The sequence below is a fragment of the Lissotriton helveticus genome, chromosome 4_1 (genome assembly GCF_964261635.1).
Source record: "Lissotriton helveticus chromosome 4_1, aLisHel1.1, whole genome shotgun sequence".
In the NCBI taxonomy this organism is placed as follows: domain Eukaryota; kingdom Metazoa; phylum Chordata; class Amphibia; order Caudata; family Salamandridae; genus Lissotriton; species Lissotriton helveticus.
Genome location: NC_136063.1, coordinates 1,876,966,774 through 1,877,038,862, shown reverse-complemented (window position 1 = coordinate 1,877,038,862; position 72,089 = coordinate 1,876,966,774).

Below are 72,089 nucleotides of genomic sequence, written 5' to 3'. Positions count from 1 at the left end.
CGGGACTCCTGCAGTCGCTCCATTGGCTGCCTGTCCGGAAACGGATAGTGTTCAAGGCCTTGACCCTGGCCCATAAGGCTCTCCATGCTTCGGGGGCAAAATATCTCCAAAGGAGGCTTGCCTTTTACCATCCGACCCGATCCCTGAGGTCCGAATCTCTGTTCCTTGCGGTGGTCCCTCGAGTAAAAAGGGCCCGCATTGGGGGCCGCTCTTTTGGGCTGCTGGCATCACAGATGTGGAATACGTTGCCTTTAGCACTTCGCAGCACCTCTAACTTGCTAATTTTTAGGAAGGGCCTTAAAACCTGGCTTTTTGCCCAGTAGTCCGTTTCTGTTTCCTGTTTCACTTTGCTCCAATGTGTTGTGTTACTCTGTGACTGGTTTTAATAAAAGCGCCGGGACACTCTATGGAGTAGCCGTGCGCTATAAAAGACAAAAATAACATAACATAACATAACATGAGAGCTCTAGAAGAAAAAAGGAAACGTGTGTCAAAGGAGAATCAAATACAAACATTTTACATATTTTGACCATTTACCTGGTTTTAGCATTTTAAGAACTTTACGCAGTTCTAAAAAAGCACACTATTTTTACTCATCTCAAATCCCATATGATCTGTGTAAGAAAATGGGTTGGGATAGGTAAAACCCTACTCAAGCAGAAATCACAATCCTTGTCAGGGTGAAATGACAAGCAAACCCTAAATTAACTTGTGCTCAACCCACTGGTAGCTTGGCACAGAACAGTCAAGCTTAACTTAGAGGCAATGTGTATAGTATTTGTGCAACACTTCAAAAAGTAACACAGTGAAACACACCAGAAAAGGATCCCACACCAGATTTAGAAAAAGATTATTCTTTAATAAATAAAACAAGACCAAAATGGCAAAAGTTAAATCAGTAGCACAGAGATTTTCAGGTTTAAAGATTTCAGTGAAAATAGCACCAACAAGTACAAAGCGCCAAATGGAGAAATCTGGTTGCACTGGATGGGGATAAAGTCCCAAGTTCAGGCCAACCAGGATGGAGCATGGGCAGACTACAGGAACCAAGTTAGGCCTGCTGACCAGAGTACCTTAGGTCCTGGCTGCAGAGCGTTGTGAAGTCCCAACTCCCAAGCTGAGGGTGTGTTGTGCAGCTGAAGAGATGTGTTCGTTCCAAGGAGCTGCAAAGCTGCAATTTGAGGTCCTGCATCATCGTCGAGGATCCTGTTGACGAGGGCTTGCAATGTGAAGTCCAATGTTTGAGATACGTCACACTGTCAAGACAATGCGTGGAGCTGTGGATCTGTGATGCGACAACGTACGTTGACTTGGAGGCTTCTGTCAATGAGAGATTTGAAATTCAAGGGCCTGTGTTGGGAAAGCTTCACAAAGGCAGTGCTTCTGATCTGGGCTGCGAGGTTGATCCAGAGTCCTTTGCATTGGGAAAGCCCTTGCAGTAGAAGTGATGCATTGCTTATTTCAATGACATAAAACAATGATGTCATTGAAATAAAGAAATTCTTCTTATAAAGGAACTTGTCAGTCTTTTGTTATCAGGAAAGGCAGCCTGGTGGTACACTGCTCTCCGCACATCCAGATTCTCTTCTGCGTTGCAGTTTGCACCCAACAGCGGCAGGTGCAGGAGTTGCATGTGCACACCTTTACTAATCTTCATTCCAACTCTCACAAAAGGAACTTAGCGGTGAGGTGTGGCTACTTGAAAAACGAATTTAGGAGTTTTCACTACCATACCATTCAAAACCTAAAGGTACATGTCTAACTGTTTAAATACATTGCACCCTGCCCTCTGAGCTGTCCAGAGCCTAACAGAGGAGTCACTTGTATGTATTAACCCGTTTACCACTGCTGACATTCCGCCGCGGTGCAGGCGTTCTACGCAGTGGGCGGAGCTGCGTCGGCCATTGGTCGTGCGCAGCACCCGGAAGGTGGTGCTGCTGACGCGAGCACGGAACAGGTTACAAGGGAAGGTTTGGTTCCTGCCAAAGGGTTTATTTTGCCAGGCCTACATGGCAGTTTAAAACTGCACACACACAGGCTACAATGGCATGCCAGAGACATGTTCAAAAGGGCTAGTTAAGTGGGAGGCATAATTACTGCTGTAGGCCCTTTAGTAGTATTTAATTTACTGGCCCTGGGTACATTTTGTACAACTTTACTAGGGACTTACAAGTATATGAAATATGCCAATTGGGGATAGGCCAATGATATCATGTTTTAAGGAGTGAGCACATGCACTTTATCATTTAGGGAACACCACCCTAACGCTGACAGGTCAAACAATCTGCAAATTCAATCATGACCTGTAGAAAGTTTATTTTTCCCTAGCTAATTGCATTAACACGTTAACTAATTGCTCCCTATTGACTGGTATAATACTTATCCAGTGGAAACGTGCAACTACCACCCCACTTGCAATGAAATTCACAGCAGACCCACAAATACAGGAAAACTATCATCCAATATTCAATTACATATCCTAGCAAACTACTGGGAAAAAATGTAACATATCAAATACAAGAATATTTAGGGAAACAGCAGCTGCTACACAACCTCCAGGGAGGGTTTAGATCCACTGAGGGACTCAGTCAGTTCTGGGGACCTCATAGAGTAACCCCTCTTACCTGTCGATGATGACCAACAAGTAGCTTTGATTCATCATGATAGATCAGTAGTCTACAACACCATCAATCACAAAATACTGCTGACCAGACTAGAAGAATGATTCAGGATCTCTGGAAGTGCGTACATATATCAGTTCTTCCCACAGTAACCAAGCTCAGCATTTCTGACCATGATTATCAAAATCTGTCTCACACAGACTATAAATTAATTCAAAGTCATTACCTATTATAACCAACTGTCTAGGGGCCAGATGTAGGTAAATAGCATTTACCGATTCGAAAATACCGAATTTTACCGATTCGGTATTTTCGAATCGATAAATGCTATGTAGCAACTCATTTGTTAAAAATTACCGAATCATTAAGAATCGGTATTTACCGAATCAGTATTTACCAATTCGGTAATTGCCATTCATTCCTATGGGCCTGGACCATAGGAATGAATGTCAATTAAAACATTGAAGGGTGGCAGGGTGTCACTTTGACACCCTGTTGCACCCCTCAATTGTGTATGGGTGCACATGTTGCAGACATACATGCCCTAAGGGTATGTATGTCTGCAACATGGCACTGAAGCAATTTGCATAAAATTGCTTTTTGGGGTGTTTTTGTTATTTACCACCAACTTGTAGTTGGTGGTAAATAACGAATCCTAACATGGGATTAGCACTCATTTAAGTGCTCCCTACATTAGGAATTCGGTAATTTACTGAATGTAAATTACCGCATCGTTAATTTCGGCCCCTACATCAGAAAAGCCTATTACCAGTCGGCAATGGTCGAAATTCGTTAATTTCGGCCGTTACCGATCGGTAATAGCCTTCCTACATCTGGCCCTAAATTACATCCTATATTGGATGAGAAAAAGCTTCTTATGGCAAAACTACACTCCAGTGCTTGCCTCTGGAAATGGCCAGCTAGCCTAGGACATAATTAATCTACCACCATGAAATTCGAAAACTTGGCCATCATTTATTTTTTTGATTTTTTTTCACAACCCACAACCCGCCCCCTCATGTAAACATGGATGTTAAGAGTGTCAAATTTCACTTGCCATACTTCTCCCTCTCCCACAGACTGGTCCTTGGATTGAGCTAGCAATTTGTTAGCGATGATTGAGGTCCTTTCTAGAATTGAGGTGCAATTTTCACTGATCTCTGGAAGACTGGAACTAACTTTTTAGGACAGCATTAAACATAAAAGACAATACAGGGGCCCATAGTTTTATATCATCACAAACGAATCAGTGTCCATGGCCTTTTCTGATTTTTGACTTCTGGTTGCTTCTTCAACCTTTACTACAGTATTTCCGGTAATGAGATTAGCAATTCCCTCGGACTTCTCCCTAACAATGGCATAGCTCCATGTCCATCTTTTACAATCTCCAATGAGTGCAGGTCGGTAAATATGTTATCCGCTTGGACACCCCAATGCCTACTTCATGAAATGAGACCTGCCAGAGTACTGTTATTATTTTCAATGCTCCCCATATTTTTGCTAAACTGACTTCTTTTTGCACATGATAAGCATTTTCTATTATTTTTGCGAGACCACAGAGCCTCTTCACAGTCAGGGCCATTAGCATGTGATCTCAATGCTCTATTTAACTGTGCTTCCTTTGTTGCACAATCTCAATTTAACCATTCAACCTCTGAAGTATTCTGTTTATCTTCACTATTCCAATGAAGGGGAGCACTTCAAACTTGAGAGACTATAGCAACAAAACTCATCATGTTATTCCAACTTGTTGATATTTGGTGCCAAGTCTGTATGGTGTTCGAAGTTTAAATGATAGTTCTATCTCTGTAGCTGATACCAGAAGTCCCCTTGTCATCCAGCAGTAGCGGCCCGCGGCGGGTGATTGTTTCATTATGGTGAACTATTGTCTGAACAAGTGCCGTCTCAAAAAGTGCATCTGCTTTTCTGTTCTCCATCAGGCTTCCACTTTCTTTGTTCCCCTTCTGGCTACAGAGCTCTTGCTTGACACCTACCTTTCCGGAGTCACAGGCAAAGCTCTTGATGACTTAAGAATCCCCACTGAGTAATGATCAGACAGGATAGATGACAGCAAAATCAGAGTCAGGTCGGAGGGCACCCGATGGATCTCTACAAGTGCATACTCACAGGGTTTATGCATGATTATTAACCTGTCCCAAGGGATGGACCAAAACATATACACGTTGAACGTCTGTGCGGACACTAGCAGGCAGTTGTGTTACGTATTCTCACTATTACTTTTTTTCTTCACGGCTGATCTGCTGGATTTCGTCATACCACTGGTATTTTGAATAACATAATAAGTTTTCATATTTGGCTTATTTTTGTAAAAAGAAGTTATTTGTCTGCGCCAGCTGCAGGATTGTGGGACAAGCACATCATACAGGTGCAGGTTGCACAGACTCTTGGGAAGTGCTTACAGTTAAACTGCGATGGGATATCTGTCAGTCTGACCAATCAAGCCATGTTGTTTCTCCCTCCCATTTTACCTCTGCTGTTGCCCATAGTCTGATTTTCAGCATTCAAGCCACCTCAAAAGTTCTTGACCTTGTGTTTCTCATTACAATAATGCCCAAAGTCTGAACTTTACTAAAATATTCCAGGGGCAGTATCATAACTATGTACTCTAGCTTGTGTGTCCAGTGGGGTACTGAAAAATGTTGGGACCCCCTGCAAAATGTGATGAGAGGCCCCCGAGTCTCCCATATCTCACTGGTATTCATTGTCCTTAGGCTGCATGGGGCCCCCTTAAGGATTTAGGATCCTCTAATCAGTTTGGGGCGCCTCCTGCACCACAGGGGCAGCTGGGCCTGTGGTATGCCCCTTTGTGTGTCCTGAACTGAACAAGAAAAAATAAAGCCCCTCGTCTCCCATGTTCTATGATGGACCTCCTGAAATGGGATACAGGGGCAGGTTTACTAGATTCTCATGGAGTGCTTTGCAGCAAGCTGCATATGCTGCGCTGCTTGAGAAGGAGAGGGCAGGAAAGCTCCATATTTACAGAAATATGGCACTCTCCTCCCCACTCCCTAGTGCTGGTGCAGAAATATGCTGCACTGTGCCACGGACACACCTTTGCACCATAGTACAAGGGTGTCTATGTCAGTGTAGCAAAGGGTTTTTGTACTGTAAGGCAACCTTCCCAGTACAAAATATGATACTTAGACTAACTTGAAACCTTTTACCACTTTGTGTGCTGTAGAGTGCAGCACACATACAAAGTCGGAAAAGAAAGGTGAAATTAAAGAATTTCTCCTTCGTTGCGCCTGTTTGAAATGGGAGCAATTTTCTCACGCTAAACCCTGTCTACTTCTTTAAGTAAATAGGTCTTAGCAACTGAAATATTGGGTGGTTGCATGGGACTGCCCATGCACCACCCATGGTATGCCCCCTTTGCACTAAGTGATGCAAAGCAGCGTGATCTGCTGGTTTGCGCTACTTTAAATAATTCCCAGCGCTAAACAAGTATAGCACTGGAGAGTAAATTAGTAAAAAAAAAACAAATGTGTTGATTTATATCACTTTTGCGATGCAAACACGGCCCTAAAACTTAGTAAATATACCCCAGGATGTCGTACCACCAAGTGTGGGAAAGAGGGATGAAATGAAAGAAAAATGTAACAGGCCCCAACTCTTCTGTACATGTGCACTACTTATATCTTACTTCAGCATGAATGAATCTCTTTCATTGACTTCTATTGAAGCAGAGACAATTTCATGTGGGAGGGAGCCAAAATCAAGCCATTTTCAGCTTTAATAAATCGGAAGTCTCCTGCCTAAATCGGGTCTATTAATATGTATGCTTCAGTGTGGCAGTCAGCTTTTAGTTGTATTTAATTGGGATGCCAAAAGATGTCACATATTTTTCAAAATGAGATTACAAACTGTTGGAAATCGGGGTCTTTAGTTGACAACGGTTTGCTCCGTTGTCCAAGAAGGGACCCCTCTTCCTAGTCAGGGTAGGGGGATACACTTCTAAAATAACCTCTATTCACACCCTTGGTAGCTTGGCAGGAGTAAACAGGCTTATCTCAGAGACAGTGTGTAAAGCATTTGTGCACACATACAGTAATACAGTGAAAACATTACAAATGGACACCACACCAGTTGAGTAGAATAGGTAATCTTTATCTAAACCAAACAAGTCTAAAACGGCAAAAATCTGCAATACAATAATCAAAATATCCTAATAAAAAGTGATTCTCAAAAAAAAGTTTGGAACAACAAATAACTCCCTTTGGAGTTATCATGACGTCATGACAGAAGAAGTCAGGGCTGTGGTGTGAGTCGGGATAGTGCATCGTGAGCGTCATAAGCAATGTCCTCAGCTCTGGTACAGACGGCAGCCTCTGAAACGGCTTTGGAGTCGATGCAGTATCGGCAGGCATCAGGCCTATGGTGCAAGTCGGACAGTGCATCGTGCCCTTCGCGAGAAGTGCCCACGGCTTTGGTGCAGGCTAAGGCATCGCTCGCCGGCGTTGGTGTTGCGATTTCCCTCTGTGACAGCTTCAACAGTAGTTCCAGTTACAGGACGACAGAGGGGATGAAGTCTTTGTGTCACTGACACTTCAGAACAGGAGAAAAGCTCTACTTCAAGCCTTTGGAGATCTTCCTCAAGCAGGAGACACAGCACCCAGCAAAGTCATTGTCCTTTCCATAATAGAAACAGCCACTGCAGGCCAATCCCAAATAGCACACAGCAAAGAGGCAGTACGTCTCCTTTAGTTTCTCTAGCACTTCTCTTTGGCATAGGCTCTTCTTGGTTCCCAGAAGTGATCTAAAGTTCAGGGATCTGGGCTCCAACATTTATAATCCATTTCTCGTTGTTCTCTGGTGTCAGAGAGGCTTTGTGCTCAGTCCAAACCAGTTATGTCTTCTCAGGTGCACCTTCCCAGCAGGAGGTGGAGACAGCATTGTGTAAGGCAGACCAGACCCATTCAGGTGTAAGAAAATCTCCTCCACCTACTCCAAATGCAGCCAAGGTCTATTCAGCCCAGCCTTGACTCATCCAGGAAAGGCAGGACACACCTCCTCCCCCTCCCCCAGTGACTGTCTACAGTGAATGCACATCTCCAGCCCCTGTCACTCCAAAGCCAGACAGTCACTCCACAAACCAGCAGAGGCACACATGAGGGATAAGCAAGAAAATAACTACTTTCTAAAAGTTGTATTTTCAAACACCAAATGTAAAAAACATCTTTACTAAAGGATGCACCTTTATATTCTGAGTTCAGGCCTACTAAACTTTACCTTCCTGTCTTGTCCCAAAGGGAAGTTATATTTATAAGATGTTATAAACAAAGTACCATTCTATCCTATGGGACAGATAGCCTTTCAATAGTGAAAAACGAAATTCCCTGTAGTTTACTATCAGGACATGTTACACACCTCACAACATGTCCTACCTTTTACAGACACTGCAACCTTCCCACAGGGGTACCTTGGGTCTACCTTAGGGGTGACTGACATGTCAGAAAAGGGATGGTTAGGGCCTGGCAAGTGGGTGCACTTGCCAGGTCCACATGGCAGTATCAAACTGCGCACAGACACTGCAGTGGCAGGTCTGAGAACCATTTGCATGGCTGCTTGTGTGGGTGGCACAATCAGTGCTGCAGGCCCACTAGCAGCATTTGGTTTACCGGCCCTTGGCACACACAGTGCACTGTACTAGGGACTTAAAAGTAAATCAAATAAGCCAATCATGGAAACACCAATCCATATTTATAATATACAGAGGGAGCACTTGTACTTTGGCACTGATCAGCAGTGGCAAAGTGCCTAAAGCATCTAGACCAGTAAAAACTAAATTCAGCACACAGTGAAAATACAGGAGGCAGAGGCAACAATGCAGGGGAAAACTATGCCAAGGATGTCATGTCTAACACAATCCTTTTGCAATAGTGTGCTCTCCAATTTGATGGTAGTTTGGTACTTTGCTCGTTAGACTCACAGCTATTTCATGAGGTTCTTTCTCTAATATTCAGATTTTTTATTGGGAATTGGGAATGTTCTAAATCAGATGCATGCTCTATCCAGAACTTTTAAATGAACATTAGAAAGAGAAAAATAAAGTGTGTTTAGTTAATAATATTTAACTACTGTTGTTGCTTCCAAATATACCCAATTTAGTACTAATATACTACATATTCTCAACTTTTATTTTCTGATTGTCTTCTGCTGGAAGCTCTCGTCACATCTGACTCATTGATTATTATGGCAGAATGATTTACTGTACTATAAGTATTCTTCCACTTCTCACAATCATAATAACATAAAGTCTTGATATGTAAGTCTAAAGAAAGTTTTAAATCTCTCTAGTTTGACTTTTGTCCAGTTACTTGTATTTATTATGTTGGATTCAAATACTTGATTTCGTTGCCTTTTCTATTTTCACTGTCATTCCAAATGGAAAGGCAGCAAGGGAACCTGTGGCATATAATCAGGCATGTTTTTAAACACTGACTAGCCCTGGCTAACTAACAAACCAGGGGTTGCATTACAAATAGTGGCCGGGGAGCACCAAGGGAGTGTACGCCTGCTTTTTGCACCAACCGGTGCACTACTACATTACTGATGCTTGTGCGGCCCCTTCTGTATTATTGATCTGCTGGTGAACAAGTATCCTCAGAGGACATTCCCTCATTTGAACAGTGGTGTAGCCCCAAGCACCTGACGAAATCACTTTGCCTCTGTGACAGAGTCCTGTTGTGGATGAGGGCGCACAGGCAAACATGCCCCTGAGGAGGCGCACTGACTAAGACCAAACCTTTCTTGATAATAGGCCTGTAGCCAGAAGTATTTATTTATTTATTTATATCATTTATAAAGCGCGCTGCAACCCTACGGGCATCCTGGCGCTGAAAAATGCATCTGAGGAGCTGAGCAGTAAGGGCAAGTGAGGGGAGAAGCTCTAGGGAGGTGTGACATTAGGAAATAGCCAGGTCTTTATCCTTTTGCGGAAGAGCATCAGTTCGTTGGTTTTCCTAATTGCCAGAGGAAGGCTATTCCAGTGGTGGGCTGCTGCTATGCTAAAAGCTCTGCCACCATGAGTAGCTTTCCTGATCCTGGGTATACTAAGGAGATTGGTGGATGAGGAGCGGAGGGTCCGTGAAGGTTCATACCACTTGAATTTGGCCTGAAGGGGTTTAGGACCTAAGCCATGTGCAGCCTTGAAAACGGTACACAGGGATTTGAACCGGATCCTCTGCTGAATGGGCAACCAATGCAACTCAGCCAGAGCAAGAGTGGTGGAAGTATATTTTAGCAGGAGCATGGTCCCTACTAAAGACAAAGGGCCTGATGTAAAAACATTTTTTGAGCTTAGAAATGAGAAATTGGCCCATTTCGACCGCAAAATAGGTCTCCCCTATTTACAAACCTTATTTTACGAGTCAGTAAGCTACTACTGACTCGCAAAATAGGGTTTGCAAAGTCGCTATTAGGAAGAGGCGTGCCAAGGGCGTCCCTTCCTAATAGTGTCTCGCTCTTCAAAGTAAGATTGTTACATTCGCAGTTTACCACCCATTTCAAATGGGTGGTACCCACTCGCAAAGGGAAAGAGGTCCCCAAGGGACCCCTCCCCCTTTGTGACTGCCATTGAAAATATTTTTTAAGAGCAGGCAGTGGTCGTTTCATTTTTCTTTTTTAAATGCATTCTGCAGCAGTCACATACATTTAGGTCTGCTGATCCCAGCAGGCCACCATCCCTGGGAGTGCTAGCCATTCCTAATGGGATCGCAAATTGCACCTGCCTCATGAATATTAATGAGGCAGGCAATTTGCGACCCCATTAGGAATAGCAAACAGTGTCTGAGACACTGTTGTACATTCCTATTTGCGAGTCACAAAACAATGCAATTTGCGACTCGCAAATTGGTAGGGTCCTACATCTGGCCCTAAAACATTAATAAGCCGCGCATTGGGATAGTTCTTCTTCCAGAACTTCCTCTCTGAAAAATGGTACTCAATTGCTGAAAATCATAGAATGCAATGCATTTTTGGGTATTGGAGATTACTGTGATTATTCTATGTCTAGTAACTGTTAGGGAAATCATTAGAACATTACAATATTTAAGACACAATGGAAAGGAACAATGCTTAAAATTGCATTAAATACTACAAGGAGCCATTAATATGATCCTAGGAATTTTAGGGGAAATTATCGGAAAATTTTAAGACAGACTGGAAGAGCAACTTTTTTAAAACATGACAGGGCTTAAATGCAGATGTACAGACTACATAGTTACGGGTGTCTTCTAGGAAACAGTTTGTAAAAGCGGTGTTTTAAAGAATATTACATATAACTTTGGTAAATAGTAATTTAATTGAAATACCATTTTAAATAGGTTGCACGTGTGTCAAATCGAGGTTTTGGAACATTATGCCAAATGGGGTTTTTAATTTACATTGGACAGGATTTTTGCACCAAATAGGATATACAGCGGTATACAGCGCCAGGACGCCACGTAACGAGGTAACAGTGCGCTTTACAAGTATACATACATTACATTACATTGCATTGCAAACACAAGCTTAACCAGGTTTTGAGGACATTGTCTTCATTGAAATGATTGGAAAATGTCTTGCAAATGGTGCACATATGAGCAACAATAAAATGAAAGGGTTTTAAAGACTGTTCTAAATATACAGGTCAGACTCTATAATGACAGTTAACTGCAGTAGAGCGAGGTAAGGCATTTTGTGGGGGGCAAATGAGACTTTTTTGGGGGCTAACTGGGGTTTGCTGGCTTCACCTCTGTATTATGACATAACGCTGAACAGTTAGCACATCCAACCCCAACTGAAAGTACTCACCTCTTTGACAGTGTGTGGCAGAGCCAGAAGTTTGATCCACACGAAAATTACATGAATCTTTTGCTAGTGCTGTGATTACAAATTTTGATTGGGTAATAATTGTATGTAGTATTATCTTTGCAAATCCTGTAGGCCAAAGTGTTATATAAATACTAGTCTTATTGGTATTATGATTTTTGCGTTTATATCATTTTCAAAGAAACACATATTGGTTAATAATTAATTTCTCTCCATCTTGAAAATTGAACAGAAGAAAGAATATGTGCTGTGTTCCTTTTTAGGTCATGCGGCACTGCACATGCACTGTCTGCAAGACATGTTGTAGTCACTATACGGAGTGTATTCCCACCTGCTTCTTACCATTGGTTGACTCCTGCATCGATCTTCTTTGCTGGCTCCTCAATGGTTGGCGCTCGGGGTACATCTCTTACACTTTTCTTACACTGTAGTTTATGTCTTCCTTAGGGGGCCTACTTTTATTTCCTGCTTGGCCTTGGTTACTCAGTGGTTGCTAATATATGTGTTTACATCATATCTAGTGTTGCAGGAGGCCATGTGGTGCGTGAATACAATCTGTGCGCCCTCCCACTTTCTATGCATGTTACAGCCACTAGTACACGAGGCACTGTGGTGCTCCCACAAAATGTATCCGTCCTTCTGTGTATTCACATGATACAAAAACAACAATTAATGGATGGAATGTTGCACAATGGCAAAACATTCACCCCCAGTGACAGATCTGGGTTAAATCCATCGTTATTTTGCTCACCACACCACCCCAGTTCAGACATGGCCATATGCAAATCAGTCTTGACCCTGAGCCTCATGGGAACAGTCCAGCCCGAACTGCCAAGCCATGTCTTCCCTGGACCGGAATCAAGCATCCTAGGACCGGTTTCTGGCTATCAGCCGTCATCAGCCAGGATAGCTTGATTCCAGTGGCATGGAGAGCACGGGACTCACGTCTGAGCATACCCGTCCCACTCGGGGTGACAAATGCAAAAACAACAATTGATGGACGGAATGTTGCACATTGGCAAACCATTGTTATTTTGCTCACCACACCACCCCAGTTCAGACATGGCCATATGCAAATCAGTGTTGACCCTGTGCTTCATGGGAACAGCAAAACAAACAAGATGATGGATGGAATGTTGCACAATGGCAAAACATTCACCCCCAGTCACAGATCTGGGTTTAACCCATCGTTATTTTGCTCACCAAGCCACCCCAGTTCAGACATGGCCATATGCAAATCAGTCTTGACCCTGTGCCTCATGGGAACAGTCCAGCCCGAACTGCCAAGCCATGTCTTCCCTGGACCGGAATAAAGCATCCTAGGACCGGTTTCTGGCTCTCAGCCATCTTCAGCCAGGATAGCTTGACTCCAGTGGCGTAGTGCGCATGGGACCCACGTATGGGCATACCTTTCCCACATAGGGTGAACAGCAAAACAAACAAGATGATGGACGGAATGTTGCACAATGGCAAAACATTCACCCCCAGTCACAGATCTGGGTTTAACCCATCGTTATTTTGCTCACCAAGCCACCCCAGTTCAGACATGGCCATATGCAAATCAGTCTTGACCCTGTGCCTCATGGGAACAGTCCAGTCCGAACTGCCAAGCCAAGTCTTCCCTGGACTTGAATAAAGCATCCTAGGACCGGTTTCTAGCTATCAGCCATCTTCAGCAAGGATAGCATGACTCCAGTGGCGTAGTGAGCATGGGACCCACGTCTGGGCATACCCTTCCCACATAGGGTGAACAACAAATCAAACAAGATGATGGACGGAATGTTGCACAATGGCAAAACATTCACCCCCAGTCACAGAGCTGGGTTTAACCCATCATTATTGGTTCAGATGCTCCGTCCATCACCACTCCCTTTTGTACCGCTTTGTTCGCCATAAGTTGGCAGGGTATGCTCAGACGTGAGTCCCTTGCTCACTTTGCCACTGGATTCAAGCAAGCCGGGCTGAAGACGGCTGAAATGCCAGAAACCAGTCCTCGGAAGCTTGTTTCTGGTCCAAGGAAGGCATGGCTTGGCAGTTCGGGCTGGACTGTTCCCATGAGGCACAGGGTCAGACTGATTTGCATACGGCCATGTCTGAACTGGGGTGGCAGAGTGGGCTAAAGAACGGTGATGGATTAAACCCAGGTCTGTTGACTGGGTGTGAGTGTTTGATTGGTTCAGATGCTCCGTCCATCACCACCCCCTTTTGTACCATCATGGGAACAGTCCAGCCCGAACTGCCAAGCCATGTCTTCCCTGGACCGGAATCAAGCATCCTAGGACCGGTTTCTGGCTATCAGTACCAGTTCAGACATGGCCATATGCAAATCAGTCTTGACCCCATGGTGAGCAAAAAAACGATGGACTTAGGCCCAGATCTCTGTACTGGGGTGAATGTATGACATTGTTCTGCATTCTGTCCATCAACTGTTGTTTTTGTATTCACATAATAGCCAGTGGCCCATGCATGTACCTTCGGATTTGTATTCACATGGCATCCACTAGTGCAGGAAGCGTGCGCACAAAAGATGCTAAGTGTGTGCTCACATCAAGGTTACTGCACCTCCTTCCCTTCCCGAGTACAGACGTCTAGCCCTTGGCATTCTTCAGCCCATGCCAGAATCAGGGTGAATAGTGGGCTTGCATGTGGTGTGAGGTTCTAGGCAGCACCACTGAAACGTATGGAAAAGGATATAATACGGAAGAAGAGGTTAGGGGGCGCTCTAAGACTCACCCGTGATTGCAATGAATGCACTTCGGTAGTAAGGTAGGCGTGCAGCAGAATTCCGGCATGGCATATTGACCAGCACCCTCCTTCTGCTTCAAACACATACAGCTAGGTAGAACGCGTGCCTGTTTACATACGCCATTTATGTGCTTCCGCTTTATTATGCAAATGGATGAATTTCAGTCTGAAATTATTATTCGATTATGCCCTAAAAGGCGCAGTGTCAGGGAATATCCCAAAATATGTAACTTTAGTTGCATATTTAAAGAGTTTTTCATTCATGTCCAATCTGTACCCCTGGTTTATGAAACATTGCCACTTTATTCTTTAAAACAGCTCTGATATAGTATTGTATTTGGCATTTGTATAGTGCGTCCATACCATTAATGTGGCTCCGAAGATGCTTTTACTATGTCAATGTGTAAGAGTTGGTTTAAAAACATTAATTGTTGTCTGTGTGTTTTTCAAGGAACAGCTGTATCTACTCTGCTCTTATCTATCTGCTCTTTGGAGTACGATGTCATTTTACAAAGACTGAAAACTGGGATATAATATGGAAGGTGCCGTGCAATGTACATGTAATTGAAAAAAAAAAGCATATGTCATTTGGATAACGCATGCCTTTAGTTATACATGCAGTTCTCACTGTTACGGACAATTAAAAAAAGTCATAGAGATGCTCAAGTCAGTATGGGCTAATTAACTTGAGGTCTGTGAAACATGGGAGCACATCTGAGGGTATTCTATGAAATTTTAGACGAGCATGCATAAGTTAGCCAGACACAGCAGGTGTACCTCAGTGTCATGCAGAAAAAGTATACACACACCAAACGGTGATACATGTACCAAGAGGAATGCACTACAATGTCATGTTCTGTTCTATAATGCAGTGCCAGCCATTATAGTAAACCGAACCTAGTGGCAGCCAGTCACCAACCCTCCGCCAGCAGGTTATGCAATGGCTTCAAAGCCACAAGATGAACCAGCTCCTTCACCCCCTGCAGAAGCAGTGAAAGTTGCAGTGTGCCGATCTTCCTGTCGGATTTCCCGATGCAAAGGTTCACAGGGAGGTGCATGCCCAGATAATCAGGCATACAGCAGATGGGCGGTATCCGTCTAGCTGCTCAAGTCACACTGCTGCCCGCTTCCAGGTGACCCCACCAACCTGCTGCCAGTCAGCAGCTCCGCACGGCCACCTTTGGGGCATGTGCCCCTGCCCAGATCCAACAGTCCGATAAGCTAGCGTAATTCCCCCTCAGGTTTCGCGCATTATCCATGTCGTTCCAGTCAGGTTGGAGGCGGGATTAGGAATCTTTGAGTCTGTTGCTTCAAAGAGCCAGAGATCCGGTGTATTTAATCTTAAATTAAACAGATGTCCCCTTCTGCCCAGCCTCAGGGACTTGGCTCAGAAGAAGAGCGGCGACACGAGTCCCTTGCATTGTGAGGAGCACGGAGGCTGCATTGTAAAAGACAATGTCATTTATAATGCCAATAGTTCTAATTCTAGCACATGCGAGGCCTATTGCATTGCAAATGCTTGTTTAAATAAATTAACAGAGTCTCCCCCGTCGAAACACAGCTTGTTTTCAAACATGTACTTACAACAAAGGACCTCTTTTGCAAGCATCTGTGAGTTGGTGAGAGCGCTACTAACTGGAACCCAAAATTTGCTTTTCTCATTAGGATTAGTTTTAACAGCATACATCACACATAGTGCTATCCTTTAAAATTACTGGCCATGCTGAAGTTAAGCTTATTGCTTGGGATAAGTTTGGGGCTATGGACGGATAGGAGTGAAAAAAAGTTTACTTTATTCGTTACTGCACATAAGGTTCCCGGGTATGAGTTTATCTTTCCCACTGATATTCCCTCCAGAACGTGCTTGGTTTGTTTTGAGCACAGACTCCTCAGGGTGCTGTGCTCCAGTGCAGAGCCATGTTCAGACAAGGCTGGGATGTAGTATAAGGTATACCACTTTGAAAATATGGACCATCATTTATGAGATTTTGGCTTAGGGCAGCACAGCAAGTCACCTTGCTGCGCTGCCCTACGCCAGAGTGAAAGGGCAGGAATGCACCGTATTCATGCAATATGTGCAATCCTGTCCATTCTCCCTTCACTGGCGCTGTTTTTGCATCCTAACACCAATGTAAACACCCTTGCACCATGTTGCAAGGGTGGCTCCGTTGCATGCAGAATTGTTTTTGTGCAGGAAGGGACACCTTCCTGCACAAAAACAATCCTAAAGACATTTTCCTCTTTCTATGTGTGCTGCAGAATACAACGAGGAGAAACAAACATATTTCTCCTTGTTCCGCCTCATTTTGGGATGCATATAGATTTCGCACTTCTCTAGGTTTGCATGATTTTGTAAGTCTGTGGCTGTGTCAAAATCCATCAGTGTTGCATGTGAAAACCCACTGCAATGCACATGGATCTCCTCCTGGGCACAGAGTAAGGTGATGCAGTGATTTGCCCACCTTTGCCTTGCTCAAGTTTTATGAGGCCACTCAAAGCCATGCAGGGTGGCTTTGCTTGGCTCCATACATCGGATTGAGAGCCCTGTATAACTTTACATGGTGCAAAAGTGTTGCAAGGCTCTCATGAATAAGCCCCATGTTGTCCAGTTTACAAAACAAAGGTAAATTGTGCCATCTATAAGTTATGCTTGTTCATGGTCATAATTTACTCTGTTTAGCTGATTCTCAACATGTTCCTGCATAAGTAGGTTTAACTTGCGCATTTCATAGATATCATATTTGTGTCTCCAGTTTCACCTGCAATAGATGTTTGAGGGAAAAAAGGCTTTGAGAGAATTTTTTCACATTATTTTATAGGAGAATTGTTCAGCTAAAATACTTTGTTCTGAGTTTTGTCCCAAAAATGTACTTAACATCGAGTTTTTAAATGAAATTTTCCAACTTCACGCACCATTAGTAGTTGGTGCTACATGCCACAATTTCTGCAACTCTTACACCTGGGTAGTAACTAAGGGCCTGATTTAGAATTTGGTAGACTGGGTTACTCTGTCACAACTGTAACAGATATCTCGTCCACTGTATTACAAGACCTTTACACCCTTTGGCACTTGTGATACAGCTGACGGGATGTCTGAAACGTACGTGGTAGAGTAAACCATCCGCCAAATTCTAAATCTGGCCCTAAGATGTGAAGGAAGGTGTTGGAAAATTTCTCACATGCATTTCTGAATGCCCGTAGGTTAAGACTAAGGGCCTGAATATGAGTTCCACATGAAAATCAGTTCTGTGCGTAAACCTCTGTTTATGTACGGGTTAAAAATTACGAGTAGTTAGGTATTTAACGTTGATAACTATCAGATGTGTTAAATAACTCAATAATTGTTAAATGATGGCAGGTCAAACATGCCAAAATTATAAGGGAGAAAACTATACCTTATTTACCGTATCATGTGTATTCAATCAATCAATCAATCATAACATTTTTATAGCGCGCTACTCACCCGGAAGGGTCTCAAGGCGCTTGGGGGAGGGTTCCGCTACTGCTCGAACAGCCAGGTCTTGAGTTGTTTCCTGAAGGCGAGATGGTCCTGTGTAAGCCGGAGGTGAATGGGGAGGGAGTTCCATGTCTTGGCTGCCAGGTAGGAGAAGGATCTTCCTCCGGCGGTGGCTCTTCGGATGCGTGGTACGGCGGTGTGGGCGAGGCTCGTAGAACGTAGCTGGCGGGTGGGCGTGTAGAAGGTTAGTCGGTCGTTGAGGTACTTGGGGCCCAGGTCGTGGAGAGACTTGTGTGCGTGGGTAAGGAGCCTGAACGTTATCCTTTGGGGTGTGTTAAACACCAAAATCCTCATGTTATTCCCCAACAACTTATTATAGGTGGTATTTATCGCACTTGATAAATAACGTACCCTGTGGTATCTTTAGTCATCATAGGTGATCTTTAGTCATCATATGAGATAAATACAACCTACACTCATTATCAGGCCCTAAGTGTAAATGATGCAATGCTGGTATAACATATGCTGAAATGTATGCCTCTGCAGTCTATGCACCAGACAATTTACTGTACGGTAATGCATTTACACTTTTTATGCTGTGTGGCTCTCAGTTCCAAATTATGCAATCATGTGTAACACCACTGCAGTCAGCCTTAGGGCTGAGACGGGCTGTGGGTAGGATGCAGCTTTCTCTATAAGATGGGCTGAGGCCGACTGAGCCCTGAAAGAAAGTCACCAGGCGTTCTTATTGACACAGGATTTTCTGCTCAATTAATGTTTTGGGTACCATGTCTGACTTCAGATTATTGGAGTATTTCATAAATTTTCCAGTTAAAACGAATCGCTTTTAAGTTCCTATATCAGGAAAATTGTGCTAGTAAATTAATTGGTATTTGTTTTAATCCTTTCTTGATTCAATATAGCCTAACTTGTCCTGGTGATTACCAGACACGCTCACTAGGGGCTTCATTTATGGGCTTTTGGCTTAGGGCAGCACAGCAAGTCACTTTGCTGTGCTGCTTGTGTTGTTGACAGGATTGCTTTTGTCCAGGAAGGGACATTTTCCGGCACAAAAACAATATTGGGGGGCCTTTTCCTCTTATTATATGTGCTGCACAGAATGCAGCACACATGGAAAGAGGAACAAACATGGAGAAATAAAGTTATTTCTCCTCTTTGGGACTCCCCCGGAGCGGCGTAAGGTTTTGGCGCATCCTCAGGATTACATGATTTTGTAAATCTAGAGAAGTGTCACAATCCAATGGGTGTTGTGAGGAAACGCCCACTGCAGTGCCCATGGAATGCCTCCCAAGCGCAGAGTAAGGCAATGAAGCGATTTCCTCAGCCTTGCCTTACCCGATATCTATGAGGCCACTCAAAGCCACACAAAGTGGCTTTGTGTGACCTCATAAATATGATTTTTTTAGTTTGTGCCTCCGGAGCATCACAAAAAAGGATGCTGCAGTGGGGCAAGAGGGTCATAAATATGCCCCTATCTGTTACTGATTGGTGCAAAATGGAGCTGGTCATAGAACAATTTTAAGTATTACTTTGAACTATTGTTATACAGACAATAAATTGGTGTCGTTTTTACTATTAAACAGCCTTAATGTTTTGCAATTCTCAAAGGCCAGTCTCAACATTTTGAATAAATATGCTTGATTATACAAATAATGTAATCTTACTTAAAGAAAGAGATAATTCTGTCCCCTTGCAATGTTTGTTTTGCTATGTAGAGCAGGCTGCGCTTATTTCGACATGAATGAAGTCTCTATATTATCTGAGCAGTTCAATTAAAACATCATCCTGCCAACTGTCAGTCGAATTTGGGGGCGGGGGGCAAACAAAATATGGGCTCGTCTATTTAGACTATAATGGGATTTTTCAATAGCATTTTCAATAAGCCCATATCCCACCTAGGCTTAGTGGAATTCATTCCCAACTTTTTAGGAATTCAAAAACAATTTCAGGAGTACTCCATGGAATCTTCTACTACAGGTCTACAAAACTGCCTAACTATTTCTGCCTCCTTACATGTAACACCTGTACGTTTCCAAGTATTGACACGTGACAATAAAGTGCATTTGTCCCTTTAACCCTTTTTTTTGTTTCTCCGCAAGAACATATTTCCCCACTGAAGAGACCCCTTTCCGTACATCCCCAACCCTCCACGAAAATGCACTTAGATGTACAAATACCATTGTTAATTGCCCCGCCACGTTCTTGAGTGCTGGTCTGCTCCTATGTGCTCCTGAAAGGTGTCTTCTGCTCACTTAAGCAGAAACGTGTCGGTTTCGTGTGATCATGCCTAAAGACGGATGTGTCTAGGTATAGTATATAGACTGATGTTTTCATAATGGCGCAGTGAGAGGCATCCTCATTGGCCTATATTTACCTTAGCTGCACATATGATTAGGTCACTGTCTTTTACACGCACTTTATCAATGGCCCAGAATTACTGAGCAGCAGTACTTGGGGAAACACCAACACTGCAGGTGAAGATTCTGTCCAGTGCAGTAATACCTCCCCATTAAGAGTGACTCGTGTAGGAATGGAGAATAACACATTAATACTGCAAGCTGCCCTTATCGATATGCATCATTTTCCATGAACTCATAACATCAGGTATTTTGTAACTAGATGTGTGCAGGGGTATCGCTGGGCCAACCTTAAACCCTTTTTCCGTGTCACTTAAAGTGCCAAATCAGCACTCGAGTAGTCATTACTGGATAACTCGAAATGAGGGTCTTAGGCGCTAATTAAATGATCTGTGGACACTAAATGTAGGTTCCTGAGCAAATTGGTGTTTGTGTAGAGCAAGGAACCCCAATTTCTGCTCTAAATACCCCAACCATGTAATTTACTTGGCCACACACGTGCGATGGCTGCAGAATTTGGTGGAGAAATATTTTCAGGGGAAAACTAGGAGTTGGGATATTTCAACATTTACTGCGCCCAGTAAACAACTCACCCTCCAGTGTTGGTTTTTAGAAGGTGCAGCAAAAACATGAACCCTTTCATGGCTGGATATGGAGGAAATCTTACAGTATTACTGTGTTATAATCTGGCTAAATATCTCCATACGTTTTATCTCCCTTGTTTGCTTTATAGCTATACGTCCCATTTCCACACGGTATTAGGGCATGGTGTCCCAGCTCAGAAAATTTAAATTTCACTACAATGAGCAACGCAACAGTGCTTACCAAGTACGATAACGAAACATATTGCATTGATGCGGTGAGATACTCGCCTACCTAAACAGATTGTATCCTTTAAAGGTTTCAGTTTTTTTCCAACTATGCCAATTATGTGTCGATAGCATGTTAGCATTATTCGTTTTTTTTATTTCAGTACATTTTTATTGAAATTATATATACACGGTGCATTACACTTACATGGGTAGCAATGGGACGAGAGACAGAAAAAGACGCCGGGGGAGGGGGGGTCGCACAAAGGTTACAGTATCACATAACATATATGATTACCAACGTGTAACATACATTGCTGCACTGCACGCTCGCCTTCCTAGAAAGACGTCCTTTCAGTGAGGAGGAAAACATCACCTTTAAACACTGTACGCTAACCAACCGTGTGGTTTACGGAAGTGTACATGGCCCTCACGAGGTATTATTTGAGTCTGGGGACATCATTAGCAAATGCGCTAAAGGTTGCAAGTGTCCCAAGAAATTATTCATCCCTCTAAGAATCAAGAGCGGGACATTTACATATCCCGGAAAGACCCATGGCATTTATAGAATCAAAGTGGATTACAAAAGTGCCATCAGCACGCACGCAGGACAAAATACATTTTGTGACTAATTGTGCATGGGGGAGTTTCATTACTAGTGCATTAATGTAAAGGCTTTAATGACATATTCATCACAAGACAGCAAGCCTATTACTATTCACACTTCAGATCCGTCTAGGCACGAGAACAAATTGACCTTGGGTTTACTAGAGGTTTTCTGTCATCTTGGTAATTTATGACTGGGATGGGGTTAAGTTTAAAGGGCACTGCCACAGGGCATACATTAGCTCATTTTCCTACATAAAATACAGATAAAACCTCGCCATGTCCTTTTTACATTAGTATTGATGTAATAGTGTTGAAGCTGCTTCCAAGGTGTTAGTGTCGCAGTAACGGAGAAGAAAACTTCTTAAGAGTGAACCCCCCTGAAAACATACAGGCACCAAGAAAAATATTTGAAGAGAATATCAGTATTAACTTACCTCCTGTATAGCACTTCATAAAGGATTTCTGCTGTCTAAATGTTGCCAAATAGGCTCCCTATTTACCAGTACTTAATTTGTAAAAAAAAAAAACATAAGTGCTGGGGCTCAAAGTTGTATCTTTCTAACAGCGCTGCCGAATGCGGGGTTCACATTTCATTCATCTACCACCAGACACTCCCTACCACTTTATCTCACTTATTCAGGTTCTTTTCACCCGTGCTTTCTTCCCTTGTCCCTCTTTTCCAGTCTTTCTCTTCTTCCTCCTTTTCCTTTTCCTGCCTTTCTCTCTCTTTCAGTTCTGTCCCAGTGTTGAAAGTAGATGAAAGAGGCTGAAGTAAATTATCAAGTATGAATTTATTATAAACAGCCCCACACCAAGTGCGGTGCGTAGGTAAGGAAAGAAATCACAGGAATGACGGTTGGGCAGTTGGAGAGTAATAAGAGGGAGAGTGGAATGTTGGGGAAACCAATGGGAAGGGTGAGGGGACAATGGATGCTCTCGCGCAGGAGAGATGGGTTGTCACCGTCACGCACAGGGGCACGAGGGAGTGCAGAACTAGGATACAACACATCTTCCTCTCTTGAGAGTTTTGACTAATAAGCTACATGTTGTGATATAACAAACATTAATGTATACTTAACTGTGAACCCTTAGTCACAAACAAAGTCTTCATAATGTTTCGGTTTATGGATGGTTCTCCCAAACCCCCCCGTGACCAAGTGGGGTTCAGGAACACTTTCAGTGTCAGAGTGAGGATCACTGCTTGTTCTACCGAACCTACCACTGAAGCTATGACCGTCATGCATGACTTCAGAATCAGAGTGTGAGTCACCGTAACAACTCCGACTGGGTATCGGAGTGCGAGTGTAGTATTTTTGCGCCTTGATTATGTTACTTCTGATGACATCAGGTGACCATTCAAGTTGTTTGGAAGTAGGCATCCAACCTAGGTCGATACTCAGGGGCTGTCTGCTTCTCATGAGAACAAATGGTGCATTACGGGTGCTGGCACAAGGAGATATCCTGAAAGCCCAGATGAATTTGAATACCTCTTCTTCCCAGTTAAGGTTAGCATTTCTTGACAGTTATATGTGTCCTTTCAAGACACAGTTGAAACGTTTTGTGAGGCCATTTCCTTCTGGAAGGTATAATGAGATAGTGTGGTGACTGATACAATTTCTCTCAAGGAATGACTTGAACGCCTCAGAGCAAAATTGTGGACCATTGTCAGTGAGTACATACTTGGGTAATCCTTCACTCAAGAACAGCTTATCCAGGAAGGATATGACTGTTGAGCTGTCTATTTCTGAGACAATTTCTATTTCAGGCCACTTTAGGAAGTGATCTATGACCACTAAAATATACTTGATCTCTCCATCATGTCCTTCAATGGGTCCGGCGATGTCCATGCCTAATTTCTCCCATGCCATTAAGGGGGGTTGAAGTGGAGAGAGAGAAACTTTGGATGTTTTAAGGGTTTTATCTGAATCACAGCATTCAACACAGTTTCTTATCTGGACTTCAATTTGCTTGTCAATACCAGGCCACCAATAACAGGTTCTGACTCTTTGCTTTGTCTTTGAAATTCCAAGGTGACCTATGTGGCAGAGTTTTAGAATTTTGTCTTTGAGTGTGATGGGGGCTATGGCTTTGCCAGCTCTGTACAACACTCCATTTTCCCAACTGAGTTCATTTCTTATTTCCCAATAAACGTTGACATTGTCGAGAAGATGGCGTTTCTCTGGCCAAGAGGTGTTGACAGATTTGCATACGTCTTGGACTGTGGAATCCCGAGACATGTGTTGTTCCCATTCTCCCGCAGAGATTCCATCAAGATCCGTGTTGAAAAGTAGTGTTTATAATAAATTCATACTTGATAATTTACTTCAGCCTCTTTCATCTACTTTCAACAAGTGGCGACGAGGATGGGATACGAATCCACGTGTGCAGGGGCACGAGGGAGTGCAGAACTAGGATACAACACCCAGTCCCTAAAATCTAGTCAATTTAATCACCACCTGCAGCCACTGGCTCAAATTAAGCACTGGAAATGTGAGTCCAGAAGACAGTGTGGGCCCTGACTTTGGCTCTCCCTTTCTGTCATTTTTAAAAGTAAGCAGCAGGATCGCAGACCGTATGGAGAACTTCAAAAGCCTGCAAGGAGGGAGAGCTACAGGAGCCCAGACAACACCCTCAACAAGAGGTGCAAGTTTCAGACATTCTAATTGGAAAAAGAAGGCACACTCACATTCATCCGCCTTCTTCCTTCCCCTCCCCAGCTACTTACAACTCAGCACATCAGCAGGTGGTGCTATCAGCTTTTGAGGAGGAGGGGAAACGATGTTAGGCCTCGATGTAATATTCCATTATGGGTACAAGGAGCATGAAAGTGGAGCTGGGTATGACAACACTGACAAAACATTTAACGGTAGTAGGGACAGGGAGGGAGGAAAGTATAAAGTCAGTGTTTAGCTTGCTACGTTTATTAACGGCCTAGACCGTCCTAGCTCTGCGGTTTCCAGGCCTGCCTTACCCCTGCTGAGGATCGAGCTACCCCTAGCTATAATTATCCAAGGAAGGCCCACACAAGGTGCAGGCATAGTGAGTGACAAATGGCTGAAAGTGTTTGCAGCTCTGGGAAAAATACAGCTGCGTGAATTTATTTAAAAAAAATTATGTGCACCACCACTGCCCATGCGAAAGAATGTTAAAGTACCGGCCCTGTAAAATAGGTGCCAGTGCCGAGCATCAGAAACCACTGGCACAAAATAAGCACTGCTATTTACCATGCTGGGGAAGGTGGAAGGCTACGGTGGTCTCGCTGAGTTTTTCCCTTGTAACCTTCAGATCACACCAGGAGACAGACTTATCATTCTTTCACACAATGCAACAAGGTACCTTGCTATGGTGAGTGAAAGCGAAACGGCAGGAATGCACTGTATTTACCATTAAATGGTGCATACTTGTCATTCATTCATTCATTTATTCATTCATTATTTCTTTATTCGATCAGTTTTCAAAGATCATAAAAGCAAAGAATACATACATTATTGCAATTTCATGTCCTTAAAATACTTCATGTCCCTTGTATACGAATAAAAGATGAGATAAGGCCCTTAGGTACAAGCAACCCCCCCTCCTCCTTTTTCTCATGCAGGCCAGAGGAAAGAGGCTAGTAAAAAACATGTTAAAGGGTCGGGTAGTGTTTTTAAAAAGAAGAGTGCATGGCTCCAGAGGCACCGGAATACTCCTCAAAAACAACTCATCCTTTTTGGTCACAGGTCACAAAAAGGATGATCAGGGGCGGTTTGCGGCACTCTCAGGCCAGTGGGAGGGAAGGGCCCTGAATGTGGTATCGGTATACATCCCCCCAGCACTGCACTCTACAGCATTACCAGCACTCAGCCAATTTCTTATCGATCTCCCGGAGGGGGATATGATACTAGGGGGAGACTTCAATGCTATAACAGACCCCCTACTAGACACCTTTCCCACGCGGGATCGCCACAGAGGGGCGGCCACGCTTCCTGGATTCATGACGGCCATGGGCCTCACAGACGTATGGCGTCACCTAAACCCCACCACGAAGCAATACACACATTACTCGGCACCCCACGATAGCCTCTCACGTATTGACTACTTCCTTTTTCTGGGGGTAGAGCTGGGCTTAGTAGACGGACTTGAAATCCTGCCGAGAGGCATTTCTGACCACTCCCCGATCTCCCTTCACCTTTCTACTAGAGAACGTAAGCGAGCTAGGCTGTACCCGATCTATCCCAATTATCTGCAGATACCTGGCATCAGGAAAAAACTTAAGTTGGCTACGACACACTATTTCCATGAAAACACGGGGTCGGTCTCCTCACCCTCAGTACTATGGGAGGCATACAAAACGGTCATGAGAGGGGCGTCCATATCGGCCATTACTGGGTATAAAAGGGAGTCCAGAACTGAACTGGCTAATTTGGAATTGGCGTTACACGCGGCGAACAGTGCGCACATGGCGGACCCCACCCCTGACACAGCACATGAGCTACAACTCCGTCAACAGCAACACCAGGCCTACCTCACTACAGTCACTAAAGGACACCTTGCAAACACCGCGCACCGCATCTACGATGTGGGTGATAAGGCAGGGAAGATGCTGGCATGGCTGGACAAGCGGGGAGGCAGTAACAAGGGGATACAACGGCTATACGATGCGAGGGGGCACCTGCAGACTCACCCGGAACAGATTGTCCAGGCACTGGCTCACCACTTCCAGGGGATCTATACGCCGACACGAACGGTCACTGAGCAGGAGGCCGTAGCATCACTCAGTCACATTTCCATCCCTGTGCTTACACCTGAAGCACGGCAGGATCTTGATGCTGATCTGACAGAGGGGGAGGTCCAGTTAGCGATACAGGCGTTACAGTCCGGTAAGGCCCTGGGCCCCAACGGAATTCCTGTGGAGTGGTATAAGGCGGTGGACTCGGTGCTGGCCAAGCCCTTATTAGACATGTATAAAGACAGCGTCAAAAGGGCACTGCTTCCACTCGACCAACGTATGGCCACTATAGTAGCTATCCCTAAACCGGCCAAGCCACCGACAGAATGCGCCTCGTACAGACCCATTTCCCTACTCAACACAGAAGCGAAGGTCCTGGCGAAACTCCTGGCCAGTCGTTTAACCAAGCACCTGAGTACCCTGATACACCCTGACCAATCGGGCTTCATGCCACACAGGAGTACAGCACTAAACCTGCGAAGGGTACATGGGGTACTGGCGAGGGCACATCTTCTCACGGAACAGGCTGCGATACTCTCCCTAGATGCCAAAATGGCATTTGATCTGGTGGAGTGGGAATACCTGTTTGCTGTCCTAACTCGGATGGGTTTCGGCCCCCAATATTTAGCGTGGGTGCGGCTACTTTACACCCTACCGATGGCGCAGGTGGTTGCAAATGGCCACATTTCATCGACCTTTCCACTGGGGAGGGGAACTAGACAGGGATACCCGTTATCACCCCTACTATTTGCGATAGTACTGGAACCGCTGGCAATCCTGCTCAGAGCGACGCCACTATTCCGGGGCATCACCTGGGATGAAGGATGGGAGGACAAGGTCTCCCTATATGCAGACGACATGTTGATCTACATGTCCGGGCCGAATGAGGGGGTCCCCGCCCTGTTGGCCGTCTGCGATGAGCATGGCAAGGCCTCGGGCTATACCTTGAATTGGTCCAAGTCTGTACTCTATGTCCTCAAGGGCCCGGGCCCGGTATTGCCGGCTGACTGTCCCCTCAAGATCACCACCTCCTCGTTTAAGTATTTGGGTATTTTTGTGACGACCGATGCTAAACAGTTCTATACCGAAAACTTGCAGCCACCTCCGCAGCGCTTGCGTGCTGATGTCAAATACTGGGCGGCACTGCCGCTGACCCTTCTGGGGCGTGCGGCACTCTATAAAATGATGGCTCTCCCTAGATTTCTTTATGTGCTTGAAAACTCCCCATATGTGGTTAACCCACAATACTTTCGACAGGTGACGGCTTTGGTTTCCAGTCTGCTATGGAGTAATGGTCCAGCGCGGATAGCACAGACTAAATTGGTGAAGAGCTGGTACGAGGGGGGGATTGCATTACCTAATCTCCAACTATATTACTGGGCATCGCAACTTAAGGTTATTAATCATTGGATCCACGTCACACGGGATGACCCCGCATATAAGGCAGATTGGTCGCAGCTGGGGACTGAGGGCATGCTTTCGGTGCTGTACAATTACCCGCAAGTAAAAGCCCTACTGGGCCCAACATTCCACACGGCGACACTTTGGCACGCGGCGCAATCCCGCCTAGGTTGGAAGGGTAAAATCACCAGGCTAACCCCGTTATGGGACACTAAAACACTGGGTAACCTGCGGACTTGTAAAGGGTTTGCGAGGTGGGACGACATAGGGATCTCGGTGGTAGGGGATCTCTGGGATAAAGATACGGTCATTCCTTTCCCGCAGCTCCAACAACAATACGACCTGCGCCCCACTGAAACATACCGTTATATACAGATTAGACATGCTCTGTTACAGGCAATCCCACCAGACACCACACTCCCAGAATCATCGCCATTAGAGGACAGGCTACTCACCGAATTCATGGAGCAGAAAGCGACCTCACTCACATACAAAAAACTGATTAATAACCTGCCAGATCCCACGCAGCGACTTAAGGAGAGATGGGTTGGGGAATTGGGTGACATGGATGAAACGGAGTGGAACGAGGCAATGGCCTCGCCACGGGAAGTAGGAATTTCGGCAAGGTTCCGCCTAGTACAGCTTAAGATATTGCACCGCACCTACTACACCCGCACACTACTACACAAAATACAGAGGGCACCACACCCATACTGCCTCAGGGGATGCGGGGAGGAGGGAACTCTCCTCCACACGTTATGGGACTGTCCACTAATCAGGGAATATTGGAGGCAGATCATGCGTACAGTCTCACAGGCCATCAAGGTATCTGTCCTGCCGGAACCTCGCAAATGCCTGCTGAACATCTGGGACCCTACAGATCTAAACAGATATGGACAGCTGTGGGTCACACTGGCAGTGACGGTGGCCAAACGGGACATTGCACAGAGGTGGGGTGCCCCGGAGTTGCCGACGAAGGCAGGGTGGATTAGAAACATGGACCTCCTTATGGTAAAGGAAAGAGCAGTGTATGTTTTAAGAGCCTGTCCCCGCAAGTGGAATCAGGTGTGGACGCCATGGAACAAATATAGGGGCGAACCGTGTGAGGCTTTGCCGGAGGGTGAGGACTCGGAATCGGAAGAAGATGAGGACTAATGATAGAGGGAGTATCAGCATAATGAAGAAATGGGCCGGGAGGCGGCGGGTACACACTACTAACGGAGGGGACGTGCTGACTAGCTGAGCCTGTAGAATGCTATATGTCGATGACTGCACTCAATTGCACAACGATGACCATTGTTGGGTTTAATGTTTGTTTCTTCTTTTGTTTTTTGTTTTTTGTTCTTCTTGTTTTCTCTAGGACCTCATATAGTTAATGTCGGATAATTGTATTGAAACTGCATTGACGGGATATTCGTTATGGACAGGGGACAAAACTGGGCCATGTTGTGCGTATGCTTGCTTTACTCACTGTTCTGATACTAGGCCGTCACTGAAAATGATAATTACTGATGCAAAATGTGTTCAATCCTTGCCCTCTTGAGGGCACGTACCACTGATATGTAACTACGACTCACGAATGGAAGTATGATTGTTTCATTTTGAACTGACAATAAAGTTTATTAAAAAAAAAAAAAAGAAGAGTGCAACTCAGCACTGCCTATTGTTCTTTTGCTTTAAAAGGGGCTTAAGAAAATGATACCTCTCTTTCTTGTAGAGCCTACAAAATAAAATCAAATGCAATTCAGTTTGTCTTGAAAGGGAATTGCACGGACATAAACTAATCTCCGCATGGTTATACTTTTTCTCTGGGTATTCTAACATTAAAGGCATCGCATTCATGCGGACCCTCAACAATAGAGATCTCTGCTGAGGAATGGTATCGTCTGCTAGGTAATAGAACCCTCTCTCTGACAATGGTGGGTTCAGACGGTAGGTGACGACTGCAGCTTTTTCTTTATGGTGCTCCTTCCTCTTGTAATCCACCTGTGCAATAAAGATACTAGAGACCTTTTTCTTTGAGACCCTTCTACACGTTGAGGGTTCCTTAAATAGGCCATGAAGGCCAAGCTCCTTCAGAACTGATTCCACGTACCCAAGCCACAGCGAACTTCTGCTTTTTTCCATGCTCAAACAATCCCTTAGTATAAGTTGTGTGAGTAGCACTGTTTCCCTGCGCCAAATTGAGTGCCACAGAAGGATTGGAGATAAGTGGATTGCATCTTGAATATACGGGAGACACAATTCATGTTGTAAAACATAGTATAATGATGAGGAGGAGAGGCCAACCAGGGACTTGAAAAAGGTATTTTCAGTAGTTTGGAGGGTATTTATTGCTACCCAGCCCCATACTCGGGCCCCATAGGTTGCCGCCGCCTTAACCATTGCTTGATAAATGTTTTCAAGGGGTATCAGAGGTCTTACACCCATTGTCTGAGAAAGGATTTTTATTGCTGAGAGGCTTCTCTCCACTCCCCTCTTCCTGCTTTCCACCAGTTTTAACCAGGATGAGTCTTTATCAAAAAGAACCCTCAAATAGGAAAAAGTGTCAACCACCTCCATTGTCTTTCTATCTACATGTTAGTAGGGGGTTTTGTCACTTTTCCTGGCCCTGGCTATAATGGCAAAGGACTTGGAGTGATTGACCCTTAGATCTAAGGAGTCCATAAATGATACGTACGTGTTTATCAAACTTTGGAGGCCGCGCCCTTTCCTAGCTATCCATACCGCATTGTCCGTGTATGCCAGGATAGGTATGGGTTGGGAACCAAATATAGGGATGTCACGAGAAGCCTTAATAAGAGCATTTTCAATGCCATTTGTGTAAATAGAAAAGAGAAAAGGGGCAAGGACGCAGCCTTGCCTTACTCCTCTAGCAACTTGAAAGGGGCCTGTGCAGTCGCCATTTTTGGTGTATCGGACCATTGCCGTTGCATTTGTATACTTTTGACTAATAAAATGTATTATGGCATGGTCCGCCCCGTCTCTTCCAATAGCTTCCATAGCTTTTCATGGACAACGCAGTTGAACATCGCCCAGAAATCCATGAAAGCCATGTGGATTTTTCCTCCCTTTATTCTGACATATTTTTCTAAAGTCATTTCCAGGCTTAAGTACTGATCCACAGTGCCCCTTCCCTGCTGGAACCCATACTGGGTCTGCATTAGAATATTATTCTCCTTTGCCCAGCCCTCTGGTTTAGAGAGGGGAAGTCGTCCCATCAAGGTAGTATCCTGGATAATGACACCTGTTGACGGAAGAAGTTGATTGGGACTCCATCTGGGCCTGGAGCTTTGCCTGGGATGCATGAACTCAATCCTTCCTTCACTTCGTTGAGTGAGAAAGAAAGGGAACTAGAGGAGCACTCTTCTATGGTTAAGGGAAGTATTCGTGGAGAGATGCTAGGGATGAAGAGATTTCCAAAATGGGTTACCCATGCTTCCTCACCTACATTGCTGTCAAGGGAGGGATCCTTAGTATTTTTAAAATGTGGAGCATTCACTATTCTCCAGAACTCCATACCTTTGCCTGTTCTGGCTGCCTGATCAAGGTCTGCCCAGATTTCGATCTTCATGTCCCTTTCTCTTATCCGTCGAGCTAGCTTGTATTTAGCCCTTATACCTTTATTTGGTAAGGATTTCTAGGGCTTGTTTTTTTGGCGTATATCAGTGCCTTCCTGGATTTGGTATACGACTAGTTAAATCAGGCTTTACCTGCTTCTGGGTTTGACCCTCTAGGGTGCATCAACATCATTTTTACTTGATCTAGGATACTACAAAAGGCCGTTAACATTTCCCCAGGCTCAGTATCTGGATCTAGGCATTATGATATTTTACTCCTTGTGCTTTCAACAATACCCACGGTCAATTTGGGTTTGTCAGCGTGGCCCACTTGTCCTTTCCTAGCACTGGCGTTCTTTTGGATACTTAGCGCCAATTCAGGCACCCTTACTTCATGTTGCAAGGCTGCCTGCGTTGTAGGCAGGATTATTTTCAGACAAGAAGACTATTTTCCTCTTTCTATGTGTGCTGCAGAATGCATCACATGTAGAAAGAGGAAAAAACGATGAGGAGAAAGAAAGCAATTTTTCCTTACTAGACCTCACCTGGGGAGTCATCACAGTTTGACGCATTGCCAGCACTACCACTTGTGGTAAATCTGTGAATGTCAAAAAATCCATGGGTGGATGCATGGCAACACCCATGCACCACCGATGGAACTCCTCCCTGCCTCAGAGTAAGGCAAGGCAGCAACTTGTGCTGCCTTGTGTTATTCTAGATTTATCAAGCCATGCAGAGTCACGCAAGGTGGCTGTGCGTGATAAATCTCACTTAGGTTTTGCGTTACTCTTGCGCCTCCTTGCATGGTGCAAGGGTGACGCAAAACCGTGATGCAAAACCTTGACAAATATTTTACAGGTGACCAGACGATAAAAATACTATGCTCTGTCTTAATGGTATATGTACACATGGCACCTTTACTTTGTTTTATTGTTTACTACATCTATACACTTTAAGTCTATAAGCATTTTGTATATCAAATAAGATCCTTGATGTCGGCTAGTAACCAGAATGAAGTTATAAAAGTACAACTCACTGATTCTCTGCTCATGGAACCTTATAGTTGTAAAGACTATATATGCCAGTGCATACTAATGCCTGTCAAGATAACTAGTAAATGAAGCCCTCCATTATTTCAGGTTGAATCTCAAGCCACACCCTTGTGTACGTTTTTATAGTTGACTAGATGATAAAAGATGTTCGTCCTGTTTTATCCTTTAATGTATGCACTGCACTTTAAACCAGACTTATTGTCTACTACACTCAGGTACTTTATGACTATTAGCACTTTATATTTAAGTGGTGCCCTGGAATAAAGTCATAAATACATAATGTATTGATCTTGATTATTTATTATCCAATATTCATTAAGGATATTTATGCTAATGCACATCAATATAGTTTAGTGCTATTAGACCGGGCTTTTACAGCAGGTTTATCTCCAGATTCTTTAGCTTTGTGGCCTTCTGTTTCTGGTCTGTTTTTGTTGGTTTTATGACTCTGGGCACTTTACCACTGCTGATCTGTGCTAAAGTGCATAAGCTCTCCCTGTAAATTTTATGTATGGATTGGTGTTTTCATAATTGACTGATTAGATTTACTATTCAGTCCCTAGTACGATGCACTGTGTGTGCCCAGGGCCTGTAAATCAAACAATGCCTGTGGGCCTGCAGCACTTATTGTGCCACCCACATAAGCAGCCTGTACATGTAACTCAGGCCTGCCATTGCAGAGCCTTTGTGCAGTCTGGTATTGCCATGTCGACTTGGCAAGTGCACACACTTGCCAGTCCCTAACTTTCCCTTTTCTTACATGTTAGTCACAAATAAGGTAGGCCCATGATACCCCTGGGTGCAGTGTATGTGAAATGTAGGACATGCCCTGGTGTGAAATACTGCCAATTTCGTTTTTAACGATTGCAAGGCTACCTATTTCCATCGGGTAGAATAGGGAGTTTGCTTATAACATCTTATAAACATAACTACCCCTGAGAACAAGGTGGAAAAATAATGTTTAGTATGCCTGAACTTAGAATGTTAAAATGCATCTTTTAGTGAGGGTGATTTTTACATTCTGAGTTGAAAATACCACTTTAGGAAAATAGGTATTTTCTTGATTTGCCATCCAGTGTGCTTCTGCTAGGATGTACATTGACTGTCTGGCTTTTGAGTGACAGTGGCTGGGGATGTGCAGTGGCTCCAAAGAGTCTAGATGAGTCATCTCCAGGCTGAATAGGCCCAGTCTGCATTTGGAGTGGTGGGAGGAATAAGACCTGCTCCTGAATAGGGTTGTGCCTGCCTTCCACAATGATGGCTCCTCCCTCCCCCTCTAGTGTGTGTCTGGAGCCAGGACTCACACTGACATTGGAGGTTGTTGTGTACTTGCAAAGTGCCCCCTAGAACTTTTGGACTGGGTTCAGAGCTGTGGGCCAGGAGAGAACAAAGATATTTACAGTTAAAAAGAGGGAGCCATACCCCAGACTTTTAGATCACTTCTGGGAATCAAGAGTAACCTTTGCCAAGGAGAAAAACTAGAGTTGCTGAAGAGGAGTTCTGCCCCTTTGCTGTCTGCTGTCTGGGGTTGGCCTGCAGTGGCTACTTGCTGCCAAGGATAGGAGAAATGACTTGGCTATTTGCTGTGTCTCCTGCTTGAGGAAGATCTCCAAGGGCTTGAAACTGAACTGTCTTCCTGTTCTGAAGTATCAGGGACACAAAGATTTCACCAGCAGCTCCACTGAACTTCCTTGATGGGAATTCTAACCTGCTGTCCATTTGGACCTCTGGAGGCTATTTGCCTCTGGGAAAAGTAAAACAACTTCAGGAAGCGCGAAGCACCCGCATCTGTTTCTGACGCATCTCTGTAGAAATCAATGCAGTGCCGGCCTGCGGCTCGAGAAATCACAGCATGGCGCATTGAGTGCATCGAAGTCCTAGATCGCCGCACTGATTCCAACACAAGGCCTTCTGTGTGGCTGCAAGAACCCATGAATCGTCGCATCGCATGGAGGCCCCAAGTCTGTTGCATCATTGGGGGACGCAGTATACAAATCACCTTCCCACGCAGTAAGAAACTGACGCATCACCTCCTCTCCGGGAAGGAACCGACGCATCACCTCCATTGCGCAGCAGTAAGGAACCAACGCATCACCTCCCCGGAGCAAGGAACCGAAGCATCACCTTCCCTGAGTGTAAAGAACCGACGCATCACCTTCCCCGTGACCCTTTCTGTTTGTGTGCGTGACGCATCCAAGTTACTTTGTGCGAAAAGTGTAGCATCTGCAATTTGCTTTGAACTGAAATATTTTTACCATTTGAAAGTCATATTTTTATTACTGTATTGTGGATTTTTGTCATTTGGTTTTGTATGGTTTAGATAAAGATTACTTATTTTGCCTAACTAGTGTAGTGTCCATTTGTAGTGTTTTCCCTGTATTACTGTATTTGTTCACAAATGCTTTACACATTGCTTCTGAGATAAGCCTGTCTGCTTGTGCCAAGCTAGCAAGAGGGTGAGCAGGGAATATTTTAGAAGTGTTTCCCCCTTACCCTGACTAGAAGCAAGGGTCTATATTTGGACAACTGTATCTACCTCAGCCAACTAGAGACCCTCCTTTCAAATGACTACTGATTGTCTTAACCCCATTGAGGCTGCCGTCGGCTGCTGAACGTTCGGAGCACTACCTGGCTGGTGCTGCGAATGTTCAATGGACGCTGCTGCCCTGCCGACTCTGTAGAACGCCCGCACTGCGCCGAAATAACTGGACTATGGCAACACTCTTTATACCGAAATAACGGCCGCAGTAAACGGGTTAAAACGGGTTAAAAGCAATCTAATTGGCTGACCCCAAGAACAAAGTTTACGCTGTAATTTGTGGGATACCTGCGCTCCCTATTTTAATGTTTATGTTCTTTCTTAGGTTTGCAAACAGCAACTAGTGTTGTATCTTAATTATCTTTATTTGTTTTGCCTCTATGTCTTAAAGATTTAAATATAGTATTTTATTAGTTAGTGAAAGTACACAATAACATTGTTTTTGCTCTATATCGTAAATCTATGAGTAGGGAATTATGATTACTTTAACAAGACATGTTTTATCATGGAAAGTTTTACTGAGATTTATTTTTTGCATTTATGTAGGAATTGCTGTATTGGCCTATTTTAATTGATTGTAAGGCTTTTTCTGCTGATACAATAAATTAAAATTGACTTGAATTGAAATTGGGTTGTTGGTTGACTGGGGTGTGAGCCCTAGTCAAGCAGCAACCACAGCCTGGTCTAACAGTTATCCTAGATATCAAGCTTAGTATGATCACTCAAGTCATCGCAGTATGGACCTCCTTCTTTCCCTTCCTACACCTGCTGCAACAGAGCTGCAAATGTTTGCCTCAGAACCCCAAACGGACCGTCACGCGAGGACTCATCACCAGCATGCTGGACTATGGCAACACTCTCTATACTGGAATCACCAAAGAACTCCTACACAGACATAATACCATCCAGAATATCAGTGTATGAGTCATACTCGAACTTCCATGCTGCGCCAACATCTGACCGTGCCTCAGGATGCTTCATGGCTCCATGTTCACAAAATCAATCAATTCAAACTGCTGATGCACACATACAAACCCCGACATAACACAAGACAAAAATACCTTAACAGATGCATACTCTTTCACCAATCCGCCAGACACCTATGCTCGGCCTCACTTTTACTAGCACACCCTCCCTGTATCTGTAAAAGCAAAACTGGATGGCGCTCATTCTCCTACAGCACACCCAAGATATGGAACAACCTCCCTCAACACATCAGAGCCTTCTCCACACTTCTCGAGTTCCAGAATAAGGTGAAGACCTGACTCTTCATATAAGCACCATGAGGACCACACACCTATACACCTGCCCAAGCACCTGGATACCCCTTTGGGTGATTAGTGAACTATAGAAATCAACATAAAGTAACATAACAAAGGTCATTCTAATTTGTATTTGAGCTAACATCACTGTAAGTAAAATCACAGGATGTGACATGACTTTTACCCTAATGTACTTTGATGGTATTTTATTGATTATGTTATAGGTAACTTGTAGAGAGCACGTTCACCAAAAGTTCTCTTGACACTGGTAGCAGTAGGAAGCATCGATCACCAGTTTAGTCATAGGATTGTCAGAACAACAACGTTTTTAAGAGTCTCCTGTATTTCCTGTAGTTGGATACTTATATAATATCCAAGGGGAAGGTGTTCCATGTGAGAGGAACCAGTACAGAAAAGCTGGCCCCATAAAGCCTTTTCCTTTTGCTTCTTGGCACTGTAGGTAAATTGAGATGAGCCGATCTCAGATGGTGAGTGGGCAAGTGGCGCTGAAGCCTGGTCGATATAAAACCAGGGTTTTTTCCATGAAGAGCCTTAAAGATTATACAGGCCTTTTTAAAGATGGTCCTCTGGGCCACAGGGAGGCAGTGGAGCTTTTCCTTCAGTGGCTTAGTGTGAAAATGTCGTGGCTTGCAGAAGACCAGCCAGTCCGCCTGATTTTGCACCAATTGTAACCTGTGAATAATCCAGTAGGGAGTCCCAAGAAGAGGACATCTTCATAGTCAATCCGTGATATCACTAGGGTGATGATAATTTGAATGACATCTTTCCCTGTAAAATATCTGTAGATTTTCCTCATTCTTCAAAGTTGGAGATGGCAAGAGGATGATACAGCTCCAATCTATTGCTTGAGAGATACATCTTTATCATAAGAATCGTAAGGCTTTTCACTGCTCTCTTAGGTGTGGGGGAAGAGCCTAATTCTAAAGGCCTGAAGGGGGGTTCCATTGGATTGAGTTTTTTTTCATCACCACCACTTCAGTTTTATTGGAGTTTAACTTTAACTGATGAAAATTCACCGAGTCTCGAATATAAAGCAAGGTGTTTTGAAAGAGTACCATAGACTCTTTAGTGGTATCGCAAAAATTAGCTGCATGTTATCAACGTGATTATATATTTTCACATATTGCTGCTGGAGAGAGTGTATTATAGAATGGATGTAGAGGTTAAACAAGTGGGGAACAATGACAATCCCTGAGGCACACCACAGTCAAAGTGGACCTTGGCAGAGCGATATGGGGGAAGGGAGACTGACTGAATCTGATCTTTGAGAAAAAAGGTCAACCACTCAAGTGCGGTGCCACACAGTTCTGAATTACTGACACGGTTGATCAATAAAGTAATATTGACCATGCCAAATTCCGCTGAGAGGTCCAGCAGGACCAGGGCATTGGTAAAACCATTGTCTGCTGCCTTCCTCATCTCATCCTTCACAGTGAGAATGATTGTCTCAGTGAAATACGCAGGGCGGAAACTGGCCTGTTTGGGAGTTCAGGTAGACTGACTCCTTCAAATAGGAGCAAAGATGTTGGGCTACCTGATACTCTAGTAATTTAGCTGACTAGGGCAGCAATGAAATAGGTATGTAGTTCTTAAGTAAATTGGGGTCATCCCCAACGTTTTTTGAAGAGGTAGCTCTATGGCCTCATTAAAGGAGTTGGGGACAGGGCGTGGCTTGGCGCCCGGAGCGTATGGCGGCGCAGGGGTAGAGCTCTCCGGTGTTCTGGGCGGACATCGCGTTTCAGAACAAATACCGCCATGCAGGAGACAGATTTGGACATGGGAAGAGCATGTGCATGCTCTAATATCATCTGCGATCTCGCTAACAAATCCCACAAAGCCTAACTCTATATTTCACTCGTTTGCCTTCTGCAATTTTTCAAAGGATGTGTCTTCTTATTGGCAACGATAGTTTTGGAAGAACTTTCGTAATGACTGTTGCTTACTGAGGTAAACAATCTGCATGGTGAATGGCAGCCATTTTGTGTGTACCGAGTGTTATGGTAACGTTCCATCTTTTTGCTTCATTCTTAGTTGCAACATTTTAATTCCTGCCTATTTCTGCCTAAATGGTTCCAGGATTGAGGAACATATCTCTTTTACAATGAAGACTCATTAAACTATGATGCTTACCAGCTATTGACTCCTCTTCTCACTTATTTCTCTTCAGCTACTGCATCATTCGCTGAGTCTTTTTGGACAGATTTTCATATTGTGGAGCCTCAACTTCTTCGCATCTACATTTGAAGGTGGTCCTACACTGCCTTATTATTTGCTTTCGCTCAAATAAATATTGACATTTTTATCTTCGCACACAGTGACCGCATTTGCACGTTGCTGGTTTGAATTTCTCCTCCATAGCAGTCCATTCACATATAACCTTTGTCTTATGGTGCTGTGCCTTCTATATATCTGGTCATCAGGAGATGTTATGAGTGCGACTTATGGGCAGACTAAAACCAACACATTCCTCCTCTTGCAAACCTAAGCATGTGTTCATTAAAAATTCAAGGATTTTCTCTAAATTTCCCATATTTGAGGACTCCCAGACATCTTCCTCTCAGAGCTTAGAGATTACAATGGATCCCTCTTCTGGTGTCTCGGGGAAATCTACCACCAAACGGCTAAAAAAAATCCTCCCTCACCACCTAAGTCAACCTCGTCAGTCTCTATGGAGCTCTTGCTGGAGGAAATTAGAGCTCTCAGACCCTTTATGGAAGAAACCAATGCCAAACTGCAAACTTTAACGGATAACTGGTCTCAATTGGAAACAAGGGTCTCCTCAGTGGAACAAAGTGTCTCTTCTCTACAAGAAACCTGTGTCAATGTGTCTCATCTGCATTCCCAAGTCTCTTTGCTCCAAAGGCAAGTGGAGGACCTTGAGAATCGTAATAGACGGAACAATCTCCATATTTACGGCCTAGGAGAGGGCATTGAAGGACCTGACTCTCTTACCTTCTATAAGTAATTTATTCCTAAATTGTTACACTCGCCAGAAGGCACGATGCTCAACATCCAATGCGCACATCGATTGGTCCGACTTCCTTCCCAATCCTCAACTTCACAACGTCCAAGAGGAGTCATATTATACTTCTTAGAATATACAGATTTACTGAAAGTGTTGTCAGTGGTAAAGCTTCTCCATGAATCACTTGGTCGGGCTCCTCTCTGTTCTTTGCACAAGACAATGCAAAGGCCACTGCAAACCGACGTAAGGCATTTCTAAGCATGAGAGTTGATCTGCGGTCAATAGGGGCCCGATATGGTCTTTTTCACCCATGCCTCTTTAAAGTTATTATAACAATAGAACAATGACATATGAAGATCCTGCACGTCTTCAAAGCTTCATAAATTCTCTTCAAACAAATACTATGGACTCTTCGGGACCTTCCTCTTCATTCACTACTTGAGATTGTATTATCCTTTGAATGGATTTTTCCAAGGTTTGTTCTTTTACCTAATGGTTCTTATTCCATGCTCTGAAGCTTTCAGTTTCTCATACAGTTGCCAAATGTATTGTTATTACTAATTCAAATATTTCTTTGCACATAGGATTATTGTTCATGTTGGTTAACTTTGCTACTGTCCTTTCCAGTAATCCTTCTTATCATTAATGTTTTTTGTCTCCACAGACTTCATATCCTTGTTTCCATGGTGTCCTCCCGGCTCCCTGTTTGGCTGACCCTAGGCGTGATGCCTATTCCATGTGGTTCCACCCCCCTCCTAGTGTTTTTCCGGATTGTGTTTCCTTGATTTTCCCTTTTGTAGGTATGTTTTCCTTCTGCTTGTTTAACATGTTTGCGTTCTTACATGTTGCCCTATTCCCCCTCCTTTATTCTTCTTCCCAAATATTCTCCTACTTCCCTTCTTATCTTTGTTTTTTCTTCTATTTTTGGGTGTCTTTTCTTCTTGCCTTCCTATAATCTTTTTCACTTTGTTAACTTCTTTGGTCAATTTATTCATCTTTATTATGACTTTCACTTTGCCATTCCTTTTCTACTTTCCTTGTTTTTCATTTATCACTGTCTGCTGGATGATTTGGGCTTTCTTTTTTTTTCTTTCTTTCTCATTTTTCTGGATCGATATGTTTCTAATATTCCATGTCATTAAGAGTCATTACTTGGAACGTTAAGGGTTTAAATTCCCCCATTAAGAGGCAAAGAATTCTATCTCATTTAGCCAAACTAAATGTTGATTTTGCATTTCTACAAGAAACTCACCTTTCAGATTTCGAATCTCTAAAACTGAAGAGAGGTTGGGTAGGTGATGTTTTCTATTCTCCAGGTGATGGCAAACGTAATGGAGTGATGTTATTGTGTCGCAAGTCCCTCACATACTCTCTACTTTCTCAAGAGTCTGATGCGAGTGGTAGATTGTTAAACATTACATTATCTCTCAGGGGTGTTCCGATCTCTTTTCTGAATGTGTACGCCCCCAAATGCGGTGAACCCTCTTTTTGGCCCACGTTTGCCAAACATCTAACCTGCTTTATAGACGATAATTTTATACTAGCAGGAGACTGCTATCAAACTTTTGATCCTTTCATTGATAGGATATCTAAAGTCAAATTTTTTCCTAACATACCTCATAAATCCTTTGTTCTGGCGGTTACGCAACATAAACTTATTGATGCCTGGCGCCTTTGTAATCCGACCACTGAAGAATTTACCTTCTACTCTCCTTCCCACCACTCTCAGTCAAGGATTGATTATATTTTTGTCTCTCATAATATTGCACAGAATCTTACTAATGCAGAGATTGGCCCCATTCTATTATCAGATCACGCCTCTGTCTCAATAAGCATTGACATTTTACCCAAAGTTACAGTCCCCAAAAGGTGGCGTTTTAACAACGCTCTTCTTTTAGATCCAAAGTTTACCGCCTCCTTTACCAGTTTCTTTGATGAGTTCTTTGAAATAAATCAAACTCATTCCACCCCCTACACCACCCTATGGGACGCTTTTAAGGCCGCAGCAAGGAATTTTATAATTGGCTTTGTTGCAAAAAAACGAAAAATTGCACACAAATTCACTGGGGACCTCCTTCAGAAGATTAAGAGATTGGAGCACTTCAATTATACTTCGCATTCTAATGATTGTCTAACAGCCCTTATTGATGCCAAGATGCAATTCAACAAAAAATCTACAGAAGATGCTTCTTTGTTTTTGTTAAAATCTAGTGCGAAATTTTATGGGGGTAAAAATAAAGCGGGGAAAATTTTAGCTAATTATTTAAAAGTCAAACATAATAAGCTAAATATTGAATCGGTTTTTGATGCAAATTCTGATTTGAAACATAAGGATGCTGATATTCTGAACAAATTCTCTATCTTCTTTAAAACGCTATACACTTCTGAAACCCAACCCACCACTCAATCCCTATCGCATTTTTTCTCTAGCATTAATGAACCTTAAAATTTTTCACCCGATCTCTCTCCTCTAGAACTAGACTTAACACGGCAGGAATTATTTAAAACCCTCCAACATCTTCAAAAAGACAAAGCACCAGGACCAGACGGTTTCACAGTCGAATTTTACCTCCATTTTTCTAAACTTATATTGCCCAAGTTGTACTCACTTATTGATTCTTTCACCACATTAGGCAGTTCCTCGGGCTCCTTCTCCGAATCACACATATGCCTTATACCCAAAGAAGGAAAAGACTCTAAGCATTGCAAAAATTATAGGTTCATCTCTTTGGTCAACATTGATTACAACATTTTTCCCATATCATTAGCAATACGACTGGACTCCAATTTACCAGACTTGTTGGGTAAAGAACAATCCGGGTTTGTTAAAGGGCGATTTATAACTGACATTGCAAGACTAATTTTTAACGTTTTATTCAAATCCTCACACTTACAACAACCCCTTGCAGCAATTGCATTGGACGCTGAAAAAGCGTTTGATAGAGTTGAATGTACTTATTAGTTTTATACTCTCCAATGGTTTGGTTTTGGTGCTAAGTTTATCTCCTTAATTTCCCTTCTCTACTCCAATCCTCGTGCGGCGTTTGTGCCAATGGTTTAGTGTCTCCTTTTTTTTATTTCGGAAGAGGAGTACGTCAAGGATGCCCTATATCCCCCTGTCTTTTTAACCTGGCCTTGGAACCTTTTCTCTCCAAATTACATTAGAATCCCAATATCCATGGTTTTCAATCACTACATTCTCACGTTAAACTTACAGCATACGCTGATGACATTTTCCTCTTCTTGTCTAAGCCAAGTGATTCAATCTATGCCTTTTTAGCAGTAGTGCATGAGTACTCCAAAATTTCTGGATACAAACTGAACAACGACAAATGTGAGATTTTACCTTTAACAAAATACACTTTTAAATCAGATTTTGATGCCTCTAATTTCACTTGGAGTCCTACTCACATTAAGTATTTGGGTTTGCATGTTACCTCCTCAATTTCAGATATTGAATCTCTTTGTATGAACAAATGCATTCAGAACATTTCAGACTTGACTACCAGATGGCACCCTCTTTATTTATTTTGGTGGGGCCGCCTTGACACCATAATCATATATACTATCTCTAATATCCCGGTTCCTATTCACACTAAATATTTTAAGAGGATTAACTCCACCCTCTCCTCCTTCTTGTGCAATCATAAAAAACCTCGAATGTCCCTTCTTCGATTAATAAGTTCCAAATCGGAATTTTCCAGCTTATTAGAAAGCATTCCTTTTACGTCAAGCCTCCCTTTGGATACGAGATCCCACAGATGACTGCCCTTTATGGATGACAATTGAACGTCTCTTCCTGTCCCCTTTTTCCTTTGCTGAAAACCTTTCCTTTTAACGCAAGCCACAAGCATTATCTACTACCATAATCAAATTAACTTCCAACTTACTTTTATCCTCTTCCCCTTCTCCTCCTAGGACTGTTGACGACTTTCTCAAATCCACCATTTGGCACAACAAAAATTTACATTAAGAACAAACCATTTTATTGGAAGACTTGGCATCAGAAGGGCTTAATTTGGTTACATCAGCTATTCTCACAGTCGAATTTCATATCTTTCTCATCACTCAGTCAGTTATTTAGTTTACCTACCGCATTCATTCATAAATATCTTTTGCTTAAAGAAGCAGTGATGGCTATCTATACCCAGCTGTCTACTGCAAATACCTCTTTCACTACTCTTACATCTATCTGCCTCACAACTTCATAACTTCCTGAAGACCACGTCCAAGGCTTCCAACATATACAGGTATCTCCATAGTTTTAACACTGTACAGCCGAAATCTAAAGTAGAAGCGTTGTGAGAACGTGATTTTGCTGCATCCTGGCCAGTGTCCTTATGGAATAATATTTGGGTCAAAATTCGTAAATCATCCAGAGTAGCTAGTATAACGCAGACATTGTTTTTCTATATAACAGACTTATCTTTAGGCCGCATGATTTACACAAAAAAATTGCTACAACACCAGATGTTTGTTGGACATGTTCCTCCCCGATTACATACTTGCTTCACATGTTATTTGCTTGCCCTTTTGTACATAACTTTTGGAAACAGGTATGGTCCCAACTCAACTTGATTTTTCGAACAAAAATTTCTTTCACTTTCACTCATGTTTTTCTGGGTAGTCTTTCTTCTTGCTGGGAAAATATTACGCTTAATGTTAACATCATAGATTTGTTACTAGCAGTTCCGTTTCAGCACAATACAGCTAACTGGAAAGATTTTCAAGAATTTCTTTTAGAGCGTGGTGGTACAGTGTTTGCCATAACCACAGATTAGATACCTCCTTTGTATATCCTAAGCACATGTCAGCGAAACGCCTGAATTTATGGTCACCTTTTACGATGTATCTTGATGTTTGAGCTAAACGTTCTTTTCGGCTACAGCCTACTCAACAGGAAATTTCAAATCCTCCTTGAGCCCCCTAAGCATTCCTCATATCTTCATTATTCTGTTGTTTTTTCATGATTGCGATATAGCATTTTACTTGCTTTACTTTTAAGCCCAATTCATACAATATTATTGTAGTAACTTCTTGACTGATTTTTTTCTGTAGGAAATGTATTAATGTTTTGTATCTTGTATTGACATCCTTATTTCTCTCAATAAACCTTCTTTGAACTTAAAAAGGAGTTGGGGACCATGCCCTGGGTAAGAGATACATTGAGGAGAGACACTGTTATATCCAGAAAGCAAAACGAAATTGTCTTTTGGACATTAGTATAAGAAATATCATTTGGTGACCCCGTTTTGACCATCAGCTCGACAATCTGCTCTTTGCTGATGGCTAGAAAAGCAGAAAGAGATGCAGAATTTTTATCTTCTAATGGTATGTTGAAGGCTCAGATGCTAGGGGGGATATTGTTTTCTTAATAACTTTTTCATCACAAAGATTTTGGGTAGGGACCGCAGATACGGAGAGTCTGTCAGGATTAGATAGTTCTCTGACTGTCTCAAAGATTACCTTAGACTTATTCTCCGAATTTAAGATTTTGTTAGAGAAGAATGCAGATTTTGCCTGCAAGATACATTTTTTGTACGTTTTAAAACTTTGGAGTAAGACGCCTCTATTTTCAGGCAGATAAGTGTCATGCCATGTACACTCCGCCTGCCAAAGTTCAAGTTTAGCGGCTTTCAGATCTGTCGAAACAACTTAGAAGCTTCCTGACGGCGGGCAAACTTTTTTTTCAGGAGAGGGGCGTATATCAAAGTTATCCTATATCAAGAACTGTCGCTTTGCCTTCCCATGGTCTCAGGAACTGATGCATCTGTTTGTTTTTCAGAGCTTCCCATCTCTGTGGTTGTTTGTTGTGAATTTTGGTGCAACTACAGGTACTTTGAGAGAAGTCATGCAGCCATAGTTTTCTGTGGACCAAGTTGTTTGAAAGCTTTTAAAGTCACATTGTTGTAATATGTATGTTGGATTTTTGTAGTTTTGGTCTTGTTGAATTTAGATAACAATTCTTTATTTTCCTAAGCTGGTGTGGTGTCCATTTGTGGTGTTCTCATTGTATTACTGTGTGTTTTTAGTACAAATACTTTATACATTGCCATTGGGATAAGTCTATCTGCTCGCGCCAAGCTAACCAGGGGGTGAGCAGGGGTTATCTACAGTCTGTATCCCCCTTACCCTGACTAGAAGCAAGGCTCCCTATTTGAACAAAGGTACCTATCTCTGCCAACTAGAGACCCCCATTTCTAACATTGATGGTCAGCAGTGGGGATTTGAACTTGTATTTGTACGTGACCCACAGTGATTGGTGTACATCACTAGTTTAGTGCAGACCACTACGCAACCACATACTGTGTTTTATTTTTGGTTCTATTTTTGATCTGACTCTTGAAGTATCCAGTCACCATGTCTCTGAATGGTAAAGCATCGAGTGAAGCTGCAGAATTGGAGTTTGACGTTGAAATGTTGAGCAGTTACAAAGTAGAGCAACTCAAGCAATTCTGCAAGAGCTTTGGATGTCTGATGAAGAGCAACTCTAGGAAAGAGGAGCTACAGAAGCCCATAGGGCCTGGTGGGAGGCCAGACAAGCTGAGGAGGCAGATGATGCAGGTGTGGATGGGGGTGCACCTAATGGTGGTTTCAGATTCAAGTACTATCTAGTTGCGAGAGCAGACTCTAGGGCTGGCAGCAATCATTCTTCAGGAAATTGGGCGCCAAAGGAAATGGAGGAAATGGCGCTGGGCCAGGGATCATGAGTTGGAAGTTTTGAGGCTCCAGACTCAGGCAGAGGAGAGCAAGAACGCTCGTTCTTTGGAAGATAAGAAATTGATCTTGGCCCATGAGTTGAGCATGAGAGAACTGGACATTAAAGCCAAACAGGTGGAGTCCAGTACAAATGGTGGCAGCACACAGCCAGTGCAAGGGGGTAAGGTTTACATTCGCAAGGACCTGATACGGAATTTCCAGAAACTAGATTATATGTATTCCTGGTTTGCATCTTATGAGGCAGCACTGAGTATGAATGAGGTCCCTGAGAAATATTGGGGGGCGGGCCTGCGGAGACACTTTGAGGCCAATGGGAGGAACATCCTGATGCCTTTGGAGGAGGCGGGAGTGCCCTGACATATCTCAACATGAAGGAGGCTTAATGCCTCATGTATGGGCTCACACCTAAGAAGTCCAGGGAAAAGTTTAGGTCCTTCCAGAAACTTGAATCCAACATGTGAGTTGGGTGTGTGAACATGTATTGCAGAGCACTGGATGGTTGGATAAAAAGCAGCAAGGTAACTGATAACCAGGGGTTGTACAATCTGATTGGTTGGGAGCACTTGAGCAGTCTTTGTGTTCCAGAGCTGCACCAGCATCTGATGGATAGTAAGCTGACTGACCCCAGGAGGCTTGCTCAGGAAGCAGACCGCTGAACGAGTATCAGGGTCCGCAAGGGGTATGTGGGATACCCAGCCAAAGGTGGGCAGGGTCCCCAGCTGGAGTGGGAAGGACAAGGATAACCAAAAGAAGTTCTCTAAAGGACCCCAAAAGAGTTCCCAGGGTAAAGATTCCCAAACCCCCAATTCTATGAAGCCATGGCCCCCTAAGAATAGGCCAGACAAACGGGGTCCCAGTAAGTGTGGTCAGGAGGGTCAAATGCAGAATGATCCCACGGGCCCGAAGGCACCACCAGCACCCACGGGTACCTCGTCACTGGGGTTATTTAGAGTAGTGCTGGGAGAGGAGTTGGTTCCTAGTAAGGGTGGGGCCAGCTGTGATCATCCTTATCTCATTAAGAAATAGCGAGATGGTCCAGGATTCCTGCCTGCCGGATAACACTAAAAAGTACCTGCCATGGGTGATCATCAATGGGAGTATGGTGGAGGCTCTGAGAGACACAAGAGCCGGTGTGACATCTGTCAGGTGCCGGTGGGTGTTGAAGAGCATGTCATGCCCAATGTGATTCCCCCTGTAGTTGTTGCAGACAACTCTGAGCACCTGTAAAAGGTGGCGCAGGTTCCCTTTCAGTGGGGGGTCTCAGCTTCCTTGAAGGTCATTGTATCTCCGTCCATGCCTGTTGACTGGCTGCTTAGAAATGCCCAGACAATTTTACTTGTACAGATCAATCAGCAAGCATTAGGGGGGGGTGCTTTTTATCTTCAAAAAACAAGCAAGAGCACACATCGTGGAATATAGGGAGGATAGGAGTGGCAGGTGGCTTATTGTAAGGGTTATGCTAGATGGCCTTCCTTTCACCCTGATCGGGTATTATGGCCCTAACCAGGACGACCCCTCCTATTTGAACATCATACGAGATAACCTAATGGCTCTTCACGACCCAGTTATCTGGATGGCTAAGGCGCTCGACCTCGGACCTGGGGATCTGGGTTCGAGTCTCGGTAACGACGCCAAAAAACCTCCTGTGATTCTGGGCAAATCACTTAATCTCCCCGTGCCTAAAAATGAAAGTGTGTCCTCATGTAACGTAACTGGTGCTATGTAAAGCGCTCTGATACCTGATTCGGTTCGGGTCTAGTTCGTGCTATATAAAACATTGTTTTAGACCCAAAATTAGATAAATCTGTTAAGTCTAGAGCATGTGTCCTCTCCAGATCTAGACAGGATCTCCTAACAGTAATGTCACAACTGGGTCTTGCAGACATCTGGAGGGAGAGTGCAGGGAACACGTTGGGGGTTTCTTTTCGAAACTTTAAATATAAACACGTGTCTAGGATAGATTACGCTTTGTTTAGCTATTGTCTGAAAGATTTTTTGATAGATATTTCCTACCTTCCCTCACATCTTTCCGATCATTCGGCCATCTCATTTACATTGAAACCAGGACACAAATACAGTCATAGTTCTTGGTCATTTGATCGCACCATTCTTTTAGAGAATGAGGAGGTCAATTTTTTTCGATCGGAAACTCTGTATTTTTTGGAAGCAAATACAGATTCCACGGAAATCCATGTTATGTGGGATGCTTTAAAAGCCTTCTGGAACGGGGTGTATTACGAGCAGAGCTTCTTATAGAAGGAAGAAACACAGGGAAAGCATTGAAAATCTGGAGGGGAAAATTAAATCTATTGAAAGCATCTTGGGTGTCCAAACTAGATCAGGTGGAGACTTCGAAAGATATGGAGAGCTAAAGTCACAACTAGAAAATATATTACAAACTAGGGTCTCTAGAAAGTGGGAGGCGAGTAGAATCTCTCATTTTGAGTTTGGCGAGGCGGCTGGTAAAATCCTAGCTTGGAAAACTAAATCCGACCAAGCCCGAAACTACATCAGGGAGATTAGGGTGGAGGGAGAAGTTGCTCCCCGGATTACAAAGGACGAAAAAGGAGGGGCTTTCCGAGATTTCTTTCAGGATATCTATAAGGAAGACACCCGGGAGGATAAGGCAGGGAGGGAGGTCTGGCTAGACCAAATTTCTACTCCAAAGCTATCACCAGAGCAAAGCAGGTCGCTGGAGGAAGGGATTTCTGTTGAAGAAATTAGGAACGCTTTGGGGCAAGGAAAGCGGGGGAAGGCAGCAGGCCCTGACGGGTTACCAGGGGAATTTTACAGGGCCCTTAAAGAGAAGATTGCCCCGGTAATGGCTTCTGTTTTCAATAACATCCTCTTGGAGGGGAGGGACCCTCCCAAGTCTTGGAACAATCCCACGGTGGTCCTAATACCTAAACCAGGGAAAGATCTGAAAGAATGTGGGTCATACCGCCCAATCTCGCTCCTCAACTGCGATTATAAAATCTTCGCTGCTATTATGGCAACTAGGTTGGGGAGGGTGGCAAGCTCTTTAATTCACGAAGACCAAAAGGGCTTTATTAAGGGCAGACATTTAGCTGACTTCACGCAAGATCTGGTTGGGGTGATCGACATCGCTACCACTTTTTCTTTGCCTTTGGCTGTCTTTACGCTGGACGCGACTAAGGCCTTTGATAGGGTCAATTGGTCCTATTTGGCTGCAGTCATGGAGAAATTCAATCTGCCCGAAAAATTCTGCCGTATGATTTCACTCATATACAAGGCCCCGACGGCAAGGCTTTATGTAAATAATTCCCTAACAGAGCCTTTTGAAATTTCAAGAGGCACAAGGCAAGGCTGCCCGCTTTCTCCCCTCCTCTTCAACCTCTATATTGAACCTTTTGTACAGAATCTTAGAGAGGAGGCTAATATACCATCATTTAGCTTTGGAGGGTGGGATAAGCGGGTAGCTTTATATGCCGACGATATCCTCATTATGACATCATACCTAGATATGGCCCTTCCCTCAGTGATCAGGAGGGCTGAGGAGTTCGGCAAAATTTCCGGATATAACATAAATTCTGAAAAAACGGAAATTATGGCTTGGAACACTCAGGTGGAGGTAGTGTCCTCTATGCGCTATCTTGGTATTACAATAACCCAAGACATAAGCAAAATCGCCACTTACAACCTCGAGCGAGTACACAAGGAATTTCGAAAACAACTCAAGGCATGGAACCATCTCCCGCTATCTATCTTTGGGAGGACTAACCTTATAAAAATGTCTATCCTGCCTAAATATACCTTTTTGTTTAATTCTATCCCTATGGCCTATGATGTCAAACAGATATCTAAATGTCAACAAGAATTAAACTCTTTTATTTGGAGGACTGGAGCCACGAGATTGGCTTGGAAAAAGCTGAGGAGAAGGAGAGAAAAAGCAGGGCTAACATCACCAGACATCCAATATTATGCTTGGGCTTTCCAACTATCCTATTCAAGAATGCTCCTGAAAACACCAGTGGATAACCCTAGGAGGAGGATGTTTTGAGCTATGTTGGAGAGGTCTGATCTTCCATCTGACGGCTTCCTTTTTAAGTTTGGGGACCAGACATTTTTTAAAAAGATAAAATTAAAAATTCTTCAATCGTTGGCCAGTAATTGGTCCACAATTAGAAAATGAACAGGGATGAGCTACTTTTCCAACTTAGCACCCATGTGGGACTCGCCAGGCACTCCTTTGCGTCTTAAAGACAGGCTGGCATGTCCAATAAAGGAAGCCAGAATTTTTAATTGGGGAGAGCTGATAGCAGGAGGCTCAATGATTCCTTGGGAGGCTTTGCGGGAGAAAGTCGGGCCAAGCTTATCTAGCTTTAAATACATACAGTTGTCCAGTTGGGCTCAGGCATTGACAAGGAAGGGAGTCCCCCTGGGAAATTATAGCAACTTAGAAAATGTATTGGTGCCAAGGCCAGGGGGGGGGAAAGGAGGTTGCATGTTGGTACTGGGCGATCCTGGAGGAGATAGACGAGGACGCCAATCTCCCGGAGGTGTTAGGGGGTAGCAATGTGGGTGAACAGTGCCAGCATTTATGGCTGAACTCCTTTAGCCTACTGTATAAAATTGTGAAGCCAGCTTGGCTGAGGCGAAAACACTTATATACTTTACATCGACCATATCTGTCCCCCCAAAAGCTAGCAAAATTCCAGCCAGGGAAAAAATTTAACAAATGTGATCTTGCAGAAGCCTCAGATGTGCACATGTTCAAAGAGTGCCCAGCCATTAGCCGCTTTTGGGAAGAGGTGATGGAAGCCCTATCCTCTATTCTAAACACCACTTTGAGCAGTACTCTCCCTTTGATTATCTTTGGGATTGATGAAAACATCTTAGGACATGCCAGATCCTTCCTGTATTTTGCAATTCTAATGGCAAGGAGACAGATCTGCAGGTTTTGGGTGGATACAGCCCCTCCAACATATATAGGATGGTTATCGTCCTTATATGAAGTCTCTAAAGTAGACTTGGCCAGACCCTGCAGTAGGAAAAAAGTTGTTTTTTGGGAATATTTGATACAGTGGAAGTAGGTTTCCGTTTTTTTTGGGTTTTTCCCCGGGTGCTATGATTATGCCAGCTTCCCTGCTCCATGGACCTATAGCCAGGGTCTTCCTTGATTTTCTGGTCCAACAGACTGAAATGTGCCTAGATGGAGTTCTTTGAAGGTCACCCTATCTGTGTGTGGTTTTCTCCTTCTTCCACCAATCTGATACTCGTTTTTGTGCAATTGTCTGATGCACACCATTGGTTCTGGTGGGCAAGACAAGGTAGCACGAAATGGTGGTTGGCGATTTCTTTTAGCACACATAAGGGTTCGGCAAATGAGGACGGAAAAAAAAAGAAATGTCCAGGAGAACTCATCTTGGAGGGAGGTGGAGTACAAGGCTCATTTTAAGATGGTGGGACTACCTAAGTGGGCGTGTGTGACCACTCAGTCAATGGCAGCCAGTAGGGGTGATCAAGAGTACCTGGAACCTGAAAGAGTGGCCCAGATGCCTGCCAGAAAGAGGAAGGGCAGGGGGTGTGGGAAACTATCCCTCGAAGTTCCCATAGTCAAGGAGGAGGCAGAACCTGAGTGGGATGCCCTGGAACCTACAGGGGAACAAGTGACCGCACTGGGAGACCTGCCTGAGCTGACCCATTGGCAGCAAGAAGGCAGTCCCTCCTTGGAAGAATTCTGCAAGACACAGATGGAATGCCCTTTTCTTGTTGGTTTGCAGGAGCAGGCTGCAGACCAGGCAGCAGGTGGGCGTCCGAATCACATTTGATTTATTGGGAGAATGGTCTCCTTTATAGTGAACATAAGATTGCTGAGCCCGGAACTGCCAGTGTGCTGGTGGTGCCCGTGTGCTACAGGACCTTACTACTAGGGCTAGCTCATGACATGCCTTTGGCAGGACATTTGGGGTGCGACAAGACCTATCACAGGCTTGTCACCCACTTATACTAGTCCCAAATGCAGAGGCACATTGTCACACATTGTAGGTCTTATCAGACTTGACAGGCAAGTGGCAAGACTGGAGAGAAGTGTAAGGCTAACCTTCAACACTTGGTGAGCAACCCTTTTGAGCGGGTGGGCATCGACAGTGTGGGGCTACTGGAACCCGTCAGCCTTAGGCAAAAAGTTGACCTTGGTCTTGGTGGACCATGCCACCCGGTACCCGGAAGCTGCCCCTCTCAGGACAAGGATGGACCCTGTGGTGAGCCGTGCATTGATGGGGTTGTTTACCCGAGTGGGGTTCTCAAGAGAGGTGGTCTCTGACAGCGGACATACTTCATCTCCATGTATATAAATTCACTATTTGAGGAGTGGGGTTTAATGTACAAATCCACCACTTGTTACCATCCTCAAGGGAATGGGTTGGTTGAGATTTTCAGGCAAACCCTGAAAGGCGTGCTAAAGTGTCTTACAGAACCCATGAGTCTTTCTACCATGCCTGTTGTTTGCCTACAAGGAGGTACTGCAGAAATTATGGTAAGACCCCCCCAAGATGTGGTCAGCTTCATGCTGGCCTTCAGAAACCAGACTCAACGCTTCAGGAAACTCACTCAGGTGAACCTGGATGCCAGCCAGGAGGAGATGAAACAATGATACGACCAGAATACCACCCTTGTTGAGTTTCAGCATGGCCAAAAAGTGTGGGTGACCAGTGGAGCCTTGTGCACCCTAAAACAGGTGGACTGGGCAATTTGAGGTGGTGGAGGGGAAGAGTGATATATCCTAACTGGTTAACTTACAGACAACTACGAACCCTTTGAGGGTCCTGAATGTGAACCGTCTCAAACCTCTGTCTGAGAGGTCTGAAGTAACAATGCCCTGCTCCTGGCTTGGGATGATGGGACTGGAAGAGGAAAGTGAGCCTCTTTCTGACCTCCTGTCAGCCAAGGAACATGATGGGTCAGTGGATGGAGTGAACCTCTCTCCTACCCTGACCCCAAAGCAGCAAAGAGACTGTCGCAAGGTGCTGGGACAGTTAGCTTCCCTCTTCCCCCTGACTCCAGGAATACCCAATTGGTGTGTCCATGATGTGGACACCAGAGACAGTTTATCTGTGAAACATACAATTTACAGAGTGGCTGACAAAGTCAGGACCAGTATTAAGGAAGAGGTTTCCAGAATGTTAGCATTAGGGGTGATAGAGACCTCCAGCAGCCCCTTGGCTAGCCCAGTGGTCTTGGTTCCAAAAGCTGCTGCACACGATGCCACTCCTGAACGTCAGTTCTGCGTGGACTACCGTGGGCTCAATGCCATCACCAGGACTGATGCACACCGAATCCCCAGAGCTGATGAGCTCATTGATCGGCTAGGAGCTCCCCGGTACCTTAGTACGTTTGATCTAACATCTGGGTACTGGCAGATTGCCTTGACTGATGAGGCAAGAGAGAGGTCTGCATTTTAAACGCCAGAGGGGCACTACCAGTTCCATGTCATGACGTTTGGGTTGAAGAATGCCCATGCCACATTCCAGAGACTGGTCAACTAGGTACTGTCTGGGCTGGAGGATTTCAGTGCCACCTACTCAATGACATTGCTGTGTTCACTTCCAGCTGGGAGGAACACCTGTAGCACCTCTGTGCAAGTGTTGTAGGCTCTACTGAAGGCAGGCCTCACTATTAAGGCCAGTAAGTGTCAGTTAGGGCAGGGATCTGTGGTGTACTTAGGGCACAAGGTAGGAAGCAGCTAGGTGATGCCCCAACAGCCTACGAGCAATACCATTCTGGCTTGAGAGGCCCCCAAGACCCAGGCAGAGGTGAGAGCCTTTTTAGGACTCACTGGGCATTACAGACAGCTTGTCAAATGATATGGCACCATTGTTGCCCCCTTGACAGAACTGACTTCAAGGAAGCAGCAAAGAAAAGTGATCTAGAGCAATGTCTGTCAGACCGCTTTTGATGTCCTGAAATCTGCCTAGTGCAAGGCGCACGTGTTCAAGGCACCCAACTTCTCACAATAATTTGTTGTGCAGACAGATGCTTCAGAGCATGTTGGGGAGCAGTACTCTCACAATTGTACGATGAGGGATTGGACCACCCCGTAGCTTTCATCAGTAGAGGGCTACTTCCCAGGGAACAGAGCAGGAGTACAATTGAAAGAGAAGCTTTTGCAGTGATCTGGGCGCTGAAGAAGCTAAGACCCTAATTGTTTGGTACTCACTTTTGGGTTCAGGCAGACCACAGGACCCTCAGATGGTTGATGCAAATGAGGGGTGAGAACCCAAAACTGTGGAGGTGGTCCATCTCCCTGCAGGGAATGGACTTTACAGTGGAACACCGCCCTGGCACAGAACACGCTGATGGTCTGTCCAGTCTTTAGCCTTAGTGATAAGAACTCCCAAGAGGGTGGGTAGTTCTCCCCATCTTTCAGCTGGAGGGGACACATGTTAGACTTGGCATCATTGGCGTGGTTTCCCCAGACTTTTTGCCTCTACCTCCTGTATTTTAGATGCTTTGCTGGATTTCGTGTTTACTGGCTTAGATGCTTTGGGCACTTTGCCACTGCTGATCAGTGTCAAAATGCAAGTGCTCCTTGTGTAAATTATTACTACAATTGGCTCTCCCTGATTGGCATATTTGCTTTACTGGTATGTCCCTAGTAAAGTGCACCGAAGTGCGCCAGGGCCTGTAAATCAAATGCTACTAGGGGGAATGCAGCATTGATTGTGCCACCCATATGAGTAACCCTGAAATGGTATCTCAGACCTGCCACTGCAGTGTCTGTGCACAGTTTGTTAACTGATCTGTCGTCTTGGCAAGTGTACCCACTTGCCAGGCCCTAACCTTCCCTTTTCTTTCACGTGAGGCACCCCTATGGTAGGCCCAAGGTAACCCCTGGACAGAGTGCAGTGTATGTAAAAGGTAGGGCATGTACTGGTATGTGTGACATGTCCTGAACTAAGAATATTGGCTTCTGTTTTGAGTGGCCAAGAAGGGTGGTCACAGTTTAGAACTCCTCCCGCCCTCCTCCGTCCTTCTCTGCCATCCTTGCTTACCCACTCACAGCTGGCTTGCTAAATCTCCTCTCTGCTAGCCTATATATCAGTCCACTTGGAGCTGAGCCCAGCTGCACTGAATACCGCCTCTGAAGGCGGTATTTTGGAGGGGCCTGTGGATCTTTGAGGATACTCCTGGGCCAACTCCTGGTGGGACCAAAAGGCACGAGGACTCCATACTGAGGTTACGGTGAGACTTGGACAGGCAGAGGGAGCCTGGGTGCGGCAGCAGGATAGTGTTAGGTGAACACCAGGCTCATACAATGGTGCTTCCTGCACTATTGGGTGGGCGGACAGACTTTCAACACAACAAGCCCAGGCATCCGCTGGACAACTCATGATTTCTACCCACCCGCCCCCTCCTGTAGTTAACCGGCGGGTCCCCTGCACCAGGTGGCTTCTAACTAGCAGGATCCTGGCACAACAGAGGCCTAGCCTTGAGGGGTTAGGTCTGATTGAAACTACATGAAGGGACTCCCCTCATGTGGGGGTGAGTTAGTGAAGGCCTTGGGTATGCTGTATAAATGCAGAGCGGACCTTGGGAAGTGGCTTTGGACTCCTGTGCTGGATGTGGAGGCAGCGGTGTGTCCCTGGAGATGTGGTTGATTGAAGACCCCAAATGGTTTTTCAGATATGCGGCGCTGCAGTGGGCCTGAGTCTGCCTGCCCTGCCGGGAGGCATTTTTTCTCTCCCATTAGCATACAGACTAGCCGGCGCCTGTGACCAAAAGCTGCTTAGCCCCTCAAGGCCTACACATCCAATTTGGACCTGCCTGCTCCTGCTACCCTTGGGGTAAGTGGGTCAGTGTGCGACCAGCTTCCTCTAGCCGACCTCCAGACCGGATATATTGTGTCTTCCATGGAGAGGGACCAACCCCAGACGCCTGCATGAACACAAACTAAAATAGATCAACATACAATTGTGGCCTCATGCAGCACAGAACCTCCCACCAATTCACCAGCATCACCACAGAATCTTGAGTCATCTGACCTCGCTACCATCCTTCAGGCAGTCCAAGACTCAAAAAACAGCTATGGAGATCAAAGTAGGCGAGGTAAATTCAATGTATCATTCCTCTGCCAAGCCCTCAGGAATGTTCTCACTCGAGTCACTGAGGCCGAGCACACGGTATCTGCAGTGAAAGAAGACGTGGTCACGCTGAAGACACTACAAATAGATCATGTAGTAATAACCTTAGAATCATCAGGTTCCCAGAGGGCTCAGAGCCTCCTGACATAGCAAGTTTCCTGGATAAGTGTCTGAGATCATGGGTTTCCAACAGCACATTCAATCTATGGTTCATGGTGGAGCAAGACCATAGTTCCTTGGCCCAGTGGCCTCTTGCTGGAGCACCAGCGTGCCCACTGATCACCTAGATAATAGGATAGGAAGCAACCAGACCTCCATTTTCAAGACTCTCACATTATGATTTTTCTTGATTACACTAGGGCAGTCCAGCAGCATATGTGTTCCTTGATGAGATTAAACAAAAATTCTGAACTCTCACTCTCCAGTACCAGCTTATTTTCCCAGCAAAAATTAAAGTGATCTCTAATTCTAAAAGTTACTTCTTTGAAACATCTGAGCAGGCCTTGTGGTGGGTTGCAGAGAGAAAGGTGCTCCACAGTGAGGCAGAGACTGGAAACACAATAGCAAAATCACTGTGAAGCTCTCAACGACTAACCCTAAGCTGCCAAGGCGGAGGCACACATAATCGCATACAAAATGCACTCATATACACAGCAATCCTGACTCCTCTGGCTGTGAGTCAGAGCCAACAACCACTGGTGGCTACAAGTGGGACGTACACCGGACGTTATGGCTCTCAGATCTAGATCCTTGTGGGCCTACCATGTTGACCCAGTCGAACAGCACACAGCGCTTTCAGAAATGGATGCAGGAAAAACACCCGGCCCTGGATGGCTTTCCTATCAAATACTACTGGAAATTTCATAATACACTAGTTCCATACTTACTCACCAGCAATAGCTTCCCAACCAAATCCACATGGATCTTTCTCTACATATGCATGATCCAAAACATTTACACATCTTCTAACCAAGTAGAATGTTCTTTTAATGTGTCCATGCACAGAATATGATGTTGATGGAAGGTCATTTAGCAGGACTGATCTCGTGAACTCACTGTACCGAAGCCTGTCAAATACGTGACAGTCAGATCTCGTTTTCCACACATGCACAAGGTATTTTTCTATGTCTTTAAAGCCACATTCTTCTTCTGTCTCAGCAAATCCTTTTAGAAACTACACAGGTTCAGAAGTTAAAGCTCCAGCTTTGTTCTAATTTTGCTCATAGTGTTATTACATGTAAGAATATATGTCTTGCTGTTATCCCGAAACCGGTCCCAGGATGATGATTTCCGGTCCAGGGAAGACATGGCTTGGCAGTTCAGGTTGGGCTGTTCCCATGAGGCAGAGGGCAAGACTGATTTGCATATAGCTGTGTCTGAACTGGGGTGGTAAAGTGAGCTATAGAATGATGATGGATTCAACCCATATCTGTGACTGGGGTGAGTGTTTGAAAAGTTTCAGCAGTCCGTCCATCATCTCTTTGTGTTTAGAATGTTCGCCCTAAGTTGGCAGGGTATGCCCAGATGTGGGTCCTTTGCTCACTTTGCCACTGGATTCAAGCTAGAAGGCTAGCTTGAGTCCAGCCTGAAACCAATCCCAGGATGCTTGTTTCTGGTCCAGAGAAGACATGACATCGCAGTTCGGGCTGGACTGTTTCCATGAGGCACAGGGTCAAGACTGATTTGCATATATCTGTGTCTAAACTGGGGTGGCAAAGTGAGCTAAAGAATGATGATGGATTCCACCCAGATCTGTGACTGGGGGTGAGTGTTTGAAAAGTTTCTGCACTCGGTCCATCATCTACTTGTGTTTGCTTTGATAATAACGCGGGGCATCAATGGTTCAAGTTTCTTGTACAGAATATGAAGCTGAATTAAGTGTCTTTTCTCACCTGTTCCATAACATATCCATAACTCTGCCAATCCCTGACTGATGAACTTTGCAACAAATCTAAGTAGCACAATAACATCTGTGTCATTTGACAGTACAATGACTTGATTGGAACCATTTTCAACAGCCCACTCAATATGTGGCACAACACGGTAACCTTCCACCAATTTGCTGTTAAGTTCTTAAACAATATGGCGCTTACCTTTTGACTATATCTCTGCAGGCACCAACTACTCATTGACAATCATTCCACTTGCAATAATTGGGAATTAAGTGTTCACTGAAGCATCAGCAATGCTTTGGCATGTTAACATGTCCAAGTTCATCTTGTTCGATGTTGATGACCAGCATTTATCAAGTTACACTGGTGTAGGTGTTGAATTTTTGATGCAGACAAGGTCAATTGTTCCACTTGTAGACATATGTCTTATTCTCTCACATTCTTTGACAGATAGTTCAAGATAACTGTCAAAGACAATGTGCAGTTCTTGCATGGTGCACACTGACTTTGATATCTGTAGAACAGACCATTCGCAATTGTGACATATAGTCCACAACAACAGCAGTTAACAATCAGGACAACCTTTCAAATTGAAATTCTTCAGACAAAAGGTTTTTTTCAACCTCTTGCATGAGTTTATGCTTCACTAGTTTGGTTGCAGCATCTCCATCAAATAATGTGTTTGTTGGAAGAATATCATGTGACAGAATGACCTTGATAAATTCACTCCTTTCTTTTGCTACATCCACCTCTCCATGTGTTTTCTGCGACCTGTTTTGTAGTGCTTTGTTGGACAAAACTTACTATAGCAATTGAAGGGTGAACGTTTAGCTACAGTGATTATGTCAAACAACAGGCTTTTCTCTCTCAATACAAATCTCTCTGCTTCGAGTTCTGCATGTCGTTTTGATCCATGTTCCATGACATCTAGTAGACATGTCTTTATATCATTATCCACATATTGTTTGGTCATGAAGTTGTGTAGTCGCACTGGCTCAGTCATTTCAAAGGGGTGTCCATGCTGCTGCATGAAATGAAGAAAACTGTCAACATGCTTATTAAAATGTTCCGCTCTCTTTCTCACAAGTTAATTCTGGATCTGTCATCTCTCTGAAAACATTACAAATATAAAGGACTTCATAGTAAGCTAGCAGCCAGTGAGAAACATATTTACTTTTACTTGTCTGACCAACAATTCCCTTGGAACTTTTCTGTGTTCTCTGGATCATCTGTTCCAGTTTCATATCTGCAGAAACAGTATTGAACCTTCCCTCTCTGTCTTTCACTACAAAATGTATTTGGATTACCTTTCTGTAGAGGTATGGCTTTTCCACCTCTAGCTGCTTTACTCTTTCCAAATGCCAGGACCCATACCTCAGGTAGTTTATGCAATCGAATTTGTGAAATACAGTAATCAGTAGCCCCCCACAGTCTTCACATGCAGCTCCCAATCACCTTTGCAATCAGCATATACTAAGTTTTTCACTAGAGCTATCATGTCTGAGAAATGTTGTCAGTACTTGCAAAGTTTATATTTTTCTACACGTTCTTGGACACATTTTACAAACTTGGTTTTCTGATTTTGTACCGAGTGTATTGAACCTTGACTGGCCTGGCTTTGCATTACGTCTTTTGAATGAAGTGCACCCTGTGCCTTGTTTACTTCTGATATTAGATATACAAAACCTAATTTGTCATTTTTGTTCCAGAAAGCATTCCAACGCAATGTTTCTATGGCCTCGGATATAAACATACCTTGCACTGAACAAACATAATGAGTTCCGCTCAATACTGACTGGACAGTTTTGCTTCCAGAGATTTCAGCCTCAATAAGTGCATTGATTATGCCACATCCTCAGAGATAACTTCCTGTACACCGCAACACAACTTTTGTCATGTGCAAAATCTCAATCATTGGATAAAGGTCATCCAATTCCACGGGATTGCTCCTAAAAATGTCAGCTACAATACAGAAAACATTTTCATCACAGCAAGTTGGCAGGATAGGCTGGTCTTCAAACTGAGCATACGCATTTTGGAAATTCTTTAGAGCTGTGTATACTGTTGCATAGTTTGTGATTGGAGATGGTATTACTGGTCCAAGCCCAACCTTCTTCAGTTGAACAGTATTCTAGTAGATTAGAGCATGAATTCCAGCCCACAGAGGAATTGGCTTTTTCTCATCCTTCAGTCCGCACCAAATAAGTGATATGATATATTCAGTTAAATCTGCTTTGTGGAACACAGAATCAACTAGAAGAAGATAAATATACTCAGCCACTTTAAAACTTTCTGGTAGACTGGAACATGTTGATGGCTTGTAGTGATTTTGCTCAAGTTGGCAATGGAATTGGGTGATACGTTTGCAGCTTCATTTGTTTATGCCTACAGCTGACACAGCTTGTTTTCCAGCAGCTACTTTATTGCTACAGTCTGGAAAAAACACCATGACAGTATCATGTGTGCTGGATGTTCCAGACAAAGAAGAGCTGTCCTCAAAATCAAAATTATCAAGAGCAGCAACTGTAAGTCCTTTTATGGTAAAGTGACTTGGAAATGTCGTGCTGATGAATTCACAAGATTTTACAACAAGTTCCTAGTCCGTACTATGTCATTATAACATGTTGATACACCAATCCTACTCATTGAACTGATTAGCTCCCTACTTTTGCACTTGCTATAGATTGTGTGAGCAGTCATCATGTTTAGCTGATTTTTCTTTTTGCCACGACCTAATTAATAAAACATGATTTGTAAAAGACATACATTTGCAGAGCATAAGCCTGTGATTATTTATTAATTCTTCACTTATATCTTCAAACCCATTATCGATGTTGTTGGTTTCTGTTCCAAACTCAAGAACTTTAGTTTGTAACAGTTTTTCTTTGCTAATATTAAACAATGATGTAAAATATGTTAAGACAACATCTAGTATTCTTGTTGACTCCCATGACTTGTGGAGCTGTGGGGCATCACAAACTTTGTCATTAAGTCAAAAATCTAAATCTTGTAGGATGTTTCTTAAAAGAGTTCCTGCTCATTTTACTACATCCTGTGATCTTATTTAGGCAGACAGAACTTCAGGAGTCAAATCAGCTGAGACCACCATAAGTGGCTCATTCTTTTTGTTAGATTGATAAAAACGAATTATGTCCCTTTGTACATTCTCGCCAGAAAAATCTTATTTTCATTATTGTGGATCAATACAATTTCATCAATGTTGACCAGTATTTCTCTGATCTCACTGAGTGTGAACCCGTAGTCAGCACTCAAGTGTGGCTATAAAACTTGGGGCCATATTATCACGAAAGGGCGATACATTATTGCCGCTTTTATCGGCAGGAAACTGCTGCTATAGCGGCGATAATGGGCTTGATAATATGCCCTTGTGAATTCCCATAGAAGCCCAGGTTAACACCATAACCGGGCCTTCTATGGGACTTCACAAGGGCATATTATCAAACCCATTATCTTCGCTTTAGCTGCAGTTTTCTGCCGATAAAATCGGCGATAATGTATCGCCCTTTCTTGATAATATGGCCCTCAATTTGCTTTTTCAAAGAGTGCAAACTTAACTGAAGGATGTTAAGTTGTGCTGGGAGCGCATTATACATTCATATTTTCGAACGTATGCGCTCCTGCAGTTCTGGTGGGTAACAAAATCTGTGGCAAATACATTCACCTCGCTGTTTAAATCAGCTACTCGGCTGAAAACTTCATCTTGGAAGAAACTAGCTGCAGATCAAATATGTTTGCCCTTTGAGGCACACATACTCTGTAATGTGTTCTTTTGTTAATCCCTCTGGCCCTTGTTTTGGCTAAACCACAGATAACACATTCAAGATCCTCTGCTTTCTGATCAGTTGTTGGAGGTGGACAAGGGGTAGCCATCGATCTTCTAAGTGGCATTGGGCTTGGTTGTTGTCTCTTTCTCAGAAGACTTAGAATTTTGATGTGATTCACTGGTTTCTGCTACTTTTTTTTCAATTGTATACAACTTTGAGCACTTGGTGTCACAATGATAAAATATTTGATCCTCTTCACCCATAAGTTTCAACCTTTTGTGTACTTCATCATGCCGTATTTCTGCAGCATTTGAAATTGAGTCCTCAGATTTTGTAGTTAGCAACACTCTGTCAGGAGGTAAGATCCTCTGCTACCAACTTCTCCACTCATGTTTACGAATTTGAATCAATGGAAAACATGAAATAATATTGAAATAAATTACCAATATGATGTCTAAAACACATTATTACAGAGTTGCCTTTTTGGAAAATGGTGAAGGGTTCTTCCGAGGCGGTATTTTCTGTCTCTATGAGACTATTTGACCCCCAAAACCTATCTTTTGACACCAAAATGAAGCATATATGTCCATGGATCCTGAAATATTACATCATCACTGCAACACATCCGCCATCTTTAAAAATGTTGTCCACAAACATTTGGCCCAGTATTGGCAACATCTACAAAAGCTAAATTACTTCTCTAATGATACAAAAACACAAATCAAGAATGAAAACCTCTGGACAGCAATTATTTTTATGGAGGTATATCAAGGGACCAGGACTAATAGTCTTGTTGCTTGAACATGAAATACCTTGAAAAAAACAAGAGAAAAGAGGTGTGTGATTAATTAAACAATGCAGCCAGAAGAACAGTTACAGGTAAGGGTCTGAGGACTGTCTAAACCTACAATTGATCTGAGATGTGCTTATATACAATTCATTGAATGCCATAAACGGTTACAGCAATCCTTGTATGATAAAGAATGTGAATTGTTACCTTTGAGTCATAAATTAATGTATTCCAGGTGGGCCTAGAGATTGCATGGACACAATGTAGCCAGTGGGTAACATGCCCAGATGTCCGGTATGGGGAGTGCTTGATCACCGTGTGTACTGTGTGTGGTGTGTCCTCCTTGCGCAATATTCCTAACTTATGTGGAATCAGATTTTATAGTGTTTTTGGAGCACACGCACCCCTCCGGCCATGTGTGCTCTATTGGGGCCAATCTTCCTGAAACACTGTGGTGTTGCTGCGCCAATCTGGAATTGATCTGGGATTTTCTGTTTGTGTGTCTGTCTACCGGTTACTTGCTGCCCACCTGTGACCTGTCAGTCAGTGACCTCAGGCCTAGGTGTCAGAAGTTTAGCTTCTTTTAAGATTAAGTTATTTTAATTTCAAATAAGAGCAAGTTGCCTAATGACAGTAGAGGGAAACTCTGACCTTGTGGAATGTAGCACTAACATCTTGGGTATGAGTAATGTAAGTAATGCTTGGATTACTTACAGGTAGCATTAGTCTGATTCTTGCCTCCTCATCCCAGTACATAAATAGTGAGGTTTAGCTTCATGCAATCCAACTGCTTACCGCCTTCCAATCTTTCTACTATTTCTATTAAATTAGCCTATGACACGTCATCCTTAAGACATCTCTCCCATAACTTCTTCTTGGAAAATGTCTAAAGCCTGTCATGAAAATGATATGAAGGCTCTCGGGAAGACAGGGATGGGTAGAGGGTTGGAAGTACTTGGATGAGGAAGGAAGAACAGGAGTAACTGGTAAGTAATCAAGGCATTACTTTCTGATCTCCCTCCTTGCCCCATTTCTTACATTATGAAGATACGCCTAAGAAGAAGGCATTCATAGGAGACTGCAAAACCCCAATAAAAGCCATGTCTGAGGCTCTCAGGTTATCAAATACCGCACCATAATCTAGTTTTGCCTAGACACCTATATGTTTCAACAACTGAGAACAGTTCTCTCCATCATGAAAGCTTGAGTGGGATTGAAAATCCTTTACCAACCAAATGGAAGAATACAGTGAGTCGATTTCTTATCTACTGAACAGATTTTATATTAAATGGGGTGAGTAATTGCAAAACTTGGCACCCAAACTTAGGAGCAAAACCTTTGGGGTGGAAAACTAAACACCTCATAATCGTGTTGGAAGCTGATAGTTTCTTTTTTTCTAAAAGGATTTCAGCATATTGAGACGTGAGGTTTAAGAGAGTCATTAACATTGATAAACTAAGACCTGCATCAGTTTTCTTTAGTGTCCCCTCAGCTTTCTTGTCAACTGGGTCAGAAACAACAATGTCCTGTGTTAGGAGCGAAGGTTGCCCTACTAGTTTAGCCAAGAGAGGGCCATTGATAATGGTCTGAGGATGCATCAAGTCTCCTTTAGTCAAAGGATAACGGCCGCCCGCAAACTTTGGAACCAAAACTCTACCTGTATCTTTCCACTCTTTGTAACAGGCCTGCACCGTTGGATTGACTGTTTTCTTTGGAAACAAATATATCTGGGATTGTCAAAACAAATCCCCATTCATAGATAGCAGTTCAATATCGGCTGACAACCTCAGATGGAAGATGTGAAATCATTGGTTTCATCTCTTTCTTCTGAATGTACTTTCCATTAGGTGCTACATAATAATAATGGAAAACACTTCCTCCTCACCTCAGTCTGGAGAGGCCAAAGTGGAACCAGAAAGGAGAAGAGACTGACAACTGGGGGGCATCTGTGGAATCGGGAGACTGCTGCAAAGAAACACATATCTATGATGGTTACACAACTCTGACACTGATTTTACCATCTTCTGTAGTTTTTTTCTCCGCCATTTTGGAAAATCTAGATCTTCCACACGATTGAACCCAAACACCATGCAGAGAAGTTTTTGCCAAGGAATATAGGGGTATATTATCAACAACTAGCGATATTTATCGCTAAATGAGCTTAGCGATATTTTTTTTATCGCCGCGCATCGCCGGATTTTATTGTAGAGATAACGTGCTATTAGCAACGTTTATCTCAAATGCGATAAAATATCCGGCGATATCGGCTCAATGCATGAATATCGCTGGAAATCCAGCAATATTCAGGCATTAACCCCAATAGGGTCTTAATCTGAATATCCAACACCCTTTGGATATACAGGTTAAGAAGTGGTCTGAGCAGGCATTAGCTTTTGGCGATATTCGCGCTTAGCTCAAATGTTTTTATCGATGTGCCTTCATTGATAATAGGCGATAGCGATGTTAGTGACTGCTTTCAGTCGCTAACAGGTTGGGTACGCCCACTTTGCATGTCATTAGCGATAAATATCGCTGACTTGCAAAGCTTACTAATAGGGCGATTAAATTATCGCAGTTTTAGCGGGAAAAAAGTCCCACTAAAGTGGCATTAAGGCCCTTGATAATATGCCCTATAGGGATATGTGGCATATCTTCTAGGAATACGTGCACATGGTGCACCAAGGTATGCCAATCACACACTGAGAAAAAGACTCTGGACTGTATTGAAAAGGGGTCATGGTTACCTTTAATAGGAGCCACTCCAATTGCTTGCACAATTCCACTTCATAAAGGTCATAAAAAAGATTAATAAAAAGCACAGTGAACAGTGCAATAATAAACATAATGCAATAGTACCCATTAGCATATTATAGAAAAGAAATGAAGTAACAGGAAAGTTAAAAGACACTATATACAGGGTAATTTGGTGAAGAAAACTCCTCCTTTTTCCAGAAACTCATCTTACCTGGCTAGAAGAAGATTCCAGGAATCCTTTTTCTGATAAGATATTTCTGATAAACAAAGCTTACACGTGCCCGACACCGCCTACTGAAAATATTGATAAAGAAATATCCAACAGTGTCACCATGTTGCTAAGGCTAATTTCAGGTGTGGCCTCCTACACTGTGCTTGATCAGATGAAGCATGAAGAAGGTCTATTCTCTTCTCATTTCCAGTCACTATTACGCAGCAGGGACGCGGTCAACCTCAAACCGAGCGCAGGGTGAGCCTAATTAAAAGGTGTATACATCTCCGGCTTTCTTCACCACGCTGGATCCCAAAAGACATGAAGGAAGCTCCTGTACTAAATTAATGACAAACCTTGAGCGGCCCTCCTGCACTGTGTTGGACATCTTTTTTTACAAAGGTCTCTCTGGAATAAGACTTTAGATGCATCCTGTGGTTCTTTTGATGCAGGGCAGCGCAACAAGTAACTTTGCTGGGCTTCCCTGCCTCAAAAGAAAACAACAGGATTGCACTGCATCTATGAGATACAGCACATTCCCGTGTCCTTTACTGTGCTGGCACACAATTGGCTGCCTTACGCCAACACAGGCTCCCTTGTGTATGTTGTGGGAATTACTGTTTTTGAGAAGGAAGAGACATCTTCCTGCACAAAAACAATAAATGAAGGCGTTTTCCTCCTTCTAGGTCTGCTGCAAAATGCAACACACATAGAAAAATGAAAGAATTAGGAGAAATAACGTTATTTCTCCTTGTTACACCTCCCATGGGGAGGCGCAGGATTTTGACGCATTCCTAGGTTTACAAGTCCTTGTAAATCTGGGAATACATCAAAATCCATGAGTGTTGCGTGCAACGCCCATGGATCGCTTCTTAGATACAGAGTAAGGCAAAGCAGAAACTTGCACTGCTTTGCCTTACTCTATATCTACAAGGCCATGAAAAGCCACGCAAAGTAGCTTTTGCATGGCCTTGTGGATATGGGCCTTCACTCTGCGCCCTGCTGCATCAAAAAAAGTGACGCTTTGGCAGTGCAATGGCTTAATAATGATGATAATAATAATAATAATAAGCAGCTTGTAGAGCACACGGCTACCTCTGATGGAGGTGTCCCGGCGCTAATAGTGCTAATTGACCTGGGCATATGGGCAGGGAACAGAGTGTTTAGGAAAGAACCTCATAAAAATAGCAAGGCCACCTCCCAATCTATTCTCAGCTCGATTCACCTTAGAGATCCTATAACCTGCCGGAATGGCTAATGCTATATGCCGATTGAAGCTATCTCGTATCTAGGTTTCAGTTAAAAACATGATGTCCCAGGCATTCCTCTTTAAGTTGAGCCAGATGTCATCTGCGTGTTTCGGCAGAGACCTATCTTTGTCCTCACCAACATTCTCAAACCTGAAGTTGCAGGCGCTGCACTGGAACTCGTAAAGACTTTTCCTTCTTCTGAACAGAGGTACAGACATTTAGGCCTCTGGCAGTTTACGATGGAGAAGGCAAGTAACTCCTCCTTGGTCTAAGCAAGTCTTAATGTTAGCAAGGCTGGCCCCTGGAGCTTTGAACACAGCTCCTGCAGTTAAGTGCACACACAAAGAAAATCAAATTTTAAAAACAGAATGCGAAGGTAAGATTTGTGGTTAAATGCCACTCAAGCCCTAATAAGACACACAGGCCCAGATGTAGGTCGCCATTTACCCTGTCGGTAACGGCCGAATTCGGCCGTTACCGGCCGGTATTTTGGATTTGGCATGTAGGGGGCATCTTATTTACAGAATCGGTATATTTACCGATTCGGTAAATATACAGAATCGGTAAATTACCGAATCGGTAAATTTACCGATTCTGTAAATCAAGTTGTAGGTGGCACTTCAAAGAGTGCCACAGGCCCTTTAGGAGTCGGTATTTACCACCCAATCCTCCAATAGTTGGAGAAGCTTTCCCACCCGGTATCCCCCTCGAGTAAGCATTAATTAATATCGGGTCCAGCTTACCCTCGTCGCAGATCTTAATAGGGAGAATGTCAGGACTATCAATGGGTAGTTCTTTTATGTGATAGGATGACTGTTGCTTTGCCCATATTGTCAATCCCCCACTGGGTCTCCCCTTCCTGTTTGCAATTGCTGGTTTAGCATAAGCCAAATATCCAGGACGACAAATTGTGTCTAATTACCAGGTCTCCTGGAAAGCAATAAAATCAAACCCCTCCACAAAGCCAGACCAATCAGCTGACATTGTTTTGTGAAATAGGTCTGTGATGTCCCAGGAAATTATCGAAATTGCGGGATCGTGTGGGGTCACAGGATTTACTTGGGCTACTCGCCCGTTCACAGGGTGATTCTTAGCCTCCATACAGAGGGTTCCATTATCTAATTCTAGACCAACAGAGGGGGAATAAGAACAACAGGCTACCGGTAACAATGTGGGTGCTCGTGGTCAATCGCATAAGTCTAGATCTGATAGAGGGGCAAATCTATTGGACAGGGAGACCTCCTGAGACTGGTTTACATATCCATAGGGTGCCCGGGGCCGCCTGCCCATCCCCAAGCGATACGAATCATTGGTGGGGATATACCCTGATTCATAAAAGTACCCCAGTGGCAGTAAAGACACCCTGTCCATGTGACTACTCATCATCCCGCCCAGTTTGTCCAACAAGAACTTGGTTACATGCACATTATTAAAATTGACAACGACACAACCACTGTTCCCTTCCTTCCTGGTGGGTCCAATCCACAATGTACGTCTAGCCATAATTATATATTTGTCCATACCCTCATTCCAAAACCCCACCTCCCCAAGTCGAATGTTCAGCCAGTGCAGAACTTTGCACAATAATTGATCTGTAGTTTCAAATTGAGTTTCCCGGAGAGGAGGAACATTTTTTAATACTACCACTAGGGGGGGTGGCTGCAGAGGGCAAGTTAAAAATGGGATAGCTCATTGAAATACTGTTCAGTCTCACACCTCTGCATTCCTCTATTCCATTGGAGGTGTTAACTTGGGAGTTCATGTAGCAGTTTTTACAGTTATTATCCCCCTTAGGAGCTGATACTATTGTGTCACTGCCATTAGACGGTGTAGTCTCTATAGATTGAGCAAATTCGCTAGATTGGTTCCCTAAGTCATCGTCAAACCTGAGTACCCGGGCTTGCCTTTTTGATGCAGCTGCAGTTTTATTGATTGCGATCCCTGGCACTGTTGATATCGTGATTGGTGTATTAAGGGGTTGTGTGTCAGGTATATCCAGAGAGGCAGCCACGCTACTCGTATTGCTTTTTGTACCTAGGCCTGTTGGTTTTGGATGAGCGAGGAGATCTTCAAGAGTAGCAAACCATTTATTAACCATTGATTTCATAGTTTGACAGTCGCTCCTCCATCTTACTTAGTATGTCCGTAATAGGAGTTAACAATATTTTTAAGGAATTCTCCAGTTTCTTCCATATTTCCAGATCACAGTTCGAATTATTCCCACCCATAAGGGCGAGATTGGGATCAGGAGCTACCTGGACAGAGTCTGAGGTACAGCCCTCTTCAGTTGTGGCACGGCCACGGATTTTATTAGATCTCTGCACTTTTGCCGTGCAAGGCCTTTGTGGGCCTCCTCCTCACTTCCTTGTCACTGCCGGATCTTTAGTTGGTTAATTATTGCTAGTATTTCTGTCCGGAGACCGGGTCTTTGCTCGTGTGGACATACTGGCTACAGAGTTCATTTGAGCCAATGGTGGGGTTGCAAAGTCCTGAGTTAAAACTGAGAGAGAAGCTACATCATTACTCGCCGCATTCTGAGTTGGCGGTGCGGTCGAATTTGCAACTGGATGAACAGGGGAGGAGACTGTAGCTAGTGGTCCTAGGGATGATCTTTTATTAAACTGCGGGTCTAAAGTTAACCGGCGCTCAGTAATCTGGATCTCCTTGTCCAAAAGAGAAGTGGCCCTTAATATAAACTGGTTGAGCGCCCCGTTACGCTACCACCATGAGCAGTGCCTAACCTCTTCCCATCACGTCTGCTCATCTTGTTGTAGCTACGAGACAAATTCCAAATAGACAAATATCAAGTATAAAATGTCTCCCAAGGAACTAACAAGGTGAAGATAAAGGGGACTAACCTTGCAGACTGAGCTGGCTTAGAGGGGGGGGCCCGGCCCAGCCTCTTCTGGCCATTGACGGGTGCGGACGGGCCCGCCCATGGCCCGAGCTTTGCCCGGGCATACCCGCACGCGTCCCGCGCTGCGGGAGCCCTGCCTCCCCTTTATGCGCCTCCTGGTGCTCTCGCATGCGGTGAACAGCCTTTACGACGCGGCTGTTACACCGCCGTGCCGTTACAATGCGGTCTTTTCAACGCAAGTTGTTACCACGACTTGCGCTGGAGGGCGCTGCAGGACAAGGAATTTTTTAATTTACTATCCAACACCTTCCCTACTGTACGTAGGCTGGTGTTGGAATAGTAAATTAAAAAATTCCTAAGTCCGCACCCCCTTCAACGCAAGTCGTGGTAACGACTTGCGTTGAAAAAAACACGTTGTAACGCCACGCGTTGTAAAAGTACGCGTCGTAATGCCGTAAATCCCTCGCACGCTGTCACAGCTTCTCCGCCGCAAGAGCTGCTGGGCAGTGTAGTTCCCGCACGTCTCCTAAACCATGGCAGCGTCTGCGGTACTCTGCGTGGCCCGGTTCGGTTGGCCTCCGAGGGCAGAGGAGTTCCTGAGGGTGTCCTGCGGCAATGGAAGGCTGACGGTGGCAGGTAAGGGCTAAAGGCAGCAGTAAAACGGGCTCCCCTTTATGCGCCTCATGGCGCTCTTGCACGCTGTCGCTGCTTCTCCGCCGCAAGCGCTGCTGGGCAGAGTAGTTCTCCACACTTCTCCTAAACAACAGCGGCGTCCGCGGTACTCTACCTGCCCCGGTTCGGTTGGCCTCCGAGGGCAGAGGAGTTCCTGAGGGTGTCCTGCAGTAATGGATGGCTGGCGGAGGCAGGTGAGGGCTAAAGGCAGCAGGAAAACAGAATGCGAAGGTAAGATTTGTTGTTAAACGCCACTCAAGCCCTAATAAGACACCTAGTTTGTTTTAACACTTCTGGATGACATTACGTCCAGAGGGATGAATTAATATTCCTGTAGTAGGATAGTGTTAGGATTGGTGGGTTATATGACATTCTATAATGCTGTAATGTGATTTGCTGATATGATACTTCTGCTCGGACCATGCTGACATTTCAATTTCTCTCATTTTCTATCATGAAATTGGCAATATAGACCTTCAATTTTGGGGTTGTGTCAGATATCTCTTCAGGCCTACAATGGATGCTGCCTAAATCTCTGTACATTTGCTGCACATTCAGAACATAGTCTATTTTACTTAATTCTGCATGTATTTCAAACTGACATCTTTCCTGGCAATTGATGTCTATATATTTTGACTGTTTTATTGAGACTGCTACTGTATTTTTAGTTTGTTTTCTGTATTGCTCTTTAATATTTTAACAAACCATCAAGGCTTTTGAAAATTACTTCTCCCAAACTCACTTTTTGTGTCTATTCTTACTTTTCAATTGCATTTTGAAATGTGGTTTTGATTCTTGTCTTTGGGGACATATTGTCTCATCAGTGTTTGAGGACAACACCATCCAAAACCCTGCAGATGGCTTCTACATTTATTATGAAGATTATCTAAGCGATTGGACCACATTAGTTCACAGGAGACCTGTCGAAAGGACATACAACTCTGCAACTAGAGCAAGTACATTAGCCTGCATTAGGGATATGCCATGGAAAAATACAATTAAAAAGTCAGTGCCTGCATTTGTAAAGGAGGAGCACATAGCATAACATACAATTTTCAAGCAAAGAAATAAACAGGAATGCCCCAGCAAATGCCAAAAGCCAGAAAGCATAAAGGACGACTTGACGTGAAAAAGAAAACAGAAATCAATTATGGAGGGGTGGTGCTACCCGTGGTGTCTGCCTCCTCCGGGCAGTAGAAGGGTGGGCAAATGGTAGGTGGGTGCCGGTGCATGTGGAACAAATTCCTTCAACAAAATTGCCGATATGCATTACATTATCATAACTTTAAAACAGTAATGTAATGCATGTCGATGATACATTTAAAACATTAAAGAAAAGAAAACTCACTTACCATGCGCCACGTCCTTCCCTCCTCCAGCGTGGGCCCCAGTCAACTCCATTAACCAATCCTGGTGCTGCTCTCATGCAGCATGAGAGCAGGGCCAGGATTGGATGAAGCAGGCTCTGTCAGTGCTCCAAAGAACACTGGAAGCTTTTCTTCGGTTTCAACCCAGCTGTCATAGACAGCTGGGTTGAGAGGTTTACATTGCATGTCTGGCTTTCAGTTGCAAGACGGCCGGCCAAAGGGACATGCGCATTTTAAACATAAGTGATCTGTCCATAACTATTTGTTGCTGCTGCTAGTCAGCAGCTGCCCCGTCCCCGCCTTGACGCTTGGCTGGAGACAGGGGTATTGAAAAATAAAATGCTAATACATTAACTGTATTACCATTTTCCTTTTCATCTCTAGGGCATGTGGGGCTTTCAATCCATGTGGTGACGCTCCTCTGCCTTAATGGAGGACCCCCCCAAGCGTCTTAATGGGTATTACTATAGAAATCAGATAGAAATAGCAGAGAGGAGGTGAGCAGTTGGATTGTATGAGTCTAAATTTCAGTAGGGTATGAAACGAGGAGGGAGCTGAGGAGGTAACTATGCATATAATACGACCAATAGTAGCAGATCCCATTTGGATCATATACCTCCTCTGACCAGGGAAACCCTCTCCCTCCTGCTGGCCCGGGTCAAATCTGGCTCCCCCTCCGATGTCTGCCCTGCTTTTGTATTGAGAGAGATCTTCCTAGCTTGCCCTTTG